This window comes from Medicago sativa, chromosome 6, assembly GCF_051527215.1.
Source record: "Medicago sativa cultivar Bolivia chromosome 6, Bolivia_mono, whole genome shotgun sequence".
Taxonomy (NCBI): Eukaryota; Viridiplantae; Streptophyta; class Magnoliopsida; order Fabales; family Fabaceae; genus Medicago; species Medicago sativa.
In genome coordinates, this window is record NC_140754.1 from 21130539 (window position 1) to 21202627 (window position 72089).

A 72089-nucleotide genomic window follows, 5' to 3' on the forward strand; every position below is an offset into this window, starting at 1 on the left:
TTCTTTATCAAGACCGCAGTATAATAAGACACAAAGATTGATCAAGGAATTCAGTCAAAAAAGTCTACGTCTCAAACGACTTCTCAAATGCTAGATTGCATGGATTAACAACTTCGCGTAATTATACGTCTTAAGAGATTGATGACAGTGCATCAACACTAGTTATTTAGTCATATTTAGGTCTTTATTATAGCATTTAGAGAGTCAACTGCAATGAATTCATGGTGAAATCAAGCCAAAACAGGAACAAGAGCTCAAGAGAAGAAACTTCAAGAAACCAAGGAAAATTGCCTAAAACTCAAAGCATCGTGCCACGTTTGGTTATGTTCGTGGCACGTTGAAGGAAGCGTGGGACAAAGATTCATCTCTGGAAATTTCGTGGCACGAAGCAACATGCAACGTGCCACGATGGTTGATTTTGTCTGCTGCCACGTAGGATTAATGAAGCAATCGTGCCACGACCAACCCGTAACGTGGCACGATGATGGGCTTTTCTGAAACCCTAATTTCTTTCTATAAATATCCAGCTGCTAGCAAGGGTTTTGGTACTGATTATTATTGCGATTTTGAGCACTAAGGACGACAGGAGACCAAGGAACGAGCTCTGAATCTCATACCAACACCCCGTTGGTTAGATTTATGTATGTTTTCTCTTGTTATTTCTTATGATCGTTTAGCTATGAGTAGCTAAACCTTTAGTTTGGTTAAGCCATGATGAAACTTTTGTAATATATGATTTTGTAGTTGAACTCTCTCTATAATCAATGCTATTCAGTTTTTATTCAGAATTACTTGTGTTTATTGCTTTTCATGATTATTGTTTTGTATGACTACTAGCCTTAGCTTCTTGCAATCACATGAATTGATCTTAGGAATTGAATGACTACTAGCCCTAGCTTTTAATCCTGAAATAGTAATTCTGTTTAACTCAACACTAGGAACCTAGAGATAGGAAATTGAGGGTTATGATACATGAATTAACGTTCCAATATTGCTTCCGCGGTTATTCAACCACGTTAAGAGATTAATAGGGTTATAACTTAGGAAAGGGCTTTGATGCGAGAGATTGATCAAAGTCACTTAGTTAATTTATCGTAAAAACTGAGTAGTAATTGAGAGTAGAGAGAGGTAGACTTTTTCATATAAAGCAATAGTGGATTCACCGGCTTAACCATTCATCTCGACATAATTTTCTTTCGAACTCTTTCAACTTTAATCAACTCTGATTAAAACAAACTTTTTCTGCCTAGGGCAACCAAATATAAATTTTACACATCCTAACGTCTAACGTACTTGTTATAATTGAAACTAACACAGTCCTTGTGGATCGATATTTATTACTACTTCGATAGTTTTTGGTACACTTGCCAGATTTCTATCAAGTTTTTGGCGCCGTTGCCGGGGACTGTTGATCTGTTTCAACAAGGCAATTACGTTATAAATTAGGATTTCTGCAATTTTATTTTCTGTTTTTAGTTTAATTTTTTTTGTTTCAATATTCATTTGATTACTTTGTATTGTGCAGTGCTACTAAGGTATTTGCTGTTTATGCGAGGTAAAGTGAGCTCCAAAGATCTCGAATTCAATCCGGAAATAGAAAGGACCGCTAGAGCACTTCGGAAAGCTGCCCGGTTGAAAAGGTTGTCTCATTCCGTTCCACCGGGTGTTCGAGAACAAATACCTGAGCCACTCTCACTTGAATCTGAAACATCTGCTTCTCCTCAATCTGCTATCATGGGAGAACCTGCACCAAGACCAAAGCTAGGGGACTACGGGTTAGCAACTCATCGTGGTCAACTGACCCACACTTTTCAACCAGCTAACCCCGTTGCTTTCGACATCAAGACAACTGTCCTCAACGGTTTGAGGGACAAGCAATTGGATGGGACTGAAGCTATGAGTCCTCATGAACACTTGAGCCGCTTTGCTGAGACTTGCGAGTTTTGTGTGCAACCAGCCACCGTGACTGAAGCACAAAAGAAACTACGGCTGTTTCCTTTCACCTTGACGGGAAGAGCAAAAGATTGGTTGCTAACAATTCCAAACGGGACTGTCCAAACATGGGAAGAGTTAGAGCTGAAGTTCTTGGAGAAATATTTCCCTATGTCTAAATATTGGGAAAAGAAGATGGAAATCTCTAACTTCAAGCAAGGAGAAGGTGAATCATTGTATGATGCTTGGGAGCGATTCAATTTGCTTCTGAAGAGATGCCCTAATCATGAGTTCACCGAGAAACAATACCTCCAAATCTTCACTGAGGGGGTGACACCAAACACTAGAATGTTCTTAGATGCTTCCGCGGGAGGAAGTCTTAAGAGCAAGACTGATCATGAAGTTCAAGCCTTAATTGAAAATATGGCGAGTAATGAATATCGTGCTGAAGCTAAGAAGAAAGAAAGAGGAGTGTTTGGGGTAAGTGAACAAACAGCAATCCTAGCTAACCAAGCAGCCATGAACAAACAAATAGAGGCTCTTACTAAGGAGTTTCAAGGGTTTACTTTGGCTCATAAGCAACAACGGGTGGCTGCAATCAAATGTGACTTATGCGGTGAAGAACATCCCAATGGTGAATGTGTTCCAGAAGGATCAAGTGAGGAAGCTAATTTCATGGGAGGTTATCAAAGGCAAAATCAATACTACAACTCAGGTATCAACAAGCATCCAAATCTCAGTTACTCAAATAACAACGCTTTGAACTCTCAGATGCTTAATCCTCCACAACAACAAAGGAAGCCTTCAGCTCTTGAAGAAACTATGATGAACTTTATGAAGATGACTCAAGGCAACTTTGAAGAGATGAAGAAGAGTCAAGAGGCTGAGAGAAAGAACAATGAAGCCTCCAGGAAGATGCTTGAAACTCAACTTGGGCAATTAGCTAAACAATTGGCTGAACAAAACAAAGGCGGATTCTCAGGTAACACACAAGACAACCCTAAAAATGAGTCTTGCAATGCTATTGAGTTGATGAGCAAAAAGGTCTTGACACCTCTAGTTCCAAAAGTTCCAAAAAAGGCTGATGAAGTAGTAGTGGAGGAAGAAGAAGAAAGTGAAGTTGAAAAGAATAATGAGGTTGTAGTTGAAAAATTTAATGATCAAGGAGTAGTTGAAAATGAAAGGAAGAAAAAAATAGAGGGAGAAAAAAGTGAGAAATTGATTGATGAAGATTCAATCTTGAGGAAGTCTAAGAGTCAAATATTGAAGGATGGAGATCAGCCACAAGTTGTTCCATCATATGTGAAGCTTCCATACCCTCACTTAGCCAAAAAGAAGAAGAAGGAGAAAGGTCAATTCAAGAAGTTCATGGAGCTTTTCTCACAACTTCAGGTGAACATTCCCTTTGGTGAAGCTCTTGATCAAATGCCCATGTATGCTAAGTTTATGAAAGACTTGCTGACTCGAAAAAGGAAACCAAAAGATGATGCAAACATTGCACTTTCAGAAAATTGTAGTGCAATTCTTCAAAAGAAACTTCCACCCAAATTAAAAGATCCAGGTGCTTTCACTATTCCTTGTTCTATTGGACCGGTAGACATTGGTAGAGCGTTGTGTGATTTAGGGGCAAGTATCAACTTGATGCCTCTTTCAATGATGAAGAAGCTTGGATGTGGGGAGCCAAAGCCAACAAGAATGACCATTACTCTAGCTGATCGGTCAATCTCTTACCCTTTTGGTATACTTGAAGATGTGCTAGTTAAGGTCAATGAGCTAGTATTTCCTGCTGATTTTGTAATCCTAGACATGGCTGAAGATGAAGACATGCCACTCATTCTTGGAAGACCTTTCCTTGCAATCGGTCGAGCTTTGATTGATGTTGAAATGGGCCAGCTTATGTTGAGATTCCACAACGAGCAAGTTGTGTTTAATATTTTTGAAGCCATGAAACATCAAGCTGAAAATCCTAAGTGTTACCGAATTGATGTTGTTGATGAGATAATTGAAGATGATTCTCGTAAGCCTCAACCAACACAACCTTTAGAGAGAACATTAGTTAATTCTATAGAGAATGATGAAGATACTGAAGATATTGAGGTAAAGGATTGTGTCAAGCAGCTTGAGGCAAGCAAGCAACAAATGCACCACCCGCCACTTGAAAACATACTTGGTGAAAAATATGGGGGATCGGAAACATTGAACAATGAAAAAGAAAAAAATCCAGAGTTGAAAGAACTCCCTCCACACTTGAAGTATGTCTTTCTTAGTGAAGATTTTTCCAAACCAGCAATCATCAGTAATACATTGACACCTTTAGAGGAAGAGAAACTAATGAGGGTGTTGAAAAGTAATCAAGGCGCATTGGGATGGAGCATTTCTGATCTAAAGGGTATTAGTCCAGCCTATTGCATGCACAAAATACATATGGAGGCTGAGTACAAACCTGTGGTTCAACCTCAAAGAAGACTAAACCCAACAATGAAGGAAGTTGTCAAGAAGGAAGTATTAAAATTGCTCGATGCAGGTATGATTTACCCTATTTCTGATAGCTCTTGGGTAAGTCCTGTTCATGTGGTGCCTAAGAAGGGAGGAATGACGGTAGTGGCTAATGAAAAGAATGAATTGATACCCACACGTACCGTCACTGGTTGGAGAATGTGCATAGACTACCGGAGGCTGAATTCTGCAACAAGGAAAGATCACTTTCCATTACCATTCATGGATCAAATGCTAGAGAGATTGGCTGGTCAAGCCTTTTACTGCTTCTTGGATGGGTACTCAGGGTATAATCAGATTGGAGTGGCTCCGGAAGATCAAGAAAAGACTGCTTTCACCTGTCCGTTTGGTATATTTGCTTATAGGAGAATGCCCTTTGGGCTGTGTAATGCGCCGGCGACCTTCCAAAAGTGTATGCTCTCCATCTTCTCTGATATGATAGAGAAGAACATCGAGGTATTCATGGACGACTTTTCTGTGTTTGGTAAGTCTTTCGACCAATGCTTGTTCCACTTAAATGAAGTACTAAAAAGATGCACCGAAACTAACCTAGTTTTAAATTGGGAAAAATGTCATTTTATGGTTACCGAAGGTATAGTTTTAGGACATAAAATAAGTGCTAAAGGCATAGAAGTGGATCAAGCAAAGATAGAGGTTATAGAGAAACTTCCACCACCTGTTAATGTTAAGGGAGTTAGGAGTTTCTTGGGGCATGCCGGTTTCTATCGGCGTTTTATAAAAGATTTTTCAAAAATTTCTAAGCCCCTTTGTAACCTCTTGGTCAAAGAAAATGATTTTGATTTTGATTCTGAGTGTTTAAATGCTTTTTCTTTGATTAAAACCAAGTTGGTGACTGCACCAATAATCATTGCACCCGATTGGGATTTACCTTTTGAACTTATGTGCGATGCAAGTGATTATGCTGTTGGTGCAGTCTTAGGCCAACGAAAGAACAGATTTTTCCATGCAATTTACTATGCAAGCAAGGTTTTAAATGAAAATCAAGTTAACTATTCCACTACTGAAAAGGAGTTGCTTGCAGTAATATTTGCATTGGAGAAATTTCGTTCTTATCTAATAGGCTCCAAAGTCATTATTTTTTCAGATCATGCAGCTCTTAAATATCTCTTGACAAAAGGTGATTCAAAGCCTTGGTTGTTGAGGTGGATCCTTTTATTGCATGAATTTGATCTCGAGATTCGTGACAAGAAAGGAGTGGAGAATGTAGTAGCTGATCACCTTTCAAGGTTGGAAAATGAGGAGGTGACGAAGAAAGAGAAGGCTATCACAGCAGAATTCCCGGATGAAAAGCTGATGTCGATTGAAGAAAGGCCTTGGTTTGCCGACATGGCGAATTTTAAGGTCGATAATATAATTCCGGATGACATGGAACAACACCAGAGGAAAAAGTTTTTCAAGGATGCAAACCACTATCTGTGGGATGATCCTTATTTATTTAAGGTAAGTGCTGACGGTTTGATTAGACGTTGTGTTGTAGGTATGGAAGCTAACAGTATCATGTGGCACTGCCATAGCTCAGCTTATGGAGGCCACCATAGTGGGGAAAGAACCGCTGCGAAAATCTTGCAAAGTGGTTTCTGGTGGCCCACTCTCTTCAAGGATTGCCAAGAGTTCGTAAAGAGGTGTGATGAATGCCAAAGAACAGGTAGTATCTCAAAGAGGAATGAAATGCCCCTAACTGGAATCATTGAAGTTGAACCTTTTGATTGTTGGGGCATAGATTTTATGGGACCATTTCCCTCCTCTTACTCTTATCTCCATATACTTGTGTGTGTTGACTATGTTACCAAGTGGGTTGAAGCGATACCATGTGTTGCTAATGATGCTAAAACTGTGGTTAATTTCTTGAAGAAAAATATTTTCACTAGGTTTGGAACCCCTAGAGTTTTGATCAGTGATGGGGGGAAGCACTTTTGCAACAATCTTCTTGAAACTGTGCTTAAAAAGATTAATATCAAACATAAAGTTGCAACTCCCTATCATCCTCAAACTAGTGGTCAAGCGGAGGTTTCAAACCGTCAGTTGAAACAAATTTTGGAGAAAACTGTAGCGTCTTCTAGGAAAGATTGGTCTAGGAAGTTAGATGACGCTCTTTGGGCATATAGAACTGCGTTTAAAACGCACCTTGGGATGTCCCCTTATCAGTTGGTTTACGGAAAGGCTTGTCATCTCCCAGTTGAATTGGAACATAAAGCTTACTGGGCTATCAAAGCCCTAAATTTTGATCAAACTTTAGCTGGAAAGAAAAGGTTGTTAAAACTTAATGAGCTAGAGGAGATGAGATTGCGTGCGTATGAGAACGCAGTAATTTACAAAGAGAGAACTAAGAGGTATCATGACAAGGGGTTGGTGAGGAGAGAATTTTATATTGGACAACTTGTTTTGCTGTTTAATTCCAGGTTGAAGTTATTTCCCGGGAAGTTAAAATCCAAGTGGTCCGGACCATTCGTGATTATAGATATGTCTCCTTATGGAGCAGTGGAGCTGAGTAAGCCTGGTGAGCAAGAAACTTTCAAGGTAAACGCACAAAGGCTGAAACCATACCTTGGAGGTGAACTCCCAAAGAATAGGGCGGGAGTGGTGTTGAATGATCCTTAGGGGTCATCATAAGTCAAGCTAGTGACGGTAAAGAAGCGCTGGATGGGAGGCAACCCATCGGATTTAAATCCACTCAGGTATTGTATTTATTTATTTATTTATTTATTGCATTTTTTATAAAACAAAAACAGCAAAAATATTTTTAGAAAGTTGAAAAAGAAATTTTTATTTGAAAACCTAGACCAACGTGGCACGATGGTTCTTCATCGTGGCACGTTTTGAGAATTGCTCCAACATTGTTCGCCACTGGAAATTTCGTGGCACGAACACTCTCAAAACGTGGCACGTTTGCTGGAAGAACTATGAACGTGGCACGATGGTTCTATGATCGTGGCACGTTGCTACCCAGAACGATGATCGTGCCACGTTTTCATGCATCGTGGCACGTGAGTGGGAAGTTTTGAAATAATTTGACCGTTACAGATCGCTTCGTGGCACGACCCTGACCCAACGTGGCACGAAAGACCTTTGTCTATATAAACTTCTCTCACAAATTTCTCACCATTTCATTTTCCCTTAACAAAACTCTGCCCAAATTTCGTCTCACCCATTTTTCTACCTCTAAAAATCGCACCTAACCACCATTCATACATCTTCATCATTCTCACAAACATTCCAACCCATTACTTCATCAAACACATCAATTTTCTCCCACAAATTTGACCTAACCCTTATTGCACAAACCCTAACCACCCAATCTTCATCTTCCGCAATCCCAAAACATCCAAACAATCTAACCTAACTCCACAAATGGCCTCAGCATCCAACAAACGCTCCAGAACAACCCGCAGCACCCAATCAACCCAACCACCACAACAACCCGACTATGAGAAATTTCAGGATGACGAACATGCCGAGAGGTTTGAAAAGATCAAGGGGTTTAAGTTTTCTGGTGAAAGGAGGTTTGATTTCATCAACCTTCAGAGGTATCCTCAATTTGAAACAACTGTAAGAACGCTTGGGTGGAAGAAATTGAACGACATGGTTGAAAAAGAAAGCAATCGCACCATTGCTCTTGAGTTCTTTGCTAATGCCTTTGGAGATGAGGATAATGTGGTTTATGTCCGTGGAAAGCAGATAGATTATAGCCCTAGAGCCATCAATGCATTTCTAGGGCTAAAGCCTCCAAGACAATGTCACGTAGAAATGAGGAGGTCAAGGAGCTCGAATAATTTTCCTTCCGATGATGTGCTTCAGCAGATTTTGCAGGAAATTGGCGAAGAGGGTGTTGATTATGTTAGGTCCAAAGCTACTGGGTTTTCTACTAGGATGGATGTGGTGGACCTCAAGCCACAATACAAAGCTTGGGCTTCATTCATTCATTCTACCTTGGAAAGTGTTTCTGCTACATCTGAGTTGCCTATGGAGAGGCTGTATATTCTGGAGGCCATTATTTTTGGCTATGGGATAAATGTGGGACGACTGATCAATTTGAGTCTTAAGGAAATGGCAAATTGCGGGACTTCGGTGCATTTGGGGCACGTTTGCTTGATTAATGCTTTGTGTAAGAAGGAAGGTGTCCCGGAGGAGCTTGGAGACATCATGCTTAAGTCAAAGGGAGCTATTGATGATACTGCTATGGTGAAGTTTGAGAAGAAGAAAGGTCGTGAAGGACCACCGGTTCAGCGAGAGCGTGGAGGACCATCTCAGGCACAGCCCATGCAGGAGGATGCGCTTCAATACCCACCACTACACCCGATGATGCTTGATTACTTAGGAGGTATGGCTTGCTGGGCCCAGGATACATCATCACAGCTGTATGTGGACGGTCCTTACTTTGGAGCGGAGCTTTCTCTTGCTGCTGATCAGCACCATCAGAGGTCCCTTCAGAGCAATACTTTTGATAGGTTTGGCACTGAGGCCAACATGGAGGACTACTTTGTGGAGCAGAGGAGACGTGCTGGAGAGAGAGAGGGTCGTCTTCGATCCGACTTTGCTCGTGGGAAGGCAGCTAGTGATCAGAGCGTGAATGAATTTTATGCTGGCTTGCAGGGTGATCCGGAGGCCACTGATGAGGATGAGCAGTGATGGACTTAAAGTCCAAGTTTATTTTCAGCTTTCTATCTTTTGTTTCTTTTATTTTGATGTACTTTTTATTCCGTTTGAACATTATGTTGATGTGTCATTGTTTGACTTTAATCCCCACCGTTTGTGATGCTTTCCTTTGTTTATTATTAATGAATCTGTTTGCCTGTGGAAATTTATCAGTCTCATAACAATGTTATACCAATGATATGCCAAAGAGTTCAAGGAGGATGATGCTTAATTGATACAAAAGGAAGTGTACGGCAAAGGAAGTAGGTAGCCACAACTCCCAGATATCTCAACTTGTAAGGTCCATAGCCAAATTTTTATTTTTCCAATTTTACATATATGAGTGTTCCATGCAACTGCTGTTTCTAGAACTTGCTATATTTCTCTATTTGTTGATTGGTCTTGTTTTGTACACACTAAGGCAAAGTGCTTGGTACCTTGAGCCTTTTTGAGCCTACCTTGATTTATGAATTATTTATCCTTTGTAAAGCCAATTTGAGCCATTAGGTATAGATCACTTTTGTTCGGTGACTAGCCACATTACAAACCTAGAAGACCTTAGGAATGAATGTCCCAATTATTTGTTTGAAGCTCTTTAGGTTGTGAAATGTTCAAGTTTGGGGTTGCTTTTGGAATTAACAACTTACTAAGTTTGGGGTGGGGGTACTAGAGAACTAAGAAAAGAGAAATGATTCAATTTTATATGTTATCTCTTGAAAATAAAAAGCACTTGAAATGGTGCAGAAAAAAAAATTTTGCTGAAAAGAAAAGAATCTTGTGTATGAGACCAACAATGTTTATATGTCTCAGAAAAAATAATAAGTTCTCTAGTACTCTTTGTGTTAAATTTGAAAGGAAGGATTGGTTTTCTGTGTGTTATCAAGGATACCCAAGTAGTATGAGCTTAACTTCATTGTTTTATAACACTACTTCCCAAATTATATCCACCTTTCACCTAAGCCCCGTTATAACCCTGAAAGACCTTAAAGTGTGTACTTGACTCTGACTTTGATTGACAGTTTAGAAATTTTTCAAGCTTATGGTAATACAGCAGACCTGCATGATGATTGTGTGACCCTATTCAAACAATTGCGTGGAGTTGTGGATTTGGAGGAAAGAGCTTGGCATCCGGTACATCATTACACCGGAAGGGAGTGAACTTTTTAAGCATATCATTGGTTGGTAAGTTGTTATCTCACTGCGATTTTTCCATTTGCAAATTGATTCCTTGAGGACAAGGAATGGTTTAAGTTTGGGGTTGTGATGACAGTGCATCAACACTAGTTATTTAGTCATATTTAGGTCTTTATTATAGCATTTAGAGAGTCAACTGCAATGAATTCATGGTGAAATCAAGCCAAAACAGGAACAAGAGCTCAAGAGAAGAAACTTCAAGAAACCAAGGAAAATTGCCTAAAACTCAAAGCATCGTGCCACGTTTGGTTATGTTCGTGGCACGTTGAAGGAAGCGTGGGACAAAGATTCATCTCTGGAAATTTCGTGGCACGAAGCAACATGCAACGTGCCACGATGGTTGATTTTGTCTGCTGCCACGTAGGATTAATGAAGCAATCGTGCCACGACCAACCCGTAACGTGGCACGATGATGGGCTTTTCTGAAACCCTAATTTCTTTCTATAAATATCCAGCTGCTAGCAAGGGTTTTGGTACTGATTATTATTGCGATTTTGAGCACTAAGGACGACAGGAGACCAAGGAACGAGCTTTGAATCTCATACCAACACCCCGTTGGTTAGATTTATGTATGTTTTCTCTTGTTATTTCTTATGATCGTTTAGCTATGAGTAGCTAAACCTTTAGTTTGGTTAAGCCATGATGAAACTTTTGTAATATATGATTTTGTAGTTGAACTCTCTCTATAATCAATGGTATTCAGTTTTTATTCAGAATTACTTGTGTTTATTGCTTTTCATGATTATTGTTTTGTATGACTACTAGCCCTAGCTTCTTGCAATCACATGAATTGATCTTAGGAATTGAATGACTACTAGCCCTAGCTTTTAATCCTGAAATAGTAATTCTGTTTAACTCAACACTAGGAACCTAGAGATAGGAAATTGAGGGTTATGATACATGAATTAACGTTCCAATATTGCTTCCGCGGTTATTCAACCACGTTAAGAGATTAATAGGGTTATAACTTAGGAAAGGGCTTTGATGCGAGAGATTGATCAAAGTCACTTAGTTAATTTATCGTAAAAACTGAGTAGTAATTGAGAGTAGAGAGAGGTAGACTTTTTCATATAAAGCAATAGTGGATTCACCGGCTTAACCATTCATCTCGACATAATTTTCTTTCGAACTCTTTCAACTTTAATCAACTCTGATTAAAACAAACTTTTTCTGCCTAAGGCAACCAAATATAAATTTTACACATCCTAACGTCTAACGTACTTGTTATAATTGAAACTAACACAGTCCTTGTGGATCGATATTTATTACTACTTCGATAGTTTTTGGTACACTTGCCAGATTTCTATCAGAGATTTCATTCATAGATTTGAAATCGGACCATTCAAATCTTGTGAGAGAGAGTAAAAAGCCACTTGTTTTTTTATAAACAAGTAAAAAAACCACTTGTAACATTATGATTGATCAATGTCATATGACATTAACATTCCAATATCACTTAAGTGCTACTCGATTGATACTCACGACACTTTCGATATTAACTTAACGATTTCGATTTCGTTTGCCTACCAAAACAAATTTATATCGTAGATAGTCATCTCTTCCGAGGCTCAGATGTGTGTTGCTAGTTGCGGTCTCCAGGAAACAGAAAATCATCTTTTTCTGTCTTGCCCCTTGTTTGGTCAGATGTGGCAACTGGTTCGAAATTGGCTTTGTGTTCACTCTGCATATCATTATAATAGTGTTGATCATTTTTATCAGTTTGGTACCCTTTCTGGTGGAGCTAACATTCGGTGCTCTCTTATGCATTTGTTTTGGTTTGCTACAATCTGGGTAATTTGGAAGGAAAGAAACGACGAAATTTTTTGTGGTAAAGAGAACCACCCATTGCAGCTTCTTGAAAAAAATTAAATTATTATTCTTTTGGTGGTTCAAAGCTCATGCTTTAATTTTTCATAATAGCTTTCATCATTGGTGCCAAAATCCATTCTTATGTGCGGGTTGTGGCTAATTGTTGTTTTTGTTGTTAAAGTACTCTTATAATTTTGGCTTTCTTCTCGAGTACTCCCTTCGGTCACATTTATAAGCAAAAATGCAGTTTTTAGGTTCATTGAATACATAATGTATTTGGTCTATATATTCACCAAATGCATTTAGTATTGAATGAATCTAAAAAGTATTTTTTGCTTATAAATGTGACCGGATGGAGTACACCTTATGCCGGAAGGATAATCATTTAGTTTTATATATCATTTATATATCATTTTGATTTCTTAAAAAAAATTAGGAAAATGTTAACGAGTGCCCCTGAAACACTGGTTAAGGAAGCTAAAAAAGAAAGTGAAAGTCAAAAAAGACACTTTATAATCTTTTAATGCATTGATTACACAACTTTCAAAGCAAATATTACTATATTTGTTTTCTGGGCACCGGTTAACAAGACACAAAAAATTACTCCCTCCGGTCTTATTTACAAGAGAAAGTTGACTTTTTAGATACATTGAATAATGTATGTATCTAGTCAAGAATCTAAACCAAATAGATAAATTATATAATTTAATATATCTAAAAAGTAAATTGTCTCTTGTAAATAGGACCGGAGGGAGTATTAACTTAACAAGAATACTAACATGTACACTGTACATCAACTACATTGGTTAAGTAACTAAAAATTGAACAAACTCATATCAATAACCGTAGGACCCAATTACATGAGCGAATCGAAGTCGGAAGCATTGATTGGTCGGTCACCATCATCATCTCAATAGCATTGGATACTGTCCTGCACGACCACCAACCAAAAGATGCCACAGTACTTTGCTACACAATTCTATAAAGTAATTTAGATTCTCATTAAGACAAAATAATTGTAAAAAAAAAAAACTAATCAAACTTTTTCTTTTGACAAATATAATGTCCGTTTTCATCTACTACTTCTGATTATATTTAGGGTTAAATTTATTTTTGGCCCTTATAAATATGTTAATTTTTCATCTTATTCTCTTTAATTTTTTTATTTTTATTTTTAAACCTTTAAAAGATTTTTATTTTTATTTTTGGTCCCTTATTTAAAATTTTTTTTTTGGTGGTGACTGAGATTCAAACTTCGGACCTTGCATATTTTATGCATTGTTCATACCAACTGAGTTAAGTTTACAAGGACGGTCCCTCATTTTAAATAAACTCATATGTAGAATTCATACTTTTGAATAAATTTTACAGAAAAATATTTATAATATTATAAGAATCTCTAAAAAAAAAAAAGAATCTTTAAACAAAACATGAATTAAATATAAATTTTTATATTTTTTATGGTTAAAAATTCATATTTAATTCATGTTCTATTAAAGCATTCTAATTTTTTTGGGAGAGATTTTTAAAATATACTACACATTTCCGCACAATTTCATTAAAAAATACAAAAATAAACTTAAAAATAGGGATAAAAAGTAGTGATTGAAAATTTTATAGAGATCAGTCCTCGTGAGCTTAGCTCGGATGATATGATAGGGACAATGCTTAAAATATGCAAGGTCTGGGGTTTTAATCCCGACCACTACCAAAAAAATTTATAGAGATTAAAAGTTGAATTTTTTTAATGAGACTAAAATGAAAAGTTAATATATTTATAGGGAGCAAAAACATATTTAACCCATATATTTATAATCAAAAAATAATTTTTTGAGTTCATTGAATAACTAATATACCTAATTTATAAATACGACCCGATACACGAAAAGTTAATATATTTATAGGGAGCAAAAACATATTTAACCCATATATTTATAACCAAAAAATAATTTTTTAAGTTCACTGAATAACTAATATACCTAATCTATAAATACGACCCAATACATTTAGTGAACCTAAAATTTAGTTTTTTGTTATAAATATGATTGGAGGGAATATTTCTTAACCATTAAGAAAAAAAAATCTAATGACCAATATGAGTTATAATTTGAGACAAATAAGGTATTATATGATGATTTGATCTATATTAATTTGACTATAGGTTACGAATAAATAAATCAGATAAGAACAAAAACTATAGTTTTTTCAACCGTCCAGAAGAAATAAATAATACCGTGGACACGTACACACGAACATTACACGCACATGGTCACATCCGTAATCTTAGCCAAAAACGTATAATCTATTAAATCACATTAATTCCCCTAACTTTCATTTACGTCTATATATTGAATCACTTCCCTAGTGAAAAAATCACAAAAACAAAACCAAACCAAACATTATCAAAAGAAAGTCACAAACAAGTCATGGCAGGAATCATCAACAAGATTGGAGAGGCTCTTCATGTAGGAGGAGGACACAAGAAAGAAGATGAACACAAAGGAGAGAAGAGTCATGATGACAAGCACAAAGGTGAGAAGAGTCATGATGATAAGCACAAAGGTGAACACAAAGAAGGTATAGCTGAGAAGATCAAGGACAAGATCCATGGTGGTGAAGGTGAAGGGCATGAACACAAAGGTGAGAAGAAAGATAAGAAAAAGAAGGATAAGAAGAAGAAGGAACATGGTCATGATCATGATAGTAGCAGCAGCAGTGACAGTGATTAGATCTTCTTCTAATGTTGTTTCTCTCTTTCTATGTTAATTAAGGTAATCTTGTTTTTTATTTTTCTAATTTTTATTTTAGTATAATCAAATTTTATTGTTTCAATCCATTACATTAATATGTAATCTTTTTTTTGAGGCAAAAAATAATATGTAATCTTAAACTTTATTTTATCAATTTTTATATTATTTTTTATAAAATATGTTGGCTCTTTGTTTTGGATCTAATTTAGTCTTTAGAATAGATCATTTGTTTCACTACTTTTATTATTATTGAGTCAAAAAAACTTTTTATTGTTAATTATGTAAAAATAAATTAAATTTATGACTTGACTTGACTTAAATATAAAATAAAAAAGTAGTAAATGTATATGGTCTACATTTGGAGCAAATACATGCTCACACTCTTTTAAATGGAAACCATTTAAAGTCATCATCAATGTGTGACCAACCTGAATTTTTTTTCCCACAATATGCTCCACACATTTTTTTTCCTATGATATTTTAATTTTTTTTGACTAATATTTGCAATTTCTATGTTTGCAGCGGTGTACAATACCTTATGGTGAGGGAGTTGCTACAAGCTCTTGTTACTTATGATGCATTGATACACCAAGAATAATACTTGAGAGAGAGAGGGAGAAATTATGTGTATTTATTTATGTTTTTATTTTATTGTTGTCTTATATGTGCTAATTGAAAAAACTTATAACTTTGGTTTGGCTTGGATGTAGATTGGCATATATATAAGAATAAATAAATGTTAGTTATTAGAAATATCTATCTTGATCTTATCTTATATAATGACTACTTATATGCTATTGTTAGTATTTTATTAAAATAAACTAATCATTTAAAGAATAACTAGTAAATCAAATTTGGACTATTATATAGTCATCGTGTTAGTAGTCGATGACATCAATGGAACACTACATGATTTGGCGCAAATTGATAGGATTAGTTTCATCAATGTTATTAAGTCTTGACTAATATTAATCAAATTGATAGGATTAGTTTCATCAAGAGACAAGTAAATCTTCAAAAAAATAGAAAATCTTATATTCCATCTTGAACTTAATCAAACCATCATTTTCATATTAGAAAATCTCATCTTTGTACCTATTCAAGCATCATTTTCAATTCTAATTTAAAGTCAATATTTGAATTTTTGACTTCAATTATGGTTTTTTACAATCAACATTGCAACTTTAAGCAGACAATCATGAAGACTAATGCCAAAACAAATAAAACATAAAAAAAAAAAAAAAAAAAACAATGTAAGAAGAGACAATGTGAAAAATATCAATGTGTATGAAGAAATGTGAAAAAAAATATCAATGTGTCTGAAGAGACAATGTTGTGATGAGAATCTGATTAGTTCTGAGATAGTGATCTCATATCTAATTCTAACCAAAATTCTGAGCTTATTAAGATTAAGGTCACAAATCCTACAAAATTCATAAAAATTCAATTTATTAAACAATCTATTGAAATTAGAATGTATTTTTTTAATATGTTAATACTTTTTTAAAATCACAATTTTTTTTGATTAAATACCCGAAAACTTAAGATTAAGGAAGGGTTTTAATTGAGTGTTTTTTTATTAGAAAAAGTCTTTTAAAATCTTTTTTTATTATAAAACATACTTCATAATATTACACTAATACCTGAAGTATTAGTGTAAAACAGAATATCAAAGATAAATAATTTTGTGAGTGATGTGTATACTATTAGTAAAGAGTATATGGATAGAAGAATAGAACACACATAAATTATAGTGGTTCATCTAACGTGGGCTAGTCCACTCCTCACAATGTGAGAGTTTTCCACTATGATGCTTGAGACAACATTCTCAACTCGTGCACCTTACAACTTTGTTCCCTTTAAACAATTACAACCTGTGTTCTCTAAGCCTCAGATTCTCAACTCTTGCATCTTACAACTTTGTTCCATTTGAACAATTACAACCTGTATTCTCTAAGCCTCAACAGACTCATAACTTTCATTGCTAAGTCACAAAAGACTTTACACTTTTCTATTCAACTAGCACTTTAATACCCTTAAAGCTAGATGAGATTTTCTCTTGCAAATGATTTGGAAGTTTGAATGAATTTGGGCTAGAAGAAAAAGAGGAGAGTATTATCTTTATGAAGATAAAAGAAGACTGTTACACATTCTTTAAGATTTTAGGAATCTTTAGAGTTGATTTGTCTAATCAGTTTTGCTATGAAACTTTAAACATTTTTAATAAGTTGTTTAAGTATGCTTGTAAGTCGTGTGCTTTAATGCTGAGTCTTCTGCCCCTTTTACGGAGTTTATTGACCTCATGTAGTTGTTAGGATGTGTCCAATAGTCTTGTGCCACTTGTATTGGTACTTAGCAACTGTTGCTTAAAAATCTTGATCAACATTCATAACTTTAAAATGTTCAAGGTTCATTATGCATGAATGTCAGATGAATTTCTGGGTTTATTCATGAGCCTCGTTCTTCTTGTGAACATCAGAATGTTCCTGGACTCATGCATTTGCAGATTTGTCTTGGAACTTGCGCAGGAGAGAGGAAAGTGGAATTATCACTTCATGCCCATGCTTTAGGGGTTTCACTGGTCTTTTACTATACCTGCTCCGATACGTGTCTAACTCTGATTGAATGAGACTTGAGTTTGCTTTTTGCTTTTGCTCTTGCTTTTGTACCAACTGTATTGTTCTGTCAAATAGAGCATGTGCTGAAAATGAACCTTCTGAACTTCAGAATGTTCATATGTTTCATTTAGGATGATTTGTAAGATTACTATTTGATGTAACCAAATCTTAATAGTAAAACATCAATGAAGTGCAGTGTGTATAACATCTAGGATGATATTCTTAGAGGAATATTCCTAATGTTTTGTATTTCAATTGTTCATAAGTCTTTAATGAACAATGAATATGCCTTTTGACTTTTATCCAAATAGATAGTCCATTAACTCTTGATTGATCTAAGTTATAGTACTTTTTTGGACTTTTATTTATGTCACGTGAGCCTTGAATGTTCTTTATAATGTCCATATATTTCTTGGCTTAATATTGATAACCATAAGAACAACCTTCTGAATTATCTTGAACCTTCTGATTTATGTCCAACCTTCTGAACTCTGTTCAACCTTATGAACTTTGACTTGGTTCATAAGTCTTAATGTTCTTTGATTGCTTGCTTCTTGGTTTGATTTATACTTTGTTCCCTTAATCAATCAAGAACACATATTAAATATCAATAAACTAATCAAAGTCCATTAATCCTTAATCAAGGTTTGTTATCTTTAAAATTAATTAGGGATGTTTGCCTCAACAAATTAATTAGGGATTTTGCCTTAACTACCTATTATAATCTTTATTTTTAAGGTTCATGAGAATATTATAATATTACCCAATCATCTTTTTATCTAAATAGCTTTGAATAAAATTTGCATATTATATTCCAAGGAATGTTATTCCTAATAATAAACTTGGTAAACTTGAAACAAACACACCGTTAGTTCAATACAGGAGATCATATATTTGTCAAATCAGGGTAATAGCCGTTGTAGTCGCTGAATGTGTAACAAGTAACCACAATAATCCTCTCAATGCTCACATTAACATTTTTTATATAGAGATCTAGTAGGACAGTAAATACTTATAAGGACCGATATGATAACAACTGAGTACATTAAGGGATTGATATGATAATATTAACGAGACATTTTAACAGAAGAGACTATTTTGACTAATATAGTGCACAAGCAAAAACTATTTTAAAATTTTAATACATTATTATAACTACTCCCTCCGTCCCTTAATAAATGAGCCATTTTAAAAAAAAAATTATCCTAATTTTTTTGATCCACTTTACTTTTCAATACTATATGAAACGGTCTTGTTAACGAGTGCTTCCGGAGCACTCTTTAAACATCCTAAATTTAGTAATTATCTTTTTAAAAAGTCAATTATTATAATTTTTAATATATTCAATACAATTTTTCATTAAAAACTTACCATTTAAAGTGTTTGAAGTGCGACGGCCCCTTATCATTCCCAAAAATAAAACCCACGAGGAAGTACGTGTTTCACATTTACTCCCTCCGTCCCGAATTAATTGACCCCTTGGCTCATTTCACACTTATTAAGAAAAATGTATAAATAAAGGGGAAAGTGGAATATATTGTATTGGGAATGATAAAAGTAGTATTATTTAGTGTTATATTGTATTGGGAATGATGAAAGTTGTATTGAAAATTGAAATGGGTCAATTATTTTGGGACACTTTTTTTTAGAAAATGGGTCAGTTATTCCGGGACGGAGGGAGTAGAAGTTAAAATGACTATGGTGCCTTTTCAAATTACATATAGTAGTAAATTCATTCACTTGTGTGGTACACACGTGTAGCAACAAGTACGAAGCTCCTTTCTTCACTACGTGTGTTAGTGCATTCTTCTGATTCACCACCAAACCCTAATTTCGCAATTCAAAGTTCGTGCTGCATTCTTCTCACGCAAGGTGAGTCTATATTGTTCTCTGAATTAAGATTTTCTGATTCTTGATTTAGCACAAGCACTTATTATGATAACCACTTATGTATAAGTTTACATAAGCTATTTTTATAACAAAAGATAAAATGTTTTTGTATATGCTAAAAGTTGTTTTCATAAGCTATCTTGTAGAACTTATGAAATTAAGCTGAAAAAAGATTATCAAAAGTGTCGTAAGCTGTTTTCACAAGCAGATAAACTCAAATAAGTCAATCCAAACATGCGTTATAACTATTATGTAATTTGTTATCAAGTTTTAATTTTTGGTATGAAAACATGCATATCATAGCTATAGATTTCTTGATTAGTACTGTGAGCTTTCTCACTGTTGTAAAACAAACCCGGAAAAATTGGTAGATTTTCAGTAAGATTTGATGTTGGATACCTTTGAGATAATTTATTTGATTTCCTTTGCACTTACCTCCAATATTGTCAAATTATAGGAAATATGTCTGTTGAAGGGGATGTTCATGTTCGTGTTCCTGATGAAGTTGTTGAAAGTTCCGCCTCTGGTTCGAAAAGAACAAAAATTCCTCTTCTAACTAACCCTCTCGCCGGAGATTCACATCTTCAAATGACGACGTCACTACCCACTCTTCCCTTCGAGCTCATAACGGATATTCTAAGCAGGCTCCCTGTGAAATCCCTCATGAAATTCAAGTGCGTCTGCAAACCCTGGAATTCCCTAATTTCAGATCGCAAATTTGCTAGGAAACACTTTCGCATGTCAACCATGAACCCTAATCTCATCTTAAACTCCGAGAACTACTCACCTGAGTTCACTCACACGGTTTATCCTCTCCGCTCAATCTTCACCAATTTAACCACCACCAACGGCACACACATTAAATCTCCTCTCCACGGTGAAATCACTTGTGAGGAATGTACTCACATAGTTGACTTTTGCGACGGAATCTTTTGTTTAACCCAAGATTATTGCCCTCCCGACACGAAAAACATTGCTGTTTTGTGGAACCCTTCCATTAGAAAATATAAGATATTGCCCCCTTTGAAAAACCCATGCACCAAAAGGGATGGAAATGGTAAGAGTAAGACCATATATGGCTTTGGCTATGATCAGATATCTGATAACTACAAAGTTGTTTCTGTTTTTATGTATAAATGTAGTAGTATTAACAATGTTATTACTACTTACAAAACTCAACCTCAAGTGAAGGTTCATACTTTGGGCACCAATTCTTGGAGATTGATAGATGGATTTCCTTATGAAGGTTCTTTTAACTTTCATTTTGGATATGGAAAATTTGTAAGTGGCACAATTAATTGGTTGATATCTATCGCTGGTTCGAATACTTTGCCACACATTCTTTCCCTTGATTTGGGGACAGAGTCTTATCAAGAGATTTTGCAGCCTGATTATGGAGATGAAGGGGTAAGAAAGGTTAATTACTTGACCTTTGAGATTTTGAGGGATTGCTTGTGCTTCCTTCGTGAACATGATTGTGGACAAGATATTTGGCTGATGAAGGAATATGGAAATAGAGATTCTTGGACTAAATTTGCCACTGTTCCTCATATGGATTCTTTTATATGTTGGAATCCACTTTATATTTCTGAGGATGACCAAGTATTGGTGATGTTATTGTGTATGACAACCTATAAAAGGAAGTTGGTTGTTTACGATTCCATAAATGGTACTTTTAAGAGTCCTGCTATTAAGACCAATGATTCGATCTTCTCAAAAATCTACGTTGAGAGTTTGATATCGCCTTGTTTTTAATGTGAGTATGTACATGTTTTGCTATACCATTTGTCCATTATATTCGACTACAACTTCATGCCAATCTTTGCTTCATGCTGTGTATGTTATGTTTTTTCTGATCAATCGTGACTTAGTGGATCATTGTTAATTACCAATTGATGGAATGTACAACATGAAAAATTGTTGTGTTTATTTCATTTATCTGTTTGTTAGGGCTGTTCGTTCCTTCATTATGAATTACATTATATACAGTCCACGATCATGCATTGCATTAGATGATTAGTGGTTTAGTTTTCTATGATTGGAATAAGTGTTCAGGTGTATGCCCAATCAATAGTATGTTTGTTAACATGTCTTCCAGCTGCACAAAGCTTGTTTTGTCCGAAATAAAATAGCCTTAGGCCTTTCAATGATATAGGGTACTTATCTGATAGAGTTGATACACATACCTTTTTCTTTATCTTGAAGGAACAAGAGAGAAACCCAACCACTATTGTTGGCAATTGTGTAAAGCATTCTTAAGTTTTTACTAACATGTTGTGCATTGATTAATGAATAGTTTGCTCTAGCAGACAATTCTGACTTTCATTTTTCTCTCTGGATCCCAATTCAAGAATTGGTCATTTGACAAACATGTGCAATTAATTAGTCACCAACATCGTTGTTCTTTATTTACTCTTGTTAATAAGATATCCGTGTATTCACACATGTCAATTTCATTTTTATGTATGTTTGAAACATTTTTGTATCAAGCGAAATTTCAACGAATGCACCAACTCAGTCAAGAAGAATTATCATATCTCTTGTAATTTGCTTTCCTATTTATTGATGATTATCGTGCATATTTCTTATGTTTTTGGTACTCAATTGCAAGTAGACTAGGAGGGGCCTCGCCTAAGAGTGAAGACACTGAGGAAGTTGGTGCTGATGAATGTGGGAGTGGCTTTCCAGATTGACGACGTTACTAGTACAAGTGGAGATGGAGAAATCTCAGGCGAACTCACTGCCATACAAGTAAACAAAAGGCGAGTCCGCAAATAGAAGAGGAGTTAGCATCCTCAAGTTAGTTACCTTTCATTTTCAGTTTTCAGCATGGCTCTGATGCCTACTGGGAACACCTTGCCTAGAAAGTAACTAGTGTATCACTGTATTGTTTGGTTTGATGTTGACCCAATGGTACCTCGAGGAGCAAAAAAATCTGAATGCTTTGTTTACTCTGCCAATGCCATTATAGGTTCTTTGACAAAAAGTGCTTATATGTTTTGGCTCTGGTTATGTGTCTGTCAATAGTTACTTTCTACTTCCTACTTTGAAGGTGTAACATCACAAAATAACAGAGATTTGCAAATTGTTTTGTTAGACTCAACAAAATGATAATTAGGGTCTTATGCTTCATTGCTCAGTTCTTCATGTTTGTTTATTCACTTGTTAGAGCAAATATTCCTAGTGTCTCTTTTCTTAGTAATTTTATTGACTAAATTGACTAGTGAAAAACACATCAAAGGCTAAATCGGTTAGCTAAAAACATATTTGAGGATCAAAATGACTAATAAAAGAGACATTTAAGGATGTGTCTGCAATTTCGATACATTCAAAGACTATAGTGACAACACTTCACACCGGACCAAAATTGTTGTTTACTGGAATAAAATATCATGCTTGTTTGTCAATACAAATTTTAATTGCACTTGCTCAACCGTTAATAGCATATTATAAGATCTTGTGAATGCGATGAACTCAACTCACAATGTCATCATATCTGCATATTATCAAAATGAAATAACAAACCTATTCAATTTAACTTATTGAAACAAGTTAAAAATACATTAAGGGTGCGTTTGATGGTTAGGATAGGGAGACAAGATATGATACATTAATCATATCCTGCTTAAATCTCATGTTTGATGCACCAAAGGGATATGATAAAATAAACAATTTTCCTATCCTATCATGACTTTCCTTTGTAATTTCTATCCTGAGTATAGGTTGAGTTAAAAATTATCATGATGGGATTAGAAGATTTTTCCTTATTTATTATCTTGATATTCTGCCGTTTTTAAAATATTGTCATTTTTAAAATAATGATAGCATGTATTTTCTATTATAATTAATAACATGTCATTTTTACAATATTTAATTAATTATGAGAGCAATTTTTTCATTTAATTATAATGATATCCTGTTTGTTATCATGTGTGCATCAAACATATGATATGATTAATGTTTATCATGTCCATATCATATCCTATCTCTATTCAGCTTTATATCATATTCTGCCTATATCCTATCCTGACCATCAAACCGACCCTAATAGGCATAACAGTTTCGGTACATTATGTGACATTTGTTCAAAAGTTATGCTATTTTATATCTAAAAAATTAAAGACATCTAAATATCATTTTTTTTTTGAAGGAAGACATCTAAATATCTATGAATTATAATTCTTTACTTGTATTTTTATTGTAAAATTATTATATGATTTGTTTCATTTTCAATACTATCGAATATATTTCTTTAAATGTATGTGACCTAATAATCATTGAACAATTTATTTTTCATGTCATTGTATATGTGATTTTTCACAAATAAAATTTTCAATATTTTTTATGTGGGTCAATACTTAATTTTTAATAGAATAGAAATAAAATTACTGAATACTTTACAACAAAATAATTACTAAGTGGAGGCACTTGTCTCCAATGCAAGGTTTCATTTTTTTACATTACTTCTCAATTTTAGGATTCGTTTGATGTCTTTAAAAAAAGGGATTGGACCTATCAAGTCCTGTTATACTGTTTTTTTATTTTAAAATTATCTCAGATCGGATAAATTGATGGACAAGGGAAAATTTTTGTCCCTCATTAAACCATGTCACAGTTTTTGTCCAAAGTAGAACATGTCTAAAATATCAAAATAACATTTTTTCTACCAAAAATTATATAAGACAAAAAATTATTTAAAAAATTTGTCTTACATCTTTTACAAAAGGGTTTTAATGTAGAAACAAATTTATTATTTGAACCCAACGTCCCAACCATTTAGAAAACTTTGTCATCCATTTTAGTCCCACCTAATTTAAATGATGTCCGTCCCTGGGTCCAACTATTAGAGTCCATGATGGATGGTACGTAGGGTAATGTGTTTATAGGCTAGGTATCCTTTGCCATCACTCTATCAACTACACACATTATTAGGCAAAGGAAGACCTCAGTCTACAATCATGACTTCAACAAGTAATGAGTTCCTATGAAGCACATACTCCCCCAGATTAGGTGTGTCCCGATGTCAGATATGTATCGTGTTCGACATCGACAGATATAATTACATCGAATTATGTTATTTTCTGAAATTATTATCGATGTTGATGTGTTCGTGTTTGAGTCTGTGCTTCATAGGTGAGTTCTAATATCATGTAATATCGATCAACAATTTTTACATTTTTTCCACATTTCAAGTTAAGGTTAAAAGTGGGTTTATGAAGTTCTTCCCCTGACCAGTTTTGAAGTACTAATATATTATGATTGGGTGTTGTTTATGATTTTGATAGCAATAGGGGAAAAACCCTAAATTTTTCTCTCTCTAAAAACATCTCTCTGACCTCTCTCTAGATCTCCACCGTCACCCTCCTCCCTTCCAATCCAACCTATATTCGCTGCGATGTAGATTCAATCGTTGGTGGTGCGATGATTAGCTTAGGCCGTCCGCATCACTCGACCACCGGTTTCTCTCAGCGGTTGTTTTCTCCATCGCTAGCGTTCATGGTGGTGTTAGTTTGCTGCTTATTTGTGGTGGTTTGTGAAGGTTTTCGGAGGGGTTTTGTGGTGGTGGTGCTGCTAATTTTTTGTGGTGGTTTTTTGTGTAGTTTTTGTGGTGATGCTGCGTTTTTGTGGCAGGTTTGCGTTCATTGGTTTAGGGAGTGCAGGATGGTCTTAATTTGTCCTGTTTGTGTTTTGTTGGTTTATTCGATGTGTAAAGCTTATTTAATGGTTGTTCAATTTGGTGCTGCTATGGTTTTTGACAGGCTGCTTCTGCATAATTTTAGGTGTGGGTTAGTGTTGAGTTTAAGCCATATTACTTGAATGTATTGTAGGCATGGACTTACGAAATTAGAGGTCTAAGGGAAAACATGTTAGGTGGAGCAATGTGTTGCAGAGGATCATGTTATGTGTAGGTTACCTTTTGTTTTGGCACTTTTCGTTGCTTGTATTCTATTAGTACCTATGATGTTGTGTTATTTGTTACTGATAAGTGTTATGACTAATTTTTATTTTATGGTTTTGTTAACGAGTGCGCCCCCTCGGACACTCTTTAAGGATTCCAAAAGAAGAAATTATTTTATAAAAAAGTCAAATATTTTGATTTTCAAGGCATTGATTACACATATTTTCATGATAAGTTACCCTTTAAAGATCTTAACTAGTGGCCCGGGCGGTGAGTTTTGTTTGTGGTGATGATGTTGAGGAGCTTGTAGGTTGTTTTTTGGTTATGTTGGTTTGTGGTGTTTCGTGGTGGTTTTCATAGTGGTGTTGATAATGGGTCTTTTGTGGTGGTGCTCGTGGTGGTTTTTGGTGGTGATGCTCGTGGTTGCTGGTGCTGGTTTTGGTGAGGATTAATGGTGGTTTTTGTGGTGGTTAATGCTAGTTTTGGGGTTGGTGGTGGTGCTTGTGGTGGATAGTTGTGGTTATGCTTTTTGTAGGTTTTCTTCTATGAGTTTGTTGATGATGAGATTTTCAAATACATGGATGTTAGATGGTGTGGCTTGTTTAAGGCGTTTAGACTTTGGTTTTTGGAGATGACTTCTTGGTTCGGTGTTTAGTTTTTATTGGTTTCGAGGGCCCTCAGTGGAGTGTGTTTTTGATTTGTTTGGGTGTTCCGCATATATACGACACACTTTTCTTTTGTATGTTGCTTTTTAAGTCTCCTAGCCTAGCATTTCTTGTGCTTACTAGGATTCTTAGTGTTTTAAATAAATTTCATTTTAACTTCTTAAAAAAAAAAAAAAATGATTGGTTGTTTCTAAACCGGTTCATGAATCCATAAGTATGCCGAATCAATCTCAAAATGTGGACCCAGGGTTGTACCACCTTTTGCTCCCTGGAGAAGCTCCTTTGCCTCTCAAAAATTTGAGCGACGAAGACATCACTTTGTTGGCAAATTTCATTGCTACTCATCGTGACCAAATCACGCTTCCTATGTTTGATTGGGATGAACTAGATTCCGGGAATTTCTTCGACCTAGCCTCTATCTTACGGCTACTCAACAATACTCCATTCATGAATATTGTTGACTTCCATAGTTGTTCAGTAATTGAACGAATTGAAAGGCTTCAACGTTAATCACTCAAGACTCTCATAGCTGATAATGAAAAAAACAATGTTGTAAACTTGGAAATACTGAGGGTAAGAAAGCATAAGCTGAAGTATGATTCCGATGTCATGCGTCTCCGGGTGAACAGGATCAGAGGCAATGTGAAGAAGCCTAGTGAGGAAGAACAGTGGGAAGCTGAGTGGCTTCTCACAAATAAGCTTGGCAGTGTTGTGCGAAAGATGAAAGCTGTTTCCGGTGCTAGAAAGTCCCTCAAGAAGTTCTTTTATCCTACTTAGTTCTTTTTTTCTTTTCTATATTGCTAGAAAGGTAAGAACTAGGGATTGGATAGTGAAATTAGAGTTTAGTACTTTATTAGTTTCTAATAGTGAATAGTTTTTAGTTAAGAGCCTTGTTTGAATTTATGCTAAGCAATTGAATGATACAAGTTATTTTTGTTAGTATATGCTTGTGTTTAATGTGTATTGTAGCCAAGTGAACCTTTAATTCTTCTATAGAAACTATCTGCTAAGGAAAAAATTGCTAAGAAAGTTTTTCAGGCTTTTGTGCAAAACTGTTCTAATGATTTGTTTGCTGCAAGAGACAAATTTGTTCAATCTGCTGTTGACAAAATCCAGAAACTTTGGAATCAATTTTTTGGGGAAATTCTGTGTGTGTGAAATGAAATTACTAGACTATTATTACTCCCCTGTTTTCACTTTATTGTGCACCTATGTAGCACATATACTCCTTAGATCAAGCATGTCCAGTGTCCCAGTGTCCGATACATATCGTGTCCTACATGAGACATATGAGTACATTGAATTATGTCATTTTCTCAAATTTCTATTGGTGTCGATGTGTCCGTTTCATGTTCGGCGTCTGTGTCTGAGTCTCCTTCATAAATGTACAGCTTTACTGATCATGATGATCTTTCTTCTAGTCTGTTAAACAAATTGTAATTAACTAAACTATTTTCACTAAAGATTAGAGCTCTATAAAGAGATTAGAGTTACTTCTTGAAAAGTAAGAATTTATTTTTATCATTTACAGAACTAAAGCACTTATGATGTAAAACACAATTTCTCTTAATAATTCTTTTGTTTCAACACTTGCATATATAAGGACATCTCTGTCCTCTAAAAAAAAAATACATCTCTGTGTATGTAAAACACTTGCATTGTAATTTTGCTAATGAAATCAACCAGTAGGGAAGTCAACATGAGTATATTTTTGTCTTTTGAAGTTTTAACCATACATGCCTTATTATATCTCTTATAATATAAGAAAGGAGTGCACGCTGCACCACAAGGCGACATCTGGCAGCGTGTATGTGTGCCATTTGGCTGCAGCTTTGCTTGACAAGTGGGCAGTTGCTGAATTGACAAGTGGCAAAACTTTTTCTTCCCAAAACCTTTTCCCACACTTTCTTCCCTCTTCTAAATTTGAATTTTGAATTTCAAACATACAAGCAAAGCTTTGTTTAATATTATTGCTTCACTTTTCCCAACTAATGTTAAATCAGTATAAACAACTCTATCTCAACAATTTATTTCTCTCATTTCAATTTTTCATTGCAAACTTCTCTCTCTTCCATATCCAAGTAAGCTTCTCTCTCTAATGTTTCTCTCTTTCTCTCTTCCGATTTTTTTTACAAAATTACCTTTTGTTTTCTACACATATATTCAGTAGAAACAAAACTCATCATGTTTTCTCTTTCCCTATTCAGATCTCAATGTTCTCATTCTTTCATACTCAAGTAAGCATGTCAAACTTCCCTCAAAAAAAAGTAAGCATGTCAAACTTTCTTCATTTATACCATTTCTTCAAGTTTATTTTATTTTTTTGCATATCGATTGAAGTTTTGTTGTTGTTGTTGATGATGTTTTCACGAAATCAAAAACAAGTAAAGCTTTGTTTTTGTTGTTGTTGTTTATTTTCATTACAAAATAAATTATTGTTGCTTGCTCTTTTTTGTTTTGTAGAAGCAAAAAGAAAGTTCACTTCTCCATGGTGAAGATAGAAGATAAAGGAGACATTTTTTTTGTTCTCAATCTCTTTTGTTACTTAAATGCAGAAAAATGTATGAACCAAACTAACCATTCAATTCCTTATTTTTATTTTTGTATGTTTGACTTACAAAATTAAAGTTTCATTCATTTTTATTTTTCCATGTTAGATCTATGTTGTTCTTATCCATGTGTTGAAGGTTGAAGATAAATCTTACATTTTTACTAATCTCATTTGTTTCTACGATGCCAAAAAAAAAAAGGTATGAAACTAACTAACCTTTCATTTCTGATTTTGTTGAGATGTTTGACTTATAAAATTAAAATATAATTATTTTTTGTCATTTCATGTTAGATATGTGTTGTTGTGATTCTTATTTTGAAGGTTGAAGGCGAATGAGAAATTTCTCCCAATCTCTTTTGTTTCTATAGTGCAAAAAAAAAAGTATGAAACTAACTAACCTTATATTTCTTATTATTTTCTTCCATGATTGACTTACAAAATTAAAGTTTAATTCTTTTTTGCTTTTTCATGTTAGATCTATGATGTTGTGATTCTTATGTTGAAGGCTAAAGATAAATGAGACATTTTTGTAACCGGCGAAATCAATATGACATGATTTAGATCAAGGTATAAAAACACCATTCATATTGTGTATTTCTTTTGTATTACTTTTTCCTTCTTTTGATTGAAAAAAATTAAATACATAGAGCCAACAAATTGTAATTGGAAAAAAAAAAATCAACAGCCACGGTAGAGTGTGTTTGTTCAATCTTTTTCAAATATTTACAAACTTACACAATCATTCCTTTTGTTTATTTTTTTTTTTGAAAAGAAAAAAGAAAAGTAAAAATAACATTTATTCTATTTTTTATAAGAAAATAAAAAATAGACTATAAATAAAAATGAAAACAACCATGAAGGATTATGAACAAGAAAAAGCATAAGAAAATGATGATGAGTACAAACGTCAAAAAAGATAGCAACTTTGTCTGATATATATTGTGACTACAATTTTCACTTCCATTAATAATTTGTTTTTACAACCTGTGGCTATTTAAAAATATTCTTTGAAAAGAAAAGTGAGAGAAAAAGATTTTTTTTTTGAACAAAAAGTGAGAGAGAGAGAGAGAGAGAGAGATGTCATTCTTTATTTCTAAAAGGAAAATCTAATAATATCTTCAACTTATTATATCATTTTTAGTTTAATTTTTTGTAAAGCAAAGTATAATGATTTTTGTTAAATTTTAAAATGAATTATTTATTTTTCATAAATGTATTTTGAAAAAAAGAGTTAAAATCTGATTTTTCATTCAAATTAAATCATTTAAATGATAGAAAAAATATCAAATAGAGTTTAAACATGAAATTCAAAAATAAATTATTTTTTTTTGTTTTTTTAGATGTAAATAATTTATTTTTATTGATTTTATCATAGATCTGAATTTAAACAAAAAAATATAATTATTTACAAACAATTGTTTAGTCATAACCAATTTTGTTTTATCAGAAGAAACACAAATACAAGCCTTTTTAATCAATAGCAGTAAGAACAACATATTTTTTTATATTTTTTAATAAAATCCAAGAAAGTGTAGGAAAAAAATACAAGATAGAAAACTTAAAAATAAACTTGCTTCAGAATTAATTTTTGATACTATTTTGCTAACAAGAAAAGTTTTCAGGTTGTAAAAAAAAAAACATTATTACTGTCTTCTGTGTTTACTATTTTGTCATCTTCAATGATTTTGCAGGAAAAGAAAACAAAGAAATATTTTTTTTATCAATGATCCAATAGAAGTATTATCAAAAGAATACCAAAACAGATTCATTGACTCCATTAAAAAAAACTTCTTGACTCCGAACAAGAAAAGTGATATTAATTAAAAGAAATAGTTTTTTTTATATGATTATGCAAAAAGAAAAAGGAACTTTGTTTATCAAAGATCTAATAGAAGAATTACCAAAAGGCTACCATTAGTATCAGATCTATAAAAGCAAAAACAGTTCACTAATCAACAAAAATAATTCTTACATCTCTTGAAAATACAACAAAATCACATCTGACTTCATCTTTCGATTGTTGTTGTTTTGTTGCATGTATGATGACAAGAGATGTAATCTTTGATTTGCTGTTGGTGTGGTTGTTTCATGTGTGAAAGAAGTCCTGCGATTTGGTGGGATGAACTAGATCCAAAAGAGGGCTTACATGATGAAGTTTCATATCCGCTGCTAAACTCCATGAATGAGATCGAAGTTAATCAAAAATGGTGTTTTTAGTGGCGGTGATACAGTGTCAGTATGAGGATTTCGAAAAAATAAACACAAGAAGAAAGTAAATGATGATATCATAAGATTGTTAGTGTTGTAATGGAAATTGAAAACTATATGGTGGTGGAGGTGCGGCCACCGCAACCAGAAGGAGAAGGAGCGGCGGCTATGGTTTTTTAAGGGAAGAGAGAACTATCTCTTAAGTGAAGAAGAGATAGAGAAATAAAATAAAATGAAATGTTTGTAGATGTGGTGTGAGTTGAAGGAATAAAAGTAAAAATAAAATAAATAAAAAATATGTGGGTGTGGAGTCTGCACATGTGAGAGTAGTAGTGTTAAATAATTGTTTTTATTTTTTTTTTCAACTTATTAATTGTTTTTAATGTTATTTAGTAGTGTTAAATAATTGTTTTTAAATTTTTTTGTCAACTTATTAATTGTTTTTAATGTTATTTATTTCTTTATCCAATTATATGTCATTCTAATTTTAATTAAAATTTATTGTTCCAAATTATATGTTATTTTACAAATTTTATGAATTAACAAAGTACAATCTGGTACTTTTTGTCAAACTTTCTATTTTTTGGTTACACTTTTTTGTCAAACTTTCTATGAATTAACAAAGTTTAATTCAGTAATTTTTTTTTTTTTTAGAACTTATAAGATCAAATAATAATTGTTATTTCACATGTCATAAATTAAAGTGGGTCCATACAACGTGTAGCAAACCTAAGCTTAAAAAATCATCCAAATATACGCGATAAGTTGTCACAAGTGGAATTAACTTTGATAAACTTTTATTATACAACGCTATTAAGTTCTATTGAACTAAAATGCATGAAAAAAGTGATAAGGCAAACAAGATTTTTTTAGTAGCAAACACGCTAAATGAGTTGTCACTTATAAAATCTTAGAAATAACTCTAATGTACGGGATCAGTTTTCACGAATGAAATTAACTCTGATAAACTTTTATTATACAACGATATTAAGCTCTCTTTAACTAAAATGCATGAAAAAAATGATAAGTTGTCACTAATAAAGTTAAATTTCATACAGCAGACAAGTTTTTTTTAGGAGCAAACACGCTAAAGGAGCTGTCACTTATAAAATCTTAGAAATATCTCAAATGTACGGGATAAGTTGTCACAAAAGGAATTAACTCTGATAAAGACAAGTTGTCACTTATAAAATCTTTAAAATTACTCAAATGTACGGGATAAGTTTTCACAAATGAAATTAACTCTGATAAACTTTTATTGTACAACGATATTAAGCTCTCTTTAACTAAAATGCAAGAAAAAAGTGATAAGTTGTCACTAATAAAGTTAAACTTCAAACGACAGACACGTTTTTTTAGGAGTTAATACGCTAAACCAGTTGTCACTTATAAAATCTTAGAAATAACTATAATGTACGGGATCAATTGTCACAAATGGAATTAACTCATATAAAAAAGACAAGTTGTCACTTATAAAATCTTAGAAATAACTCAAATGTACGGGATAAGTTTTCACAAATGATATTAACTTTGATAAACTTTTCTTATACAATTATATTAACTCTCTTTAACTAAAATGCATGAAAATGTGATAAGTTGTCACTGATAAAGTTAAATTTCATACAGCAGACAAGTTTTTTTTCTGAGCAAACACGTTAAACGAGTTGTCACTTATAAAATCTTAAAATTAGTTCAAATGTACGGGATCAGTTGTCACAAAAGGAATTGACTCCGATAAAAAAGTTAAGTTGTCAATTATAAAATCTTTAAAATAACTCAAATGCACGGGATAAGTTTTCACAAATGAAATTAACTTTGATAAACTTTTATTATACAACGATATTAAGCTCTCTTTAACGAAAATGCATGAAAAAAGTGATAGGCTGTCACTAATAAAGTTAAACTTTATACGACATACACGTTTTTTTTAGGAGTTAATACACTAAACCAGTTGTCGCTTATAAAATCTTAGAAATAACTAAAATGTACGGTATCAGTTGTCACAGATGGAATTAACTCAGAGAAAAAAGACAAGTTGTCACTTATAAAATCTTAGAAATAACTCAAATGTACATGATAAGTTTTCAAAAATGAAATTAACTCTGATAAACTTTTATTATACAACGATATTAAGCTCTCTTTAACTAAAATGCATGAAAAAAGTGATAAGTTGTCACTAATAAAGTTAAATTTCATACATCGGACAAGTTTTTTTTTTATGTGCAAACACGCTAAACGAGTTGTCACTTATAAAATCTTAAAAATAGCTCAAAAGTACGGGGATCAGTTGTCACCAATGGAATTAACTCAGATAAAAAAGACAAGTTGTCACTATAAAATCTTAGAAATAACTCAAATGTACGGGATAAGTTTTCACATATGATATTAACTCTAATAAACTATTATTATACAACGATATTAAGCTCTCATTAACTAAAATGCATGAAAAAAGTGATAAGTTGTCAATAATAAAGTTAAACTTCATACGACATATACGTTTTTTTAGGAGTTAATACACTAAACCAATTGTCACTTATAAAATCTTAGAAAATCTTAGAAATAACAATAATGCACGGGATTAGTTGTCACAAATGGAATTAACTCAGAGGAAAAAGACAAGTTGTCACTTATAAAATCTTAGAAATAACTCTAATGTACGGGATAAGTTTTAATAAATGAAATTAACTCTGATAAACTTTTATTATACAACGATATTAATCTCTCTTTAACTAATATGCATGAAAAAAGTGATAAGTTGTCACTGATAAAGTTAAATTTCATACAGCAAACAAGTTTTTTTTATGAGCATACACGCTAAATGAGTTGTCACTTATAAAATCTTACAGATAGCTCAAATGTACGGGATCAATTGTCACAAAAGGAATTAAATCTGATAAAAAGACAAGTTGTCACTTATAAAATTTTTAAAATAACTCAAATGTACGGGATAAGTTTTCACAAATGAAATTAACTCTGATAAACTTTTATTGTACAACGATATTAAGCTCTCATTAACTAAAATGCATGAAAAAAGTTATAAGTTTTCACTAATAAAGTTAAACTTCATACGACATACACGTTTTTTTAGGAGTTAATACGCTAAACGGTTTATTTGTCACTTATAAAATCTTAGAAATAACAATAATGTACGGGATCAGTTGTCACAAATGGAATTAACTCATAAAAAAGACAAGTTGTCACTTATAAAATCTTAGAAATAACTCAAATGTACGGGATAAGTTTTCACAAATGATTTTAACTTTGATAAACTTTTCTTATACAATTATATTAACTCTCTTTAACTAAAATGCATGAAAAAGTGATAAGTTGTCAGTGATAAAGTTAAATTTCATACAGCAGACAAGTTTTTTTTTCTGAGCAAACACGTTAAACGAGTTGTCACTTATAAAATCTTAAAATTAGTTCAAATGTACGGGATCAGTTGTCACAAAAGGAATTGACTCCGATAAAAAAGTTAAGTTGTCAATTATAAAATCTTTAAAATAACTCAAATGCACGGGATAAGTTTTCACAAATGAAATTAACTTTGATAAACTTTTATTATACAACGATATTAAGCTCTCTTTAACGAAAATGCATGAAAAAAGTGATAGGCTGTCACTAATAAAGTTAAACTTTATACGACATACACGTTTTTTTTAGGAGTTAATACACTAAACCAGTTGTCGCTTATAAAATCTTAGAAATAACTAAAATGTACGGTATCAGTTGTCACAGATGGAATTAACTCAGAGAAAAAAGACAAGTTGTCACTAATAAAATCTTAGAAATAACTCAAATGTACATGATAAGTTTTCAAAAATGAAATTAACTCTGATAAACTTTTATTATACAACGATATTAAGCTCTCTTTAACTAAAATGCATGAAAAAAGTGATAAGTTGTCACTAATAAAGTTAAATTTCATACATCGGACAAGTTTTTTTTTTATGTGCAAACACGCTAAACGAGTTGTCACTTATAAAATCTTAAAAATAGCTCAAAAGTACGGGGATCAGTTGTCACCAAAGGAATTAACTCAGATAAAAAAGACAAGTTGTCACTATAAAATCTTAGAAATAACTCAAATGTACGGGATAAGTTTTCACATATGATATTAACTCTAATAAACTATTATTATACAACGATATTAAGCTCTCATTAACTAAAATGCATGAAAAAAGTGATAAGTTGTCAATAATAAAGTTAAACTTCATACGACATATACGTTTTTTTTAGGAGTTAATACACTAAACCAATTGTCACTTATAAAATCTTAGAAAATCTTAGAAATAACAATAATGCACGGGATTAGTTGTCACAAATGGAATTAACTCAGAGAAAAAAGACAAGTTGTCACTTATAAAATCTTAGAAATAATTCTAATGTACGGGATAAGTTTTAATAAATGAAATTAACTCTGATAAACTTTTATTATACAACGATATTAATCTCTCTTTAACTAATATGCATGAAAAAAGTGATAAGTTGTCACTGATAAAGTTAAATTTCATACAGCAAACAAGTTTTTTTTATGAGCATACACGCTAAATGAGTTGTCACTTATAAAATCTTACAGATAGCTCAAATGTACAGGATCAATTGTCACAAAAGGAATTAAATCTGATAAAAAGACAAGTTGTCACTTATAAAATTTTTAAAATAACTCAAATGTACGGGATAAGTTTTCACAAATGAAATTAACTCTGATAAACTTTTACTGTACAACGATATTAAGCTCTCATTAACTAAAATGCATGAAAAAAGTTATAAGTTTTCACTAATAAAGTTAAACTTCATACGACATACACGTTTTTTTAGGAGTTAATACGCTAAACGGTTTATTTGTCACTTATAAAATCTTAGAAATAACAATAATGTACGGGATCAGTTGTCACAAATGGAATTAACTAAGATAAAAAAGACAAGTTGTCACTTATAAAATCTTAGAAATAACTCAAATGTACGGGATAAGTTTTCACAAATGATTTTAACTTTGATAAACTTTTCTTATACAATTATATTAACTCTCTTTAACTAAAATGCATGAAAAAGTGATAAGTTGTCAGTGATAAAGTTAAATTTCATACAGCAGACAAGTTTTTTTTTCTGAGCAAACACGTTAAACGAGTTGTCACTTATAAAATCTTAAAATTAGTTCAAATGTACGGGATCAGTTGTCACAAAAGGAATTGACTCCGATAAAAAAGTTAAGTTGTCAATTATAAAATCTTTAAAATAACTCAAATGCACGGGATAAGTTTTCACAAATGAAATTAACTTTGATAAACTTTTATTATACAACGATATTAAGCTCTCTTTAACGAAAATGCATGAAAAAAGTGATAGGCTGTCACTAATAAAGTTAAACTTTATACGACATACACGTTTTTTTTAGGAGTTAATACACTAAACCAGTTGTCGCTTATAAAATCTTAGAAATAACTAAAATGTACGGTATCAGTTGTCACAGATGGAATTAACTCAGAGAAAAAAGACAAGTTGTCACTAATAAAATCTTAGAAATAACTCAAATGTACATGATAAGTTTTCAAAAATGAAATTAACTCTGATAAACTTTTATTATACAACGATATTAAGCTCTCTTTAACTAAAATGCATGAAAAAAGTGATAAGTTGTCACTAATAAAGTTAAATTTCATACATCGGACAAGTTTTTTTTTTATGTGCAAACACGCTAAACGAGTTGTCACTTATAAAATCTTAAAAATAGCTCAAAAGTACGGGGATCAGTTGTCACCAAAGGAATTAACTCAGATAAAAAAGACAAGTTGTCACTATAAAATCTTAGAAATAACTCAAATGTACGGGATAAGTTTTCACATATGATATTAACTCTAATAAACTATTATTATACAACGATATTAAGCTCTCATTAACTAAAATGCATGAAAAAAGTGATAAGTTGTCAATAATAAAGTTAAACTTCATACGACATATACGTTTTTTTTAGGAGTTAATACACTAAACCAATTGTCACTTATAAAATCTTAGAAAATCTTAGAAATAACAATAATGCACGGGATTAGTTGTCACAAATGGAATTAACTCAGAGAAAAAAGACAAGTTGTCACTTATAAAATCTTAGAAATAATTCTAATGTACGGGATAAGTTTTAATAAATGAAATTAACTCTGATAAACTTTTATTATACAACGATATTAATCTCTCTTTAACTAATATGCATGAAAAAAGTGATAAGTTGTCACTGATAAAGTTAAATTTCATACAGCAAACAAGTTTTTTTTATGAGCATACACGCTAAATGAGTTGTCACTTATAAAATCTTACAGATAGCTCAAATGTACAGGATCAATTGTCACAAAAGGAATTAAATCTGATAAAAAGACAAGTTGTCACTTATAAAATTTTTAAAATAACTCAAATGTACGGGATAAGTTTTCACAAATGAAATTAACTCTGATAAACTTTTACTGTACAACGATATTAAGCTCTCATTAACTAAAATGCATGAAAAAAGTTATAAGTTTTCACTAATAAAGTTAAACTTCATACGACATACACGTTTTTTTAGGAGTTAATACGCTAAACGGTTTATTTGTCACTTATAAAATCTTAGAAATAACAATAATGTACGGGATCAGTTGTCACAAATGGAATTAACTAAGATAAAAAAGACAAGTTGTCACTTATAAAATCTTAGAAATAACTCAAATGTACGGGATAAGTTTTCACAAATGATTTTAACTTTGATAAACTTTTCTTATACAATTATATTAACTCTCTTTAACTAAAATGCATGAAAAAGTGATAAGTTGTCAGTGATAAAGTTAAATTTCATACAGCAGACAAGTTTTTTTTTCTGAGCAAACACGTTAAACGAGTTGTCACTTATAAAATCTTAAAATTAGTTCAAATGTACGGGATCAGTTGTCACAAAAGGAATTGACTCCGATAAAAAAGTTAAGTTGTCAATTATAAAATCTTTAAAATAACTCAAATGCACGGGATAAGTTTTCACAAATGAAATTAACTTTGATAAACTTTTATTATACAACGATATTAAGCTCTCTTTAACGAAAATGCATGAAAAAAGTGATAGGCTGTCACTAATAAAGTTAAACTTTATACGACATACACGTTTTTTTTAGGAGTTAATACACTAAACCAGTTGTCGCTTATAAAATCTTAGAAATAACTAAAATGTACGGTATCAGTTGTCACAGATGGAATTAACTCAGAGAAAAAAGACAAGTTGTCACTAATAAAATCTTAGAAATAACTCAAATGTACATGATAAGTTTTCAAAAATGAAATTAACTCTGATAAACTTTTATTATACAACGATATTAAGCTCTCTTTAACTAAAATGCATGAAAAAAGTGATAAGTTGTCACTAATAAAGTTAAATTTCATACATCGGACAAGTTTTTTTTTTATGTGCAAACACGCTAAACGAGTTGTCACTTATAAAATCTTAAAAATAGCTCAAAAGTACGGGGATCAGTTGTCACCAAAGGAATTAACTCAGATAAAAAAGACAAGTTGTCACTATAAAATCTTAGAAATAACTCAAATGTACGGGATAAGTTTTCACATATGATATTAACTCTAATAAACTATTATTATACAACGATATTAAGCTCTCATTAACTAAAATGCATGAAAAAAGTGATAAGTTGTCTATAATAAAGTTAAACTTCATACGACATATACGTTTTTTTTAGGAGTTAATACACTAAACCAATTGTCACTTATAAAATCTTAGAAAATCTTAGAAATAACAATAATGCACGGGATTAGTTGTCACAAATGGAATTAACTCAGAGAAAAAAGACAAGTTGTCACTTATAAAATCTTAGAAATAATTCTAATGTACGGGATAAGTTTTAATAAATGAAATTAACTCTGATAAACTTTTATTATACAACGATATTAATCTCTCTTTAACTAATATGCATGAAAAAAGTGATAAGTTGTCACTGATAAAGTTAAATTTCATACAGCAAACAAGTTTTTTTTATGAGCATACACGCTAAATGAGTTGTCACTTATAAAATCTTACAGATAGCTCAAATGTACAGGATCAATTGTCACAAAAGGAATTAAATCTGATAAAAAGACAAGTTGTCACTTATAAAATTTTTAAAATAACTCAAATGTACGGGATAAGTTTTCACAAATGAAATTAACTCTGATAAACTTTTACTGTACAACGATATTAAGCTCTCATTAACTAAAATGCATGAAAAAAGTGATAAGTTTTCACTAATAAAGTTAAACTTCATACGACATACACGTTTTTTTAGGAGTTAATACGCTAAACGGTTTATTTGTCACTTATAAAATCTTAGAAATAACAATAATGTACGGGATCAGTTGTCACAAATGGAATTAACTAAGATAAAAAAGACAAGTTGTCACTTATAAAATCTTAGAAATAACTCAAATGTACGGGATAAGTTTTCACAAATGAAATTAACTCTGATAAACTTTTGTTATACAACGATATTAAGCTCTCTTTAACTAAAATGCATGAAAAAGTGATTAGTTGTCACTGATAAAGTTAAATTTCATACAACATACATGTTATTTTCAGAGCAAACACGCTAAATGAGTTGTCACTTATAAAATCTTAGAAATAGCTCAAATGTACGAGATCAGTTGTCACAAAAGGAATTGACTCAGATAAAAAAGACAAGTTGTCAATTATAAAATCTTTAAAATAACTCAAATGCACGGGATAAGTTTTCACAAATGAAATTAACTCTGATAAACTTTTATTATACTACGATATTAAGCTCTCTTTAACTAAAATGCATGAAAAAAGTGATAAGTTGTCACTAATAAAGTTAAATTTCATACAGCAGACAAGTTTTTTGTAGAGCAAACACGCTAAACGAGCTGTCACTTATAAAATCATAGAAATATCTCAAATGTACTGGATCAGTTGTCACAAATGGAATTAACTCAGATAAAAAAGACAAGTTGTCACTTATAAAATCTTAGAAATAACTCAAATGTACGGGATAAGTTTTCACAAATGAAATTAACTCTGATAAACTTTTATTATACAACGATATTAAGCTCCCTTTAACTAAAATGCATGAAAAAGTGATTAGTTGTCACTGATAAAGTTAAATTTCATACAACAGACAAGTTTTTTTCATAGCAAACATGCTAAACGAGTTGTCATTTATAAAATCTTAGAAATAGCTCAAATGTACGGGATCAGTTGTCACAAAAGGAATTGACTCAGATAAAAAAGACAAGTTGTCAATTATAAAATCTTTAAAATAACTCAAATGCACGGGATAAGTTTTCACAAATAAAATTAACTCTGATAAACTTTTATTATACAATGATAGTAATCTCTTTAACTAAAATGCATGAAAAAAATTGATAGGTTGTCACTAATAAAGTTAAACTTCATATGACATACACATTTTTTTTAGGAGTTAATACGCTAAACCAGTTGTCACTTATAAAATCTTAGAAATATCAATAATGTACGGGATTAGTTGTCACAAATGGAATTAACTCAGAGAAAAAAGACAAGTTGTCACTTATAAAATCTTAGAAATAACTCTAATGTATGGGATCAGTTTTAATAAATGAAATTTACTCTGATAAACTTTTATTATACAACGATATTAATCCCTCTTTAGCTAAAATGCATGAAAAAAGTGATAAGTTGTCACTAATAAAGTTAAACATCATACGACATACAAGTTTTTTTTTTTGGAGTTAATACAGTAAACGAGTTGTCACTTATAAAATCTTAGAAATAACTCTAATGTACGGGATCAGTTGTCACAAATGGAATTAACTCTGATAGAAAAGACAAGTTGTCACTTATAAAATCTTAAAAATAACTCAAATGTATGGGATAAGTTTTCACAAATGAAATTAACTCTGATAAACTTTTATTATACAACGATATTAAGCTCTCTTTATCTAAAAATGCATGAAAAAAGTGATAAGTTGTCACTCATAAAGTTAAATTTCATACAACAGACAAGTTTTTTTTACGAGCAAACACGCTAAACGAGCTGTCACTTATAAAATCTTTGAAATATCTCAAATGTACGGGATCAGTTGTCACAAAAGGAATTAACTCAGATAAAAAGACAAGTTGTCACTTATAAAATCATTAAAATAACTCAAATGTACGGGATAAGTTCTCACAAATGAAATTAACTCTGATAAACTTTCATTATACAACGATATTAAGCTCTCATTAACTAAAATGCATGAAAAAAGTGATAAGTTGTCAATAATAAAGTTAAACTTCATACGACATATACATTTTTTTTTTGGAGTTAATATGCTAAACCAGTTGTCACTTAAAAAATCTTAGAAATAACTATAATGTACGGGTTCAATTGTCACAAATGGAATTAACTCATATAAAAAAGACAAGTTGTCACTTATAAAATCTTAGAAATAACTCAAATGTACGGGATAAGTTTTAATAAATGAAATTAACTCTGATAAACTTTTATTATACAACGATATTAATCTCTCTTTAACTAATATGCATGAAAAAAAGTGATAAGTTGTCACTGATAAAGTTAAATTTCATACAGCAGACAAGTTTTTTTTATGAGCATACACGCTAAACGAGTTGTCACTTATAAAATCTTAGAAATAGCTCAAATGTACAGAATCAATTGTCACAAAAGAAATTAACTCAGATAAAAAAGACAAGTTGTCACTAATTGGTTTCTCATTTAATCATACAAATGACTTTATGTAGAAATTTAGGTTAAAACTTTGTATAAAATGCTTTAAGTTCTGATATTATATAATATTGATTATGTGTTTGTAATTATTAATATGTTTATTAACTCCCACTGAAATTTTTTTATATAGATTCAGTGAGATATGACAGATAAACTGAGTTTTGCATGTGGTTTTGTATGTAGTAAAGCAGATCTAGATGAAGTGACGGATTCAGAAAACTTAATAAGTGGGGTCAGTTATATCATAATAAATTATATAAAACGTTCTAAACACTTAAGCGTGCGAAAATTATACAAGTTATATTTATAAGTTCCTGAAATGGTTATTTTTTGAATTTTTTTTGCCCATCTACAAAAAAAATTACTTTTATTATTACTCTCCTGAATTAAATTATAAACATTGACAAAAAAATATGCGCCAACGGCGCAACCCGTGCGTATGCACGGGTACAGCACTAGTACTCATAAAGACAATTACGAGGTCTCAAGTTCGTACTCAGATGAAGATGTCTGACGTAACAATATTGATAGTGCTAATTGAAATGAAATATTTTAGTGTATCCACTTCATAGTTTATGAGACATAATTTACCCTCAAAATGTTTTTTTTTCTTACCTAAATGAATTGGTTTTTTCAGTCATGATGACATATGCAAATACGTCAAAACGTTGATCCAACCAAAAGCATTTATTTTTTGAAGGTGTCACATTCAATGAAAAGCATTTATGACACATACAATTCTTTTTTATATAGGTCAATAATTTATGTCTGTTTAGAAGTTAAATATTTATTATTTTGGTTTAAGAAACAACAAGCAGGCTTGCCCGAGTGGTCTAAGGGGGTAGACTTAAGACCTACTGCACTGAGTGCGCGTGGGTTCGAACCCCACAGCCTGCAGCATTTTTTTTTTTTTTGCAACCAAATTAAATTAAATATAAAATAACTCATTTTTATATATATTTTTTTATTTACTTCATTTTTTGTACAGTCCATATTGTGTCTGCTAATTCTCATTCAAATATCTCTTTCAATTCTGGTTCTTGACATTCCAATTGTCATTTATACCACTAATTTTCCATTGAATTCCCTAATTCAACTGCCAATTGACATTAGCAATTCATGGGAGTCTGAGAATTTAAAATTAATTATGAGGAAGAGAGGACAATGGAAGAAAAAAATAGCAGGAAATGAAGAGATAAAAAGAAGAGAAACATAGAGAATCTTAATATAGTTTACTGCGTGTCTACAACTACTGATAGAGATTATGTTATATAAAAAATACCAATGTTAAATACAATGTAGAAGATAGAAGTAGGAGAAAAACAAAGATACACATAATATGACATAAGAGGTTAGTATTCTAATTTTGAAATAACACAATTAATATTAGAAGAATGCTAACCAATGCCTCAGAGGCATTGATTAATCAACTAAAAAAAAAAAAGTTTTCAAGACAAAACTTCTATTTATATATTTCTTAATATTATAATCATATAATTTGTCATTCAACTTCGCGGATGTACTAAAAAAAAACTTCACCAATGCATAATTTTTTTTTTTTTATAAAGGAATTTACCTTACTGAATAGTGGAAAGGTTTTCAATTTTAGAATCGATGCCTCTTCAAATACATAAATGGATTTCAACATTTTGTAGGTTAATATAAATATAATATGTTTTTTTTTGACAGTTCCCTCAAAAAAAAAAGTTTTTTTTTTGACAGTATATAAATATAATATGTTGATAGCTATATAAATGTTACAAAGAAATCTAATTACAATAAATTATAATTAAAATTAACTTATACATTTTAGAATGAAATATAAGTATCAATTATTTCTCTCATATTTTGTTTGGAGAAATAGGAGTGTTGAACATGTCAATTGAACCAATAAACTAATTGTTGATGACATAGTTGATAGTTCTATTAACCAAACCGAATTTGGCTACATTTTGTATGATTGCAAAATGCTTCTTTCCAATCACTCAAAATTTTGTTGCTCATTATATGTCAAGAGCATCAACCTAGTATTGTTACTACTTTGATAAATGAAACATGATCAACAACTTTTTTTAATATGCATTTTTATTTACATTTCATTCTAGAGAAACATATGATAGTCATTTTTACTCCATGCAGGTCTATAAATGTAGCACAATTGCTCAATTTGTCAAGTATACATTAACAACAAACATTAGCATTACAACTAATCAACTTGTAGGAATACTTAGGAGTGACAAATGCATGAATTAGAAAAAATAACTTTGATTTGAATTATGATGGATAATTTGGAAGGAAAAAAGATAATCTTATTTTAATTGAAATATATCAACTTTTGTTGATCCAATTTGTTCATCTATTTAAGACCGAAAGAGTAAAAGTTTTTCCGTAATATTTACAAGAAAGATCGATTACGATGGATTGTCAACATATGCTTTCAAAATAATATTTGCATGAGACCTTGTAACTATGTATTATTTATTTTTTAATGCATATTAACCTATTTATATTGGTTTGGTGGTGTTAGCTTGAATGCGTTTCTCTTCAAGGTCTCATGTATGTGACATTGATATTTCGTAATATTGTTTAATTAAGGTCATTAGAGGACAAGAAAACAACTTTTGCAAACAAAGCAGAAAGCAACACTGAGAATCTTATATAATATAATATAGTTTGTGACCTCACTATAGTTGGCTTAGTAAACCAATGTCCCTTGCATATACTCAGAATCACATAAAATATGCTTGTGTCTTGTTGGTCACAAGCGAATGTTTTCCCAAATTGCCAAAACCAAAATTATTATACTATCTTTGTACTTATTCAAACTAAGTCATGAATAATATTATTTACATATTAGAAATCCGATAATACTTAAGAAACAGATAAAGAAAGAGAAAACATCTTTTCATTTTTTTTAAGAAGCTAAATTAGTCTACCTAAATTAATTAACATTGGAGAGAATTAAATCTGAGACCAAGAGGAGCATACTCCCAAGACCTAAGCCAATACCCCTTGGCCAACCAAGGTGGGTTCATCTTTCCATATTCAAGAACACGTATGTATGAATATAAGGTGGATTCGACAAAATCACGGTGTTAGAGAAAGCATGTTTGCATTAAGAATATATTTAGATTCAACGAAATCAAGACGACACTATAATTTTGTTGAAGATATAGAGTATCTTTTGTCAAAATTATGGTAATACAATATAATTTTGTTAAACTTATCGTTAATTCAAACATATACACTTAAGTGTTTAGTCTATAAAACTATTGTAATTTTCATTTTTAATTTCCCAAATTTGTTTATATCATTTTGGCCCATGATTTTACTAAAATTTGTCAATGTTTGTCCTTGTATGTAATCTCTTCAACCAAAGAACTCATATATGTAACACATTTTCTAATACACACCAATATGTTTCTTTATTTGTTGAAATTTAAATGTGATCAATATGAACTCATTTGGGGTTGACCTAGTGATTGACTTGGGATCTTAGAATGTGGATTCCCTCTGGTGCCAATTTCGGTAGGCAAGTCCATACAAAACTTTGATATGACTTTAAATGGAATCCCACAAATGGGCGATGAGATTGGTCCCCTCTGATTAGTTGGTCCTTAGATCATAAGATAGTTTTCAAGCAAGGATCTCAAGCAACATAAAATAGTGTATTTGAGAAAAACGTTTTTGAAGAGTGTATTGTTACCATTTCACTTTTGATCATAGGATAGCTTTCAAGCAAGGATTTCTGGCACAAAAATCAGTATCTTTTACGTAGGCTCTTGGTAAAGTTAATAAGGTACAAAACCAAAGTTGAAACATTAACATAAATGATGAATCCAAATGTGACAAATTTTTTTCACTTGACAAAAAACAAAATTACCACTTTTCAAGGGTTTATTATACATATTTAAACCCATTTAATAAATTTTGTTATGGCCTCATATGCCTCCATATAATATTCTAACACCCATATGCCAATATAATATTCTCACCAAACAAACAACCATAGGAATATGATTATTTAACAACAAAATTGGCCTTTTCAATGCAAAATATAATAAAATAAAAGCAATGAAAGCTTTGAGTAGCACAAGCAACAAAGAGATTAATTTATCTCCCTTTTAACTTATACAAATAAGTCCTTTTCCAAGAAAACTTAAACTACTAAGTTGTTTAACTTATACATAAAATTCATAAGCCGAATAGAACAAGTCAGCATTGATATTTTCATCACCACTTGGCACATTCTAGTTATAGCCGGCCCTTATAGTATCTACCTTTTCATTCACACTATACCTTAAAATCAAATCAAATCTTCACCAAACCCCTTCACCAATTCCTTTCATTAATTTTCTCTTCTCCTTCATTTCATTTCCAACAACAAAAATCTTCCTTAAACCATAAACCATCATAAACCAAAAGTGTTGTGAAACATCAATAGCAACAAAACCAAAAGTGTTAGTAAACATAATTTTTTTTCAAAACAAAGACTAAACCAAAAACATGGATAGACTCATAAAGTTAGATCCATCAAACATAGTACTAATAAGAGTTGAAGAAGGACAAAAATGTATAGGAAAAATAACCTTAAACAATGTTATGTACACTATGCCAGTTGCATTTAGAATTCAACCACTTATCAAAACAAGATACACAATTAAACCTCAATCAGGAATCATTTCACCATTAGCATCACTAGTCATAGAGATAACGTATCATCCTCCACAGCAACAAGGTTCAAATAATCTCCCTCACTCTTTTCCTTTTTCAGATGATTCATTCCTTCTCCATAGTGTTCTTGCTCCAGGTGCAGCTATCAAAGAACCTTCATCCATGTTTGATTCTGTTCCAAGTGATTGGTTCACTACCAAGAAGAAACAAGTCTTCATTGATAGTGCAATCAAAGTCATGTTTGTTGGATCACAAATTTTGACTCAACTTGTTGAAGATGGTAACTCAATGGATGATATAAGAGAAGTGCTTGAAAAAAGTGATCCTTTATGGGAATCAGTGAACTCAAAAGACTCAACAGGTCAAACTTTGCTTCATTTGGCTATTTCGAAAACAAGACCTGATCTTGTTCAATTGATCCTTGAATTCAAGCCTGATATTGAGGCTACTAATAGTGTTGGATCAACTCCACTTGAGGCTGCATCTTCCTCCGGCGAATCATTGATTGTTGAGCTTCTTTTAGCTCATAAGGCCAACACAGAAGGATCAGAATCTTCGGTTTTTCGACCTATTCATCATGCTTCGAGAGAAGGACACATGGAGATTCTAAGGCTTCTCTTACTCAAAGGTGCAAGAGTTGACTCATTGACAAAAGATGGTAACACTTCTTTGCACTTAGCTGTTGAAGAAAAAAGAAGAGATTGTGCTAGGCTTTTGTTAGCGAACGGGGCGAGAACCGATGTTCGAAACATAAGAGAAGGTGACACACCTTTACACATAGCAGCAGCCAATGGAGATGAGAACATGGTGAAGCTTTTGTTGCATAAAGGAGCTACAAAATATGTGAGAAACAAACTAGGGAAAACAGCGTTCGATGTGGCGGCTGAAAACGGACATTCACGCCTGTTTGATGCACTTCGTTTAGGGGACAATTTATGTGCGGCTGCGCGAAAAGGTGAGGTGAGGACAATCCAAAAGGTTTTGGAAAGCGGTGGAGTGATCAATGGAAGGGATCAAAATGGTTGGACATCACTTCATAGGGCTGCATTCAAAGGAAGAATGGATGCTGTTAGGTTTCTTGTGGAGAAAGGTATTGATTTGGATGCAAAAGATGAAGATGGTTATACAGCTTTGCATTGTGCTGCTGAATCAGGACATGCTGATGTGACTGAGTTTTTGGTTAAGAAAGGTGCTGATGTCGAAGCAAGGACTAATAAAGGTGTTAGTGCTTTGCAAATTGTTGAGTCATTGAACTATGTTGGGATTACAAGGATACTTGTTAATGGTGGTGCTAGTAGGGAAGGTTTGGGTGAAAAACCACCATCTGCACCTTCTAAGATTCCTTTTGGGAGAAAAGTTGAAGGCGGAAGTGTCATGACGATGAAAAAGAAGATGGGTAGTAGAACCCGAGCTCTAAGAGGTAGTTTCGATCATTCAATGCCTTTGGCTGTTCTCTAGCAATCAAGTTAGCTGGAGGTTTTAAATTGCAGTTACAATCGCGATTAAGATTATGTCGTGATCTTTGGTATTATAGAGAATCGCAGATAAATACAATTGATGCGGTTGTCCGATGTCTTTGGCTATACTCTAAAAATAGAGTTAGCATAAGGTTCTTAATTAGATTACGATCATATCGTGATTTTTGGTCTTACAGAGAATTGCTGATAAATGCAGTTGTGCTTGAAGTCATATGAAAATTTAAAACATTGGAGTTGCAAGTGTGATTTGGAATATTTGAATGCGAAGAAAAATTTGACAAGGTTTTATTTTGGAGTTTGGTTGTAATTTTGATAATCTGTTAATGGAATTGTAGATTTGAATAATGTGAAGAATGATATTTGTAATGCTTATAATTATTGTTGTTACCCTTTTGAAGCTTTGTTGATATGTGGCATTCAATTTGATTAGTACTCACAAGAATTGGCTTACGCATCAAACACTGACATTAGTGTAAACCAAGAATTGGCCAAGTTAATATAAATTGATACAAAAGATAGAATTCAAAAATCATGAACAGGCAAAAAATTACATGTTATAGTTAATTTATTTGTGTAACATTGTTCTGGACATGGCAAGGGCGAATTGAAATAGGACCTCTATGGAGGTCCAATCCACTCTAGAGTGATCCACGAGCTACTCACGCTACCACAAAATCAATCCAACGATAATCCACCTTGTGCAGGGCATCCCTCGCGTTATGTTTAAAGTGCCAACATGCGCCACAACCTACCGACTTCATCACTTTGCCTATAGAAGTGAACAACTCCCTCATAATAAAAGTACAAATCATTTCTTATCTCTTACTGAACTCAAACAAATATTGATTCGCAGTCCCAACAATTCGACCATTTCTCGGACTATGGATCACATTAACATTATTAGTTTATTAAACATCTTGAAATCAACTTTTTCCCCTTGTCTGTCTTACATTCGACAGCTTAACAAAATATTCTATTTCTATATTCTCTCTTCTAATTGTTAAAATTTACTTAAATGATAAAATATTTTTTCATTAAGAGGAAGGGTTAAGGGACATGATTTAAATATTGTTTTTTATAGTTTAATCAGTTGATTTTTGTTAACATTCTGTTATATAGTAATTAGTGTTGGTTATAATTGTTAGCTATTCTCTTGTTGCTGATGTATTGTTCTGTACTTCTTCTTAGGGTTCACTCTTGTTTAGTCAATACTTAATTAATATTAGTGCTCTTTGGAAATTTTTCATAAAAAATACCATTATTATTTCACACAAAATAACATATCACATTACTCTCATTTCTATAAAATTTAGAAATTTCTATATGTTGATGGAGTTCTGCGAAGACCCATGGAAATCCTCGGGAATGAGACGGGAGAAAATTTCCTCGCGGTGGGGATTATGAATGGGATGAGAGACATTTTCATGGGCAGGGTGAGTGACCACTCCCCGGCCTCGCCTTGCCCCGCCTCAAATGTTAAGAAAAAACATGCGGACTTATTTGGTCATAAAAAAATCTAACAGGTTGATATCAGTTTATTAGGGATTAAGTCAAGCAAAGTAGTATTGAAGCTAGATTACACCAAAACATATTTAGCAAAATCTTTGTAATTAGAGATATTTCCAAGTTTAAAAAGTAAACATCTTTGCAAACATATTTATTTACCAAACCTATGAAAATATTTTGAATTAATGGAGTCATATGGTAATTTGAATCAAACAGGTGTGTTAGCATGTAATGCTGAGATTCTCCATCTTTTCTCTTGCTATTAACATCATCACTGTGGAAGGTCACTTCCATACTCAACAGCAGCACCAATCTTCTCCTCGGCATGTCACTGTCAGGTAAGGCCCGTGCTGCTCGCAATGTGAGTAACAAAAACATAAATATACAAGAAGTTAGAAATATGTACATGAATCAAGCACATTACATATCTCTAGCAAATTAAGTCAAAATAACTTCATAAAAGCCAATAAACTAAACACATTAAAAAACAATCAGAAGCTAAACCCTGACTAATATGGAATTAACACCGATTAGTTCAGTTTCATCCGTGATAGAACAAACAAGGTTTTAAAAGCGGATCTGTTACCATGAAAATGGCAACGACATAAAGGTATAGGCAGCCACCGTTACGGTTTTGACATGTTTTCACGGTGAGAAGAAAATCAGTGAAATGTCCGTTACGACTGTGACAAAACGCGATGCATTATATAATAGTATAAATAATTTTAATAATATTTGTGCAATGTTGTGACTTGTTATTAATTCACAGCGTGACGACCACAATCCATAAGGCAACATCCGTAACAGCTGAAAATGCGAAATCCTTAACACGATCGCGACCTCGACAAATATATAAAACCTTGCAAGGAGCTACTATGCAATTATTGAATTTTGGAAGTAAAATTATCATAATCCTAAATCAAACAAACATAGAAATTAATTAATCTCTTTTGGCGGGTTTCTTAATTTCTTTGAGCTCCGCAAGTGTTTTTTCGATCCCCTCGTTCAAAATTTCCAGGCCTCCTCGAAGATGTTTGATTATCAGCTCCAAATTGCTTATGTCATGCTTTAGCTCTGCGACGCAAAGTATGCTGGTAACAGATCCATATTTTTCTTTGAAAAGTAAAAGCTCATCCAACCATGAACACTTAAAACAGTATTGGAGATGGGGTATAGCACAGTGGGACTGGGAAAGATATTCGCACTGTAGAGATCGATCAGAGACAAAGGAGTGTTTTCTGATAAATCCCGCATAATCAGAGTTAGGAGTGCTGGTCCATCGAGATGAATCACTGCGATGAACTTGACTATGGTATCGATTTGTTGTTGAGTGAAAAGCGAATGGACAATGACATTGTGATATTGTTTTGATTTGATTGAAGTCATACTGCTCCAAATTTGAGCCCCATATTCATAAAAAATGAAGTCGATAGTAGATAGTATAGTGTAGTGTCTGCTCCAAACGCTATAACATGTAGCGGTATGGTCACTAAGTCGAATTCTCTAGGAAAACAATACAAGCACTACAGATAAGAAAACTAAAATAGCAAAGAATACACAATTAAACACACATTCATTACTAATCATCAAAGTTCGTTGCTAATAACATTTTAAACATAATATAATTCAATTAGCAAGTAAGTTGTAGCCTCCAAGGCTCAAAATAACAACATATCTAATATTCAAACATAACATAAAGCAAAATAGGAAATAAGTTCTAATCTCCAAGGCTCAAAATATAAATAAATAACAGCAATTAAAAGGGCTCCTTCAGAAAAGTTGCATGAAAGGAAAAACAACAGCATTCCCTATTACTCAAAAGTTGCATCAAATGGCTCCTTCACAACCTGCAATTAGAAGACAACCAAATTAATCCTATTGAGCCTGAATGCAATCCTATTATATTATCTACAAGATCATGGCAAATTGTGATATTTCCTATATAAGACAACCAAATTCTAACATACTCAACTACCAATTTGAAGAGAAAAAATGAGTAAAAGAAACCTTGGATTAAAAATAAGTATCCAGTAATGGTAAAATCCACTTTAACAATACATACTTTTAATTTCTCACGTTACCTTAGATTTAAAATAATTTTTCTAATTTCTCACGTTACCTTAGATTTAAAATAATTTTTCTAAATAGTAAAAGAAATCAATAATAATACAAATATAGCCATTCAAGTAATTTTAAGAGAACTTACTTCCCAAAGAATGTCAAGATTGCAGCGGTTAGAAGCCCTCCAAACTGCACAAAGAATGATAGGTCAAAAATCAAATTCATGTTTTTCATTTTACAGATACGTTACAATAACCATTTAGAAATTGATCTAAACCAATTGGTGAATAAAATTGGCAAACACAGTTTTATAGAGTTCATATAGAATCACTATCGCAAATATATTAAGATGACCAAACAAGACTTAGACAAGGTTCTCACAGCTCTCTCCTTCTGAGTTCTAACTATTGCCGGAGAAATTTAAATTTTTTACTTCAAACAAAACAAGATTTGTGTGTGTTGTGAATTCGGACTCAAAATCACACCAATACAAACTATGATGTGTGGAGCAAAGGAAAGTAGTAACCAATATCAAAGTAAACACAAGCAATAACAACAATAACAGCACCTAGATCTAATCTAGGAATCAAAGTGAAAAGCACAAAACCACAAGCAAAAGATAAAGGGAGAAGAGAAACAAAACACACCAAGAAATGTTCACCCAGTTCGGTCCAACTTGACCTACTCTGGGGGAGAGATTGATCTCTCCAATCCACTATCAATGAGTTCTTACAAAGAGATACAAATGAGTTACAAGAAATTAGCTTCAACAAGCTCACAAAGAACAACCCTAATTTCTACCCATTTTCCCAATCTCACCAATGAACAAGACACTCATGAATTTTCACTCTCCCAAGGTGTTTACAATAGACTCTTCACTCATGTGTTTCCCAACCCCATGAATCTTCCCCAAAAGGCACCAACCCTTTTCCCAAGAGCCCCCTTTTTTGGTTCTCTAAGATTCACATCTTGAAGCTTTGAACCTCACCCAAAGACCCTCAACATTTAGTATCTAAAACCCTAAAAGTTCCCTCCTTTGGTTTCCATGAGATTCACCAAGCTTACCCAACAAAATGGGTCAAAGAATGCTTATAACGTGTTTCAGATCTGTCAAAATCGTGTCACGATTTCCCAAATCGTGACACGTTTGGTTCGTACGACCCAAGGTACGACCAACCTTATCCTGAAAACGTGCCCAGCAAGCCGAAAATCGTGTCACGTTTTCCCAAAATCGTGTCACGATTTCCCAAAATCGTGTCACGTTTTCCCTCCAAGACAAACATGCATTCGGCCCTCAGAAATCGTGACACGGTTGCCAAATCGTGTCACGTTTCTTCACTTTTCCAAATCTTCAATTTTTGAGTCATAACACAACATTCTCCACCTTGACTCTAAAATGATGATGATGCCACTTTAACCATCGACCACCATTCTCCTTAACCATGCCTTGAACTATTCCTCAAGACACAACACCAATCAAGTCCAAATCCCTGCTTGAACCTTGATCCACACACCGACCTCCACTTGCATCCAACCATCCTTGATAGTTCCACAAGCTTCCAAGTCTGATTCTTCACCTTGCATCCAACTACACTTTGTAGTTCCACAAGATTTCACCTTTACCTCTTCAAACCTCGGAATGCCTTCCGCCCTCTTGAAGTTCCTTGCATACAACTACACTAGGATTTTTAGGTAGTTCCACAAGCCTACACCATAACCTCTTCGGCCCCCGGAGTGATCAAACCCGTCCTCCCGAAGATTCACTTGCCTCCAATTACCATTGGCCTTTTCCGGTAATTCCACAAGCCATGCCAAACATTCTTCAAACCCCGGAATGCCTTCCGTCCTCTTGAAGAATTCACATGCTCACAACTAGAGCATAGCACCCAAGGCCTCCATAGTCGTACCATTCCCGGTGTCATCAACTCCACCTCAAGTTGAGCTTTCTCTACCTCAACTTCCAAATGCGACTCACACTATGCTTCCACCTTGCCACTCCACCTCAAAGGTTGATCGCGAGTATTCTTCACACCGCCTCTCCAAGCCGAACTTGATAATTGGGAACACACACATCACCGCCACGACATCACCATCATGACCTCCTCTCTTCATACTTTTCCTTCTTCGATTGTGCTAGGATGACCGGCTTCGAAACCTCAACCTTCAATGCTTCCATACACTTCCATTGAACCATGCTTGCTTCCATCTCCAAGATGTAACCTTTGGTACCCATGGTGCACACTTGACAAACTTCTCCCCTTGCCCCACGGTGGGCGCCAATTGTTGTGAATTCGGGACTCAAATTTCACACCAATACAAACTATGATGTGTGGAGCAAGTATCAATGGCAACCAACAACCAAAATTAACCACAAGCAACAACAACAATATAAACCTAGTCTATAAACCAAGTGCATAGCAAAACCACAATCCAACCAAGGAGTAAACAAGATAAAGAGAGTAAAGAAAAAATAACAACAAGAAATGTTCACCCAGTTCGGTCCAACTTGACCTACTCTGGGGGAGAGATTGATCTCTCCAATCCACTATCAATGAGTTCTTACAAAGAGATACAAATGAGTTACAAGAAATTAGCTTCAACAAGCTCACAAAGAACAACCCTAATTTCTACCCATTTTCCCAATCTCACCAATGAACAAGACACTCATGAATTTTCACTCTCCCAAGGTGTTTACAATAGACTCTTCACTCATGTGTTTCCCAACCCCATGAATCTTCCCCAAAAGGCACCAACCCTTTTCCCAAGAGCCCCCTCTTTTGGTTCTCTAAGATTCACATCTTGAAGCTTTGAACCTCACCCAAAGACCCTCAACATTTAGTATCTAAAACCCTAAAAGTTCCCTCCTTTGGTTTCCATGAGATTCACCAAGCTTACCCAACAAAATGGGTCAAAGAATGCTTATAACGTGTTTCAGATCTGTCAAAATCGTGTCACGATTTCCCAAATCGTGACACGTTTGGTGCGTACGACCCAAGGTACGACCAACCTTATCCTGAAAACGTGCCCAGCAAGCCGAAAATCGTGTCACGTTTTCCCAAAATCGTGTCACGTTTTCCCTCCAAGACAAACATGCATTCGGCCCTCAGAAATCGTGACACGGTTGCCAAATCGTGTCACGTTTCTTCACTTTTCCAAATCTTCAATTTTTGAGTCATAACACAACAGTGTGGCTAGCAGATATGTTAACAAACATACTATTGACTAGGCATACATCAAAATACTTATTCCAATCTTAGAAAACCAAACAACTAACCATCTAATGCAATGCATGATCGTGGACTGTATAAAATGTAATGCACAACGAAGGAACCAACAGCTTTAACAAACTGATAAATGAAACAAATACAATAATTTTTCATGTTGTACATTCCATCAATCAGTAATTAACATAATATACACAGCATGAAGCAAAGTTTGACATAAAGTTGTAGTCAAATATAATGCACAAATGGTATAGCAAAACATGTACATACTCACATTAAGAACAAGGCGATATCAAACTCTCAACGTAGATTTCCAGGAACATCAAACCTTTGGTCTTAATATCTGGACTCTTCCAAGTACCATTTACGGAATCGTAAACAACCAACTTCAATTCATACATGGCCTTAAACTTCAACAGCACTTGGTCATCCTCAGAAATACAAATTGCATCTTCAAGATAGTTATAAGAAACCAAGTGAGGAACAATGACAAATTTAGTCCAAGAGTCTCTATTTCCATATTCCTTCATAAGCCAAATATCTTGTCCACGAATGATGCACAAGCAATCCCTCAAAACCCCCAAGGTCGAGTACCTAATCATTTTTACCCCTTCTTCTCCATAATCAGGCTGCAAAATCTCTTGATTGGACTCTGTCCCCAAATCAAGAGAAACAATGGAAGTTGAATTCCGGTTATATACCAACCAATTAATTGTGCCACTTACAAATTTTCCTGGTCCAACCGAGAAGTTACTGAAACTTCCATAATAAGGAAACCCATCTATCAATCGCCAAGAATTGGTACCCAAAGTATGAACCTCGACTTGAGTTTTGAAAATAGGATTACCATTAATATTATGCGTAGAAACAGCAACAAGTTTGTAATTATCCGTTATATTATCATAGCCAAAGCCATATGCGGTGTGAAAATATTTACACCTGATACATTGATTTTCTTTCAAAGGGGGTAATATGTTATATTTTCTAATGGAAGGGTTCCACAAAACAACGATGCCTTCACAGTAAGGCCCCACAGTTAAGCAAAGGATTCCGTCGCAAGAGGAAGGCCCCACAGTTAAACAAAGGATTCCGTCGCAAGAGGCAACTATGTGAATACCATCATCAAAATAGTTTTCACCGAGGAGAGGGAATGTGATCTCTGTGGCGTCGATGGTGGTGCAACTGGTGAAGATTGTTCGCAGAGGATAAATAGAGAAGTCGGATGGATTGTTCTCTGATTGTTGAATGAGATTATGGTTTATGGTTGACGACATGCAGCGAAGGTGTTTCCTGGCAAATTTGCTATCGGCAGAAATTAGCGAATTCCAGGGTTTGCAGACGCACTTGAATTTCATGAGCGATTTCACAGGGAGTCTGCATAGAATTTCTGTTATAAGATCAAAGTGAAGAGTTGGTATCGACGGTGGTGACATTTGAAGAGAATCTCTGACAAGAAGGTTAGGAAATGAAGAAGAGAGCAATGTTAGGGTTTCCACAGTCTCCTTGGCTGCCATTTCCTAGTGTGAGTTTGGGCTGGTGGACTTCAAATTCATCTCAAATACATTGGATAAATTACTACTTGTTAAGTACTCCACGTGATGAATTCTTCATATTATTCCTACTTGCTAAGTACGACTCTTATCAAAAACTACGAAAAATTAGCAAGTACTAGTTTTGCCTAGGTGTCAAAACCGGGTTGTGTGTGCCCCAATCCAATGCAGGGAAGTCATTCGGGCTTAAAAGTAGGAGTGTAAGTTTTTTTTTTTGAATCGGCAAATATTATTAAACGTCATCCCCGCAAAACGCAGGGTATGAACGAGACAAGATACAAATGGTGCCGTATATAGACGGTACAAACCTAAGAACACCCCTGAAAATAAACCCACCAAAACACATCAACACCTAAAACAGACTCCAAAAAAACAAGCACTGTAAACACGGTATCCACCACCGCCCATCGTCACTACTCACCCCCCAAAGAACACCCTCAAAATAAAACTTCAATACCCCAACACCCAAGCTAAGCCACATTTCGAAAAGCACATGACCAAAGGAACGCAGCTGCCACAACCTCGCGACCCCTGATCCACCAAAAGAGCACAAAACAAAAGCCCAAAAAACCAACTTGAGTCAAAGAACTAACTCCCGATCTCGAATCAAAAGTGATCGGCCCACCAGACTTTAGAACCAAATTAGCAGGGCACCCCTCGCCCCCGGTACATCAGAGAAAAACCAAAACAAGTCAACCAAAGATTGCAGCTGGACCCCGACTCCCGATCTCGAAGCCAAATGAACCGGCCCACCGAAAACCAGCAAACAATATGTATGACGAGAGCATGGCATGCGAAGATTAAACAACAAACATATCAAAGGAAAAGGCTCAACATCATGGGACACACACCCTCCAAACTCCGAAAACACCTAAACCACCCAAAAGGCACAAACCAGAGCTAGTGACGACGAACAAAGACCCGTGTAACAGAGGTTGCTTCCAAAGAAAATCACCCCAACAAGCATCCACCTCCCCACTTAAAACACCAACCATCACCACACATCATCACGCCCGTGTAACACAGTGATCTCGAGGAGGCAGGGTCTGCCACCAAACAAGCAAAATCAGAAGCACTACGACCACCGACGCGAACATCCACACCCACCACGATCCTTACGACAACAAACGATCCGGGAGTTCGTTGAAGGAGGATTAATCGTGAATGTAAGAGATGCAACCACACCTGCAGCCGCCGGAAACGGATCACACCTATCGGTACCGCTCATCACCCCCTCTACACCACACGCCCGTCACCACTTACACTCTCACTGAAACACCCACCAACAGCCAACACACCTTCATTCGCCGAACACGGACCACCGCACCACACATCACCACCACCATGTCACCACCCATCACCTCCACCATCACACATCACCACCGCCACATATCTCCACCACCACAACAGCCTACATCGTCGTCCCCCATCACCACCACCACAGTACCACCAAAACCACCACAGTAACATCACAGCCGCGACCTCACCACCACCGCAGCCTCACCGCCACTAAACAGATCCGTGGCAGCTCCACCACCACACCCAAACCAAAAACGAAAAAAGTTGATGGAGGAGGGAGTAGATGGGTCGCTGGAGGACCAAGGAAAGGAACAAGAAACATTGTCCAAAAAAAAAGACGCAGATCTGAAAAAACGTTGCTGCACCACCGCCGCCGCCTAAGCCACCGACGACAGATTTGGACAATATTCCAGTGGTGTGGATAAAACCGATAAAACCAAAAATCCAAACTGAACTAAACCGAAAAAGTATTCGACCTTGTTTGGTTCAGTTGAAAACCAAACCGAACCAACATAAACTGATCTAGTTTGGTTCGGTTCTCGGTTTTTAATTTTGAAATCCAAAGAACCGATGAATCCCATTTTTGTAATATTATCCCTCCTCACACACACACTTATGATTAAGCTCAATATTAAAGTCCAACATAAAATACTCCTTAATTCATTCACTTTCTCCCATCATCATCTCATCACTCACAGTCTTTTCCGTTTCTTCTAAAAAAGAACACTAGCCGTCAGTCACACACAATTAATCCATCGTTCCTCACCGTCGTTGGAATTAATCTCTTGTTAGTTTTTTCAGGTTAGTTACACAAAGTATTATGAAAAACAGAGAACATGGAAAACAAAGTTCTATGAAATATTTGAGTATGTTGTATGCATGAAATACAAATTTGTGAAAATATGGATTTTTTTAATTGTATTTTCAAACAAAATGATCAATCGAACCGATCCAAACCGACTAGTTTGTTTCGGATTCTTTTTTGAAAAACAGGAAAAACCGAACCAAACCGAACCGATCAAAATTTCATTGGTTCAGACATTTTTTTTGACCGAAAACCGATCTAAACCGAACCGTTACAACCATAGTTAAAAGTACTTATAAATCTATTTACATTTATCTCTCTCTAAATGCATTAGTGGCGACTCGAACTTGGCACTTCTCAAATTCAAGATCTGTCTTTTTACCACTAGATCAAACAACATATTAGAAATCTTTAATTTTTTTTTTTAGGAAAGCAATATTTATATATTTTGTTTTGTCGATGGCAAATGTTGCGTAGTACGATGCCAATTTGACGAAAAAATAAGAATTGCAGTGCTTTAAACGTGTAATTACTAGTTTATCCAACACTTATTTATTATATTTCCATATTATCCTTGTATGGTAAGTGGTTTTGATTAATTGTAACAAACGTGAGCAAAAAATAATGGTAAAATTGGACTTTATATCCTCTAAGAAAAAATTAGTAACAAACATGAGCAAAACATAATGTTTAAGATTGGACTTTAAATCCTCTAAAAAACAGATTAGTAACAAACATGAGCAAAAAATAATGTTGAAGATTGGACTCTAAATCCTCTAAAAAAAGATTAGCAACAAACGTGACCAAAAAATAATGTTGAAGATTCGACTTTAAATCCTCTAAAAAAAAATTTGTCAAAAAAAAAAAATCCTCGAAAAAAAAAAAGATTAGTAACAAACGTGAGCAAAAAATAATAATGTTAAAATTGGATTTTAAGAAAAAAATCACTTTTTTTAAACAAATAATCACTTTTAAGAGTTTTGCATCCGTTTGTTACAGATTTTTAAAAAAAATCAGAATCTAAAAAAATCTAAAAACAGCTTCAAATGAGAAGCTGTTATGAGCAGCTTTTTAAAAAATAGATTTTTTTTAGAGGAGAGAGAAAATACGATTTAAAAGATTGAACTAATTTTGTAACAAAAATCCCTTTTATATAGTTGTATCCAAACAAACTAGATTATTCGTTTAAAAAAATGATTTTTTTTTACGGTAAACAAACATAAAATAGATTCTGGTTTTTCACAAAATCTCTAAAATATAATCTCTAAATTAATTTATGTGAAAATCACTTTTATTTTAATCTGTAACAAACGGGCCTTGGGTGCTATGCTCTATGGTGAGCAAGGGATTTCTTCATAAGGTTGAAGAATGTATAGCACGGCTTGCGGGATTACCCTAAAAAAAGGCCAAGGGTGATTGGATGCAAGGAGACCTTCAAGGAAGCGGGAGATGTCCTGTATTGAAGATGTCATGGTGAATGCTTGTGGAACTACCTAAAACTCCTAGTGTAGTTGGACTGCAAGGACTCTTCGAGAAGACGGAAGACGTTCCGATGGCTGAAGAGGTTGAGGTAAAGGCTTGTGGAACTACCTAAAATTCCTAGCGTAGTTGGACTGCAAGTACCTTCGAGAAGGCGGAAGACATTCCGATGGCTGGAGGGATTAGGGTGTAAACTTGTGGAGCTACTTGGTGTAGTGGGAACAAGGGAAAGAGCAGCATGGTGGTTGATGGTTTGACATCATCACTAATTTGGAGTCAAGGTGGAGATTGTTGTGAAAGTGACTCAAAATTGGAGAAATTGAAGTTTGCTGAAGCTGTCAAATCGAAGCCCGATTTGGAGAAATCGGAGTACGATTTTTGGGACCAGAATTGGCATTTTCATTCGTAAAAAATCTGAGCACAATCTGGCAAAATCGGAGTACGATTTTGCGCAGATTCAGAAAAATAAAACGTATTTTTGGGCCTGGTTTTGTTCCAATTTATGAGAGATTCTTTTACTATAAATATAGGCTTTGTATCAGAGTAAACCTGGAGATAGAGGGGGCTGAAACAAGGGTATAGAAAGGCAACAACAAAACTAGGGTTTGTATAGAGTTTGTCTCTTTGGAACAAACACTAGGGTTTGAGGGTTGATTCACCTTGGGAAACACTATTAGGATTGAGTCTCTTGGTTACGGGAAGAGGCTGGGATTTGGGTAGAATTAGGCGGGAGACTTATTCTTGTAACCCATTGAAATCTCTTTGTAACGTTACTCATCATATAGTGCAACGGAGGGCTGCTCTCTTCCCCAGACTAGGTCAATTTGGACCGAACTGGGTCAACAAATTCTTTGTGTTCTCTCTTCCTTTTCTCTCACTGTTGTTTTCTACTTTTGGCTTGTGATTATAACTGTTCCATACATTTTGATTTTGATTGCTTAATTATCCCTTGCTCCACACATCAAGTTGTTATTGGTGTGAGTTTTTCATCAAATTCGCAACAATAATAATTACATAATAAAATCAAAGTTACTACTTGAAAAAAAAACTTATTCTATACTATATATAAAGAAAACTACCTCTCTCAGCACTTTTGGGTTGGACTTTTCTTTCCCAAAATACCCTTAATTTTTAATTTTAATTTTATTTTAAATACAAATAACATAACAAATAAATAAGAATAAATTTAATTTAATGAGAAAACTCACACACAATTCCTTATGAATTGTTCTTACTGTTAGCCAGTTATAAAATAATACGTGGATTACTAATCTATGTCACTAATCGTCCCCGTTAACCCTCTTTTACCTCCGTTAACCACATATCAAACTCGCAAAAAACTAGCACAAAACAAAAACTCATGTTACTTTTTTATCAGTCGATTTTATGTTGTACATATGTGTTGTTCCCCTCAATACAACCGACAAAGATTGTCAAGTATTTCCATATCCCTTCCACAAAAAACAGTATTTCCATATTATTTTATTACTTCCACAAAAAACATTATTTCCATTTTAATTTTATTATTTTATTAATATAAGTTACTCTTCCTTAGCTTGTGATCAATTGTAAAAAACGTGAGCAAAAAGTAATGGTAAAGATTGGACTTTAAATCCACTAAAAAAAGATTATTAACAAACATGAGCAAAAAATAATGTTAAAGATTGGACTTTAAATACTCTAAAAAAAAGATTAGTAACAAACGTGAGCAAAAAATAATGTTAAAGGTTGGACTTTAAATCTTTTGATAAAAAGATTAGTAACAAACGTGAGCAAAATATAATGTTAAAGATTGGACTTTAGATCCTCTAAAAAAAGATTAGTAACAAACATGAGCAACAAATAATGTTAAAGATTGAACTTTAAATCCTCTAAAAAAAATGTCTTAATAGCAGTTTTAGCCCCCATAACTTTCACAAAGTTGCGATTTTGGCCTCCTAAGAACAAAATTACAAAACCGCCCCCTAAGTTTTACACATGTGGCAGTTTTGGCCCCCAAGGCCAATTTTGACTCGGTCTACGCTGACGTGGCACGTGTTATTTTATTTTATTTTACCAAAAATTGGCCTTGGGGGGCCAAAACTGCTACAATTGCAAAACTTATGGGGCGGTTTTGTAGTTTTATTTCTTAGGGGGCCAAAATTTCACAAGCCATGCCAAACATTCTTCAAACCCCGGAATGCCTTCCGTCCTCTTGAAGAATTCACATGCTCACAACTAGAGCATAGCACCCAAGGCCTCCATAGTCGTACCATTCCCGGTGTCATCAACTCCACCTCAAGTTGAGCTTTCTCTACCTCAACTTCCAAATGCGACTCACACTATGCTTCCACCTTGCCACTCCACCTCAAAGGTTGATCGCGAGTATTCTTCACACCGCCTCTCCAAGCCGAACTTGATAATTGGGAACACACACATCACCGCCACGACATCACCATCATGACCTCCTCTCTTCATACTTTTCCTTCTTCGATTGTGCTAGGATGACCGGCTTCGAAACCTCAACCTTCAATGCTTCCATACACTTCCATTGAACCATGCTTGCTTCCATCTCCAAGATGTAACCTTTGGTACCCATGGTGCACACTTGACAAACTTCTCCCCTTGCCCCACGGTGGGCGCCAATTGTTGTGAATTCGGGACTCAAATTTCACACCAATACAAACTATGATGTGTGGAGCAAGTATCAATGGCAACCAACAACCAAAATTAACCACAAGCAACAACAACAATATAAACCTAGTCTATAAACCAAGTGCATAGCAAAACCACAATCCAACCAAGGAGTAAACAAGATAAAGAGAGTAAAGAAAAAATAACAACAAGAAATGTTCACCCAGTTCGGTCCAACTTGACCTACTCTGGGGGAGAGATTGATCTCTCCAATCCACTATCAATGAGTTCTTACAAAGAGATACAAATGAGTTACAAGAAATTAGCTTCAACAAGCTCACAAAGAACAACCCTAATTTCTACCCATTTTCCCAATCTCACCAATGAACAAGACACTCATGAATTTTCACTCTCCCAAGGTGTTTACAATAGACTCTTCACTCATGTGTTTCCCAACCCCATGAATCTTCCCCAAAAGGCACCAACCCTTTTCCCAAGAGCCCCCTCTTTTGGTTCTCTAAGATTCACATCTTGAAGCTTTGAACCTCACCCAAAGACCCTCAACATTTAGTATCTAAAACCCTAAAAGTTCCCTCCTTTGGTTTCCATGAGATTCACCAAGCTTACCCAACAAAATGGGTCAAAGAATGCTTATAACGTGTTTCAGATCTGTCAAAATCGTGTCACGATTTCCCAAATCGTGACACGTTTGGTGCGTACGACCCAAGGTACGACCAACCTTATCCTGAAAACGTGCCCAGCAAGCCGAAAATCGTGTCACGTTTTCCCAAAATCGTGTCACGTTTTCCCTCCAAGACAAACATGCATTCGGCCCTCAGAAATCGTGACACGGTTGCCAAATCGTGTCACGTTTCTTCACTTTTCCAAATCTTCAATTTTTGAGTCATAACACAACAGTGTGGCTAGCAGATATGTTAACAAACATACTATTGACTAGGCATACATCAAAATACTTATTCCAATCTTAGAAAACCAAACAACTAACCATCTAATGCAATGCATGATCGTGGACTGTATAAAATGTAATGCACAACGAAGGAACCAACAGCTTTAACAAACTGATAAATGAAACAAATACAATAATTTTTCATGTTGTACATTCCATCAATCAGTAATTAACATAATATACACAGCATGAAGCAAAGTTTGACATAAAGTTGTAGTCAAATATAATGCACAAATGGTATAGCAAAACATGTACATACTCACATTAAGAACAAGGCGATATCAAACTCTCAACGTAGATTTCCAGGAACATCAAACCTTTGGTCTTAATATCTGGACTCTTCCAAGTACCATTTACGGAATCGTAAACAACCAACTTCAATTCATACATGGCCTTAAACTTCAACAGCACTTGGTCATCCTCAGAAATACAAATTGCATCTTCAAGATAGTTATAAGAAACCAAGTGAGGAACAATGACAAATTTAGTCCAAGAGTCTCTATTTCCATATTCCTTCATAAGCCAAATATCTTGTCCACGAATGATGCACAAGCAATCCCTCAAAACCCCCAAGGTCGAGTACCTAATCATTTTTACCCCTTCTTCTCCATAATCAGGCTGCAAAATCTCTTGATTGGACTCTGTCCCCAAATCAAGAGAAACAATGGAAGTTGAATTCCGGTTATATACCAACCAATTAATTGTGCCACTTACAAATTTTCCTGGTCCAACCGAGAAGTTACTGAAACTTCCATAATAAGGAAACCCATCTATCAATCGCCAAGAATTGGTACCCAAAGTATGAACCTCGACTTGAGTTTTGAAAATAGGATTACCATTAATATTATGCGTAGAAACAGCAACAAGTTTGTAATTATCCGTTATATTATCATAGCCAAAGCCATATGCGGTGTGAAAATATTTACACCTGATACATTGATTTTCTTTCAAAGGGGGTAATATGTTATATTTTCTAATGGAAGGGTTCCACAAAACAACGATGCCTTCACAGTAAGGCCCCACAGTTAAGCAAAGGATTCCGTCGCAAGAGGAAGGCCCCACAGTTAAACAAAGGATTCCGTCGCAAGAGGCAACTATGTGAATACCATCATCAAAATAGTTTTCACCGAGGAGAGGGAATGTGATCTCTGTGGCGTCGATGGTGGTGCAACTGGTGAAGATTGTTCGCAGAGGATAAATAGAGAAGTCGGATGGATTGTTCTCTGATTGTTGAATGAGATTATGGTTTATGGTTGACGACATGCAGCGAAGGTGTTTCCTGGCAAATTTGCTATCGGCAGAAATTAGCGAATTCCAGGGTTTGCAGACGCACTTGAATTTCATGAGCGATTTCACAGGGAGTCTGCATAGAATTTCTGTTATAAGATCAAAGTGAAGAGTTGGTATCGACGGTGGTGACATTTGAAGAGAATCTCTGACAAGAAGGTTAGGAAATGAAGAAGAGAGCAATGTTAGGGTTTCCACAGTCTCCTTGGCTGCCATTTCCTAGTGTGAGTTTGGGCTGGTGGACTTCAAATTCATCTCAAATACATTGGATAAATTACTACTTGTTAAGTACTCCACGTGATGAATTCTTCATATTATTCCTACTTGCTAAGTACGACTCTTATCAAAAACTACGAAAAATTAGCAAGTACTAGTTTTGCCTAGGTGTCAAAACCGGGTTGTGTGTGCCCCAATCCAATGCAGGGAAGTCATTCGGGCTTAAAAGTAGGAGTGTAAGTTTTTTTTTTTGAATCGGCAAATATTATTAAACGTCATCCCCGCAAAACGCAGGGTATGAACGAGACAAGATACAAATGGTGCCGTATATAGACGGTACAAACCTAAGAACACCCCTGAAAATAAACCCACCAAAACACATCAACACCTAAAACAGACTCCAAAAAAACAAGCACTGTAAACACGGTATCCACCACCGCCCATCGTCACTACTCACCCCCCAAAGAACACCCTCAAAATAAAACTTCAATACCCCAACACCCAAGCTAAGCCACATTTCGAAAAGCACATGACCAAAGGAACGCAGCTGCCACAACCTCGCGACCCCTGATCCACCAAAAGAGCACAAAACAAAAGCCCAAAAAACCAACTTGAGTCAAAGAACTAACTCCCGATCTCGAATCAAAAGTGATCGGCCCACCAGACTTTAGAACCAAATTAGCAGGGCACCCCTCGCCCCCGGTACATCAGAGAAAAACCAAAACAAGTCAACCAAAGATTGCAGCTGGACCCCGACTCCCGATCTCGAAGCCAAATGAACCGGCCCACCGAAAACCAGCAAACAATATGTATGACGAGAGCATGGCATGCGAAGATTAAACAACAAACATATCAAAGGAAAAGGCTCAACATCATGGGACACACACCCTCCAAACTCCGAAAACACCTAAACCACCCAAAAGGCACAAACCAGAGCTAGTGACGACGAACAAAGACCCGTGTAACAGAGGTTGCTTCCAAAGAAAATCACCCCAACAAGCATCCACCTCCCCACTTAAAACACCAACCATCACCACACATCATCACGCCCGTGTAACACAGTGATCTCGAGGAGGCAGGGTCTGCCACCAAACAAGCAAAATCAGAAGCACTACGACCACCGACGCGAACATCCACACCCACCACGATCCTTACGACAACAAACGATCCGGGAGTTCGTTGAAGGAGGATTAATCGTGAATGTAAGAGATGCAACCACACCTGCAGCCGCCGGAAACGGATCACACCTATCGGTACCGCTCATCACCCCCTCTACACCACACGCCCGTCACCACTTACACTCTCACTGAAACACCCACCAACAGCCAACACACCTTCATTCGCCGAACACGGACCACCGCACCACACATCACCACCACCATGTCACCACCCATCACCTCCACCATCACACATCACCACCGCCACATATCTCCACCACCACAACAGCCTACATCGTCGTCCCCCATCACCACCACCACAGTACCACCAAAACCACCACAGTAACATCACAGCCGCGACCTCACCACCACCGCAGCCTCACCGCCACTAAACAGATCCGTGGCAGCTCCACCACCACACCCAAACCAAAAACGAAAAAAGTTGATGGAGGAGGGAGTAGATGGGTCGCTGGAGGACCAAGGAAAGGAACAAGAAACATTGTCCAAAAAAAAAGACGCAGATCTGAAAAAACGTTGCTGCACCACCGCCGCCGCCTAAGCCACCGACGACAGATTTGGACAATATTCCAGTGGTGTGGATAAAACCGATAAAACCAAAAATCCAAACTGAACTAAACCGAAAAAGTATTCGACCTTGTTTGGTTCAGTTGAAAACCAAACCGAACCAACATAAACTGATCTAGTTTGGTTCGGTTCTCGGTTTTTAATTTTGAAATCCAAAGAACCGATGAATCCCATTTTTGTAATATTATCCCTCCTCACACACACACTTATGATTAAGCTCAATATTAAAGTCCAACATAAAATACTCCTTAATTCATTCACTTTCTCCCATCATCATCTCATCACTCACAGTCTTTTCCGTTTCTTCTAAAAAAGAACACTAGCCGTCAGTCACACACAATTAATCCATCGTTCCTCACCGTCGTTGGAATTAATCTCTTGTTAGTTTTTTCAGGTTAGTTACACAAAGTATTATGAAAAACAGAGAACATGGAAAACAAAGTTCTATGAAATATTTGAGTATGTTGTATGCATGAAATACAAATTTGTGAAAATATGGATTTTTTTAATTGTATTTTCAAACAAAATGATCAATCGAACCGATCCAAACCGACTAGTTTGTTTCGGATTCTTTTTTGAAAAACAGGAAAAACCGAACCAAACCGAACCGATCAAAATTTCATTGGTTCAGACATTTTTTTTGACCGAAAACCGATCTAAACCGAACCGTTACAACCATAGTTAAAAGTACTTATAAATCTATTTACATTTATCTCTCTCTAAATGCATTAGTGGCGACTCGAACTTGGCACTTCTCAAATTCAAGATCTGTCTTTTTACCACTAGATCAAACAACATATTAGAAATCTTTAATTTTTTTTTTTAGGAAAGCAATATTTATATATTTTGTTTTGTCGATGGCAAATGTTGCGTAGTACGATGCCAATTTGACGAAAAAATAAGAATTGCAGTGCTTTAAACGTGTAATTACTAGTTTATCCAACACTTATTTATTATATTTCCATATTATCCTTGTATGGTAAGTGGTTTTGATTAATTGTAACAAACGTGAGCAAAAAATAATGGTAAAATTGGACTTTATATCCTCTAAGAAAAAATTAGTAACAAACATGAGCAAAACATAATGTTTAAGATTGGACTTTAAATCCTCTAAAAAACAGATTAGTAACAAACATGAGCAAAAAATAATGTTGAAGATTGGACTCTAAATCCTCTAAAAAAAGATTAGCAACAAACGTGACCAAAAAATAATGTTGAAGATTCGACTTTAAATCCTCTAAAAAAAAATTTGTCAAAAAAAAAAAATCCTCGAAAAAAAAAAAGATTAGTAACAAACGTGAGCAAAAAATAATAATGTTAAAATTGGATTTTAAGAAAAAAATCACTTTTTTTAAACAAATAATCACTTTTAAGAGTTTTGCATCCGTTTGTTACAGATTTTTAAAAAAAATCAGAATCTAAAAAAATCTAAAAACAGCTTCAAATGAGAAGCTGTTATGAGCAGCTTTTTAAAAAATAGATTTTTTTTAGAGGAGAGAGAAAATACGATTTAAAAGATTGAACTAATTTTGTAACAAAAATCCCTTTTATATAGTTGTATCCAAACAAACTAGATTATTCGTTTAAAAAAATGATTTTTTTTTACGGTAAACAAACATAAAATAGATTCTGGTTTTTCACAAAATCTCTAAAATATAATCTCTAAATTAATTTATGTGAAAATCACTTTTATTTTAATCTGTAACAAACGGGCCTTGGGTGCTATGCTCTATGGTGAGCAAGGGATTTCTTCATAAGGTTGAAGAATGTATAGCACGGCTTGCGGGATTACCCTAAAAAAAGGCCAAGGGTGATTGGATGCAAGGAGACCTTCAAGGAAGCGGGAGATGTCCTGTATTGAAGATGTCATGGTGAATGCTTGTGGAACTACCTAAAACTCCTAGTGTAGTTGGACTGCAAGGACTCTTCGAGAAGACGGAAGACGTTCCGATGGCTGAAGAGGTTGAGGTAAAGGCTTGTGGAACTACCTAAAATTCCTAGCGTAGTTGGACTGCAAGTACCTTCGAGAAGGCGGAAGACATTCCGATGGCTGGAGGGATTAGGGTGTAAACTTGTGGAGCTACTTGGTGTAGTGGGAACAAGGGAAAGAGCAGCATGGTGGTTGATGGTTTGACATCATCACTAATTTGGAGTCAAGGTGGAGATTGTTGTGAAAGTGACTCAAAATTGGAGAAATTGAAGTTTGCTGAAGCTGTCAAATCGAAGCCCGATTTGGAGAAATCGGAGTACGATTTTTGGGACCAGAATTGGCATTTTCATTCGTAAAAAATCTGAGCACAATCTGGCAAAATCGGAGTACGATTTTGCGCAGATTCAGAAAAATAAAACGTATTTTTGGGCCTGGTTTTGTTCCAATTTATGAGAGATTCTTTTACTATAAATATAGGCTTTGTATCAGAGTAAACCTGGAGATAGAGGGGGCTGAAACAAGGGTATAGAAAGGCAACAACAAAACTAGGGTTTGTATAGAGTTTGTCTCTTTGGAACAAACACTAGGGTTTGAGGGTTGATTCACCTTGGGAAACACTATTAGGATTGAGTCTCTTGGTTACGGGAAGAGGCTGGGATTTGGGTAGAATTAGGCGGGAGACTTATTCTTGTAACCCATTGAAATCTCTTTGTAACGTTACTCATCATATAGTGCAACGGAGGGCTGCTCTCTTCCCCAGACTAGGTCAATTTGGACCGAACTGGGTCAACAAATTCTTTGTGTTCTCTCTTCCTTTTCTCTCACTGTTGTTTTCTACTTTTGGCTTGTGATTATAACTGTTCCATACATTTTGATTTTGATTGCTTAATTATCCCTTGCTCCACACATCAAGTTGTTATTGGTGTGAGTTTTTCATCAAATTCGCAACAATAATAATTACATAATAAAATCAAAGTTACTACTTGAAAAAAAAACTTATTCTATACTATATATAAAGAAAACTACCTCTCTCAGCACTTTTGGGTTGGACTTTTCTTTCCCAAAATACCCTTAATTTTTAATTTTAATTTTATTTTAAATACAAATAACATAACAAATAAATAAGAATAAATTTAATTTAATGAGAAAACTCACACACAATTCCTTATGAATTGTTCTTACTGTTAGCCAGTTATAAAATAATACGTGGATTACTAATCTATGTCACTAATCGTCCCCGTTAACCCTCTTTTACCTCCGTTAACCACATATCAAACTCGCAAAAAACTAGCACAAAACAAAAACTCATGTTACTTTTTTATCAGTCGATTTTATGTTGTACATATGTGTTGTTCCCCTCAATACAACCGACAAAGATTGTCAAGTATTTCCATATCCCTTCCACAAAAAACAGTATTTCCATATTATTTTATTACTTCCACAAAAAACATTATTTCCATTTTAATTTTATTATTTTATTAATATAAGTTACTCTTCCTTAGCTTGTGATCAATTGTAAAAAACGTGAGCAAAAAGTAATGGTAAAGATTGGACTTTAAATCCACTAAAAAAAGATTATTAACAAACATGAGCAAAAAATAATGTTAAAGATTGGACTTTAAATACTCTAAAAAAAAGATTAGTAACAAACGTGAGCAAAAAATAATGTTAAAGGTTGGACTTTAAATCTTTTGATAAAAAGATTAGTAACAAACGTGAGCAAAATATAATGTTAAAGATTGGACTTTAGATCCTCTAAAAAAAGATTAGTAACAAACATGAGCAACAAATAATGTTAAAGATTGAACTTTAAATCCTCTAAAAAAAATGTCTTAATAGCAGTTTTAGCCCCCATAACTTTCACAAAGTTGCGATTTTGGCCTCCTAAGAACAAAATTACAAAACCGCCCCCTAAGTTTTACACATGTGGCAGTTTTGGCCCCCAAGGCCAATTTTGACTCGGTCTACGCTGACGTGGCACGTGTTATTTTATTTTATTTTACCAAAAATTGGCCTTGGGGGGCCAAAACTGCTACAATTGCAAAACTTATGGGGCGGTTTTGTAGTTTTATTTCTTAGGGGGCCAAAATTGCAATTTCGTGAAAGTTAGGAGGTGAAAATTGCTATTAAGCCAAAAAAGATTAGGACTCAAGATATTTTAGAAAAAGATTTGTTAGCACTATATTAAATATTAATAAGTAGGATTCTCACAATTAATAGTTTGTTCCCGCATTGTTTAGTTTTTCTCAACCTCTCTCAACCATCTGCATCAGAATTCATAATTAACATGTTTAGTTTTTTTTTCTTTTTCTTTCATGTTACTAATCAAAGTCGATTAATTTTATGGATTATATATTTGACTTTGCTGGTTTATAAACGATTAAGATTCAATTGTTTACGATTAATTTTAAGAATTATTTGACTTTGCTGGTTTATAATTGCTTATACAAACTATGATAGCGTGATTTTTTTATATAAAGAGAACAATGGTTTTTTTAATTATTAAATAAAGGGAAAATAAGCAATAACATCCCCTGCCGTTAAGCTCCTTCCACTGTCGTTTAAAGGAAGAAAAGCATTGCTTTTTTCTTTGTGATTCCAAACGTTTTGCATGTATACAATTGATAAACTGCTCCCATGGTCCCCATCCAATATCCAACAAAATACAGTGAAATCAAAGTGTTAAAACCATTTAAACAATTCAAAATTGTTAAACGATAATCACACTCATGTTACCAACAACTAAAAACATAAACATTAAAATGCTTCAAACCACCATCTTTTGTTTTTGGTTACATTCAAACCACCATCTGAGAGGCCATAATAAGAGAGGACCGCTAAGAAGTATGGATACTAACACCGATACCAGATACAACACGGATATTGACACGCCAATAACGTTGATAATTTGAGAAAATCACATAATTTAGGGTAATTATATATGTGGATGCGGATGCAACACTTGTTTAGACACATCTAATATGAGGAGTGTATGTGATTCGTAGGCGAGGAGTCATATCATAATTCATATATGGTCGAAAGAGCCAAAATTACACCTACAAATGATGTTGTTCAAATTTTTTTATTATCTTTAGTCATCCACTCTTGTAATTTTGAATTATTGGTAAAATTTGATAGTCATTTCAAATGTTATGAATTCTCATCAAATACTTTCAAATCTTGAAAGTCTATGAGCTAAAATCCCTTGAAATCATAAAAATCTTTTAAAATCCCTTGAAAGTTAATACATTCCTCCACAATCTTTTAAAATCTTCAAGCCTTTTTTTTTTGTTGTAAAAATAGTCTTTTAAAATTTCAATCCAATACACCCCCCTTAATGTGCCGAACCTATAATGTATTTTAACTTTTGAACTTGTTTCAACAAAAAGTTTCTATTAAAAAAACTGGATTACAAGTCTCTAAGAATGTTAATCATATGACAAAAAGCCTTGAAAGAAAAAAGAGATAAAAATCAATTATTGATAACTTATCATGTGATTTAGTTTATCATGTGATTTTCACACGGTCAGTAGAAAATTTTAGCATAAGGTTGTTTTGGTGGAAGCAGCTAACTAGTAACTACGAAGATTTGAGGTACTAGAAAGCAACGTTCTCTTACATCAAAGATAGAACTTGGAAGAAAATAAATTCTTTGTGGGGGAGAGCTCTATCTAGGGCAGGCAAGGAGGTAATGATAAAAGCAGTTCTTCAAGAAATACCGTCATACATAGTGAGTATTTATGTTATTCCGAATTCCATCATTGAAGATATTGAGAGAATGTTTAACGCTTTTTGGTGGGAGGGTATGGGAATTCGGAATTAGGTGGCTGTCGTGGGAACTTTTCGTGCATTTAATTAAGCAATGG

General features: G+C 34.1%; 6 protein-coding genes, 2 long non-coding RNA genes and 1 other non-coding gene across 10 annotated transcripts; 6 read left to right on the plus strand and 3 right to left on the minus strand.

The window, feature by feature from the left end:
- The first annotated feature begins 1548 nt into the window (after window positions 1–1548).
- LOC146913622 (uncharacterized) lies at window positions 1549–7096 on the plus strand. Its single transcript, XM_085720956.1, has 5 exons — window positions 1549–1792; window positions 2915–3069; window positions 3325–3453; window positions 4372–5926; window positions 6431–7096. Exons 1-5 carry the CDS (start codon window positions 1549–1551, stop codon window positions 7045–7047), a joined length of 2700 nt encoding a protein of 899 aa, XP_085577082.1. The 3' UTR covers window positions 7048–7096.
- A 7363-nt stretch (window positions 7097–14459) lies between these two features.
- LOC146913623 (dehydrin family protein) lies at window positions 14460–15587 on the plus strand. Its single transcript, XM_085716868.1, has 2 exons — window positions 14460–14855; window positions 15357–15587. The coding sequence occupies exon 1, from the start codon at window positions 14511–14513 to the stop codon at window positions 14811–14813; it is 303 nt and encodes a 100-aa protein (XP_085572994.1). The 5' UTR covers window positions 14460–14510; the 3' UTR covers window positions 14814–14855; window positions 15357–15587.
- A 3599-nt stretch (window positions 15588–19186) lies between these two features.
- Window positions 19187–25321, plus strand: LOC146913624 (F-box/kelch-repeat protein At3g23880-like). 2 transcript variants are annotated; one of them, XM_085716869.1, is made up of 3 exons: window positions 19187–19324; window positions 19800–21098; window positions 21957–25321. In XM_085716869.1, exon 2 carries the CDS (start codon window positions 19805–19807, stop codon window positions 21095–21097), a length of 1293 nt encoding a protein of 430 aa, XP_085572995.1. In that variant the 5' UTR covers window positions 19187–19324; window positions 19800–19804; the 3' UTR covers window position 21098; window positions 21957–25321. The 2 variants fall into 2 exon arrangements, with proteins under 2 accessions (XP_085572995.1, XP_085572996.1); XM_085716870.1 differs by having other exon boundaries at window positions 21954–22474.
- Window positions 25322–27944: 2623 nt separating this feature from the next.
- LOC146913625 (uncharacterized) lies at window positions 27945–31134 on the plus strand. The gene is made up of 7 exons (XR_015013719.1): window positions 27945–27987; window positions 28114–28173; window positions 28370–28467; window positions 28564–28656; window positions 28779–28838; window positions 28933–29024; window positions 30508–31134. It is a non-coding gene; the product is annotated as an uncharacterized LOC146913625 (long non-coding RNA).
- An 11072-nt stretch (window positions 31135–42206) lies between these two features.
- Window positions 42207–42289, plus strand: TRNAL-UAA (transfer RNA leucine (anticodon UAA)). The gene has a single exon. It is a non-coding gene; the product is annotated as a tRNA-Leu (tRNA).
- Window positions 42290–45678: 3389 nt separating this feature from the next.
- On the plus strand, window positions 45679–47931 carry LOC146913627 (protein VAPYRIN). The gene has a single exon (XM_085716864.1). It carries the CDS (start codon window positions 45899–45901, stop codon window positions 47522–47524), a length of 1626 nt encoding a protein of 541 aa, XP_085572990.1. The 5' UTR covers window positions 45679–45898; the 3' UTR covers window positions 47525–47931.
- Window positions 47932–49899: 1968 nt separating this feature from the next.
- Window positions 49900–52020, minus strand: LOC146913628 (uncharacterized). The gene is made up of 2 exons (XR_015013720.1): window positions 51257–52020; window positions 49900–50897 (listed from the first exon to the last, which is right to left on the minus strand). It is a non-coding gene; the product is annotated as an uncharacterized LOC146913628 (long non-coding RNA).
- Window positions 52021–54610: 2590 nt separating this feature from the next.
- On the minus strand, window positions 54611–55849 carry LOC146913629 (F-box/kelch-repeat protein At3g23880-like). Its single transcript, XM_085720957.1, has 2 exons — window positions 55365–55849; window positions 54611–55274 (listed from the first exon to the last, which is right to left on the minus strand). The coding sequence occupies exons 1-2, from the start codon at window positions 55847–55849 to the stop codon at window positions 54611–54613; spliced, it is 1149 nt and encodes a 382-aa protein (XP_085577083.1).
- Window positions 55850–63312: 7463 nt separating this feature from the next.
- LOC146913630 (F-box/kelch-repeat protein At3g23880-like) lies at window positions 63313–64551 on the minus strand. Its single transcript, XM_085720959.1, has 2 exons — window positions 64067–64551; window positions 63313–63976 (listed from the first exon to the last, which is right to left on the minus strand). Exons 1-2 carry the CDS (start codon window positions 64549–64551, stop codon window positions 63313–63315), a joined length of 1149 nt encoding a protein of 382 aa, XP_085577085.1.
- Window positions 64552–72089: the final 7538 nt, after the last annotated feature.

Excerpts from the sequence above, each read along its gene's own strand:
- LOC146913622 (XM_085720956.1), top strand. The coding sequence starts at position 1,549 with ATGCGAGGTAAAGTGAGCTCCAAAGATCTCGAATTCAATCCGGAAATA. Across the intron at positions 3,454-4,371 it reads TTTCAGAAAATTGTAGTGCA|AAACCTGTGGTTCAACCTCA; the intron begins ATTCTTCAAAAG and ends GAGGCTGAGTAC. Across the intron at positions 5,927-6,430 it reads GATTAGACGTTGTGTTGTAG|ATCCTCAAACTAGTGGTCAA; the intron begins GTATGGAAGCTA and ends CAACTCCCTATC.
- LOC146913623 (XM_085716868.1), top strand. The coding sequence starts at position 14,511 with ATGGCAGGAATCATCAACAAGATTGGAGAGGCTCTTCATGTAGGAGGA.
- LOC146913624 (XM_085716869.1), top strand. The coding sequence starts at position 19,805 with ATGTCTGTTGAAGGGGATGTTCATGTTCGTGTTCCTGATGAAGTTGTT.
- LOC146913627 (XM_085716864.1), top strand. The coding sequence starts at position 45,899 with ATGGATAGACTCATAAAGTTAGATCCATCAAACATAGTACTAATAAGA.
- LOC146913629 (XM_085720957.1), bottom strand. The coding sequence starts at position 55,849 with ATGGCAGCCAAGGAGACTGTGGAAACCCTAACATTGCTCTCTTCTTCA. Across the intron at positions 55,275-55,364 it reads ATCCTTTGCTTAACTGTGGG|GTGTAAATATTTTCACACCG; the intron begins GCCTTACTGTGA and ends TCAATGTATCAG.
- LOC146913630 (XM_085720959.1), bottom strand. The coding sequence starts at position 64,551 with ATGGCAGCCAAGGAGACTGTGGAAACCCTAACATTGCTCTCTTCTTCA. Across the intron at positions 63,977-64,066 it reads ATCCTTTGCTTAACTGTGGG|GTGTAAATATTTTCACACCG; the intron begins GCCTTACTGTGA and ends TCAATGTATCAG.